The sequence below is a fragment of the Zalophus californianus genome, chromosome 11 (assembly GCF_009762305.2).
Source record: "Zalophus californianus isolate mZalCal1 chromosome 11, mZalCal1.pri.v2, whole genome shotgun sequence".
NCBI classification, from domain to species: Eukaryota; Metazoa; Chordata; class Mammalia; order Carnivora; family Otariidae; genus Zalophus; species Zalophus californianus.
In genome coordinates this window covers 61,912,438-61,984,526 of record NC_045605.1, presented here as the reverse complement: position 1 = coordinate 61,984,526, position 72,089 = coordinate 61,912,438, and the positions used below count along the sequence as shown (strand labels likewise).

At 38.2% G+C, this 72,089-nt stretch overlaps 2 protein-coding genes and 2 pseudogenes across 2 annotated transcripts; 2 read left to right on the top strand and 2 right to left on the bottom strand.

Moving 5' to 3' along the window:
• Window positions 1–17,538: 17,538 nt before the first annotated feature.
• On the top strand, window positions 17,539–18,496 carry LOC113915019 (olfactory receptor 52B2). Its single transcript, XM_027580692.2, is given in 3 exon segments — window positions 17,539–17,809; window positions 17,812–18,189; window positions 18,192–18,496. Coding segments are annotated over 3 exon segments (954 nt in total).
• A 6,203-nt stretch (window positions 18,497–24,699) lies between these two features.
• LOC113915182 lies at window positions 24,700–25,648 on the top strand (annotated as a pseudogene).
• An 11,249-nt stretch (window positions 25,649–36,897) lies between these two features.
• LOC113915049 lies at window positions 36,898–37,855 on the bottom strand (annotated as a pseudogene).
• A 12,837-nt stretch (window positions 37,856–50,692) lies between these two features.
• On the bottom strand, window positions 50,693–51,658 carry LOC113915051 (olfactory receptor 688-like). Its single transcript, XM_027580746.1, has one exon. The coding sequence runs from the start codon at window positions 51,656–51,658 to the stop codon at window positions 50,693–50,695; it is 966 nt and encodes a 321-aa protein (XP_027436547.1).
• Between the last annotated feature and the right edge of the window lie 20,431 nt (window positions 51,659–72,089).

The following is a 72,089-nucleotide window of genomic DNA, read 5'->3' as shown; positions in this document are numbered from 1 at the left end:
TTTGTGTGGGTCTGTTTCTGGTTCACTCTTCTGGTCTATTGATCTATGTGTCTATTCCTCTGCTAATACCACCCTGTTTGATTACTACTATACTATAGTAGGCCTTAATAATGGCTAGAGTAATTTTTCCTACTTTATTTCTCCCTTTTGTCAAGACTGTTTTAACTATTCTAGATTCTGTATCTTTCCATATAAATTTTAGAATAAGTTGTTTATGTCTACAAAGAAATCCTGGATAAGATTTTGATAGGAATTTCATTAAAATTTATAGACCAATTTGGGGAGAGAATTGTCAGCTTTAATGTATTCTGTCTTCCAATTCATGAACACAGTATGTCTCTCCATTTATTTATGTTTTCTTTTTTTTTTAACAAGCATTTTGTAATATTCTGCACATATATCTTACACATGCTTTAAGTTTACCTAAGTATTTCATTTTCTTTGGAGTGATTGTAAATTGTATTTTTTAAACCAGTTTTTTGAGGTATGGTTGACATGTAAAAAGTGGTGCCTATTTAATGTATACAACTTGATGAGTTTGGGTGTAAGTATATACCAATGAAACCATCACCACCATCAAGGTCATAGATGTATGAATTTCCTCCCATAGTGTTCTCTTGTCCATTTTATTATTATTTGTGTGTGTGGTAAGAACACTGAACATAAAATCTACACTCTTAGCAAATTTTAGGTACATAGGACAGATTGTTAGCTCTAGGCACTGTGCTAAATGGTAGATAAAGAGAAATTATTTGTGCCGGATGGTAGATATATAGAAATAATTTATCTGCATGACTGAAGCTTTGTATCCTTTGACCATCACCTCCCCATTTCGCCCACCCCAGCCATTTGTAACCACCATTTTATACTCTGAATCTATGAGTTTGACTACTCTAGACTCCACATATGAATGAGAGCACACAGTGTTTGTCTTTCTGTATCTGGCTTATTTCACATAGCATAATACCCATTCATGGTGTTGCAAATGGCAGGATTTCCTTCCCTTTTAAGGCTGAATAATATTCCATTATATGTTTATACTACATTTTCTTTATCAGTTCATCCATTGATGAACATTTAGGTCATTTCCACATCTTGGCTATTGTGAATAATGTAACAAATATGGGAGTGTAGCTATCTCTTCAAGATCCTGGTTTTAATTTCTCTGGATAAGTATCTAGAAGTGGGATTGCTGGATCACATGGTAATTCTATTTTTTATTTTATTTGGAGCCTCCATATAGTTTTCATAACGGCTATACCAATTTATATTCCGACCAACAGTGTACCATGGTTCTCTTCAAATTGTTGCCAACACTAGTTAGCTATTGTTTTTAAAATGCTATCCATCTTAACAGGTGTGAAGCGATATCTCACTGTGATTTTGATTTGCATTTCTCTGATGATTAGTGATGTTGAAAACCTTTTCACACACCTGTTGGCTGTTTGCATGTCTTCTTTTGTGTTTTGTGTGTATGTGTGTATGTGTGTGTCTTCTTTTCTTTTTTAAAGATTTTATTTTTTATTTATTTGAGAGAGAGAGAGAAATCAGGACTGGGGGGTGGGGCAGAGGGAGAGGGAAAAGCAGATGCCCTGCTGAGCAGGGAGTCCGATGCGGGGCTCCATCCCAGGACCCAGAGATTATGACCTGGCAGGTGCTCAACTGACTGAGTCCCCCACAAACCTCTGTGTATGTCTTCTTTAGAGACATGTCTATTCAAGTCCATTGCCCATTTGTTACTTAAGTTGATTCTTTTCTTGCTATTGACTGTATGAGTTCCTCATATATTTTGAATACTAACCTTTCATCAACTATATGGTTTGCAAATATTTTCTCCCATTCCATAGATTGCTTTTTCATTGTTTTGATTGTTTGCTGTTCAGAAGCTTTTTAGTTTGATGTAATCCAATTTATTAATTTTTGCATTTGTTGACTGTTTTTGGTGTCATATACAAAAAGTCATTGCTAAGACCAATATCAAGGAGATTTTCCCCTATGTTTTCTTCTAGTAGCTTGTGGTTTCCAGTCTTACATTTAAATCTTTAATCTACATTGAGTTGACTTTGTTTATTATGTAAGATAAAGGTCCAAGTTCATTCTTTTGCATCTGGATAACTAGTTTTCCCAATACCAGTCACTGATGTTCTTTTCTCAATTTGGATTTTTGGCATCTTTGTGGAAGATTAGTTGAGTATATATTTATGGGTTTATTTCTAGGGTCTCTATTCTGTTCCATTGGTATATGTGTCTGTTTTTATGTCAGTACCATACTGTTTTATTACTATAGCTTTATAATATAATTTGAAACAACTGCAATGCCTCCAGCATTGTTCTTGCTCAAGATTGCTTTGGCTCTTTATAGTCTTTTATGGTTCCATATGAATTTTAGAATTGTTTTTTCTATTTCTGTGAAAAATGCCATTGGAATTTTGATTGGGATTGCACTGACTCTGTAGATGGCTTTGGATAGTATGGATATTTTAAAATATTAATTCTTCCAATCCATGAAGATGGGATATATTTCCATTTATTTGTGTCTTCTTCAATTTTTTAAAATCAGTGTTTAATGGTTTTTAGTGTATAGATTTTTTACCTCCTTAGTTAAATTTATTATTAAGTAGTTAATTCTTTTTTTTTAAAGATTTTATTTATTTATTTGACAGAGAGAGAGACAGTGAGAGAGGGAACACAAGCAGGGGGAGTGGAAGAGGCAGAAGCAGGGAGCCCAATGAGGGGCTCCATCCCAGGACCCTGGGATCATGACCTGAGCCGAAGGCACACACTTAATGACCGAGCCATCCAGGCACCCCAAATAGTTAATTCTTTTTGATGCAACTATAAATAGTATTTTTTTCTTAATTTCTTTTCTGGATAGTTCACTGTTAGCATATAGAAATGCAACTGATTTTTTTAAAGATTTTATTTATTTGAGAGACAGAGAATGAGAGAGAGAGATCATGGGGGGGGGAGGGTCAGAGGGAGAAGCAGACTCCCTGCTGAGTAAGAAGCCTGATGCGGGACTCAATCCCGGGACTCCAGGATCATGACCTGAGCCGAAGGCAGTCGCTTAACCAACGGAGCCACTCAGGTGCCCAAAATGCAACTGATTTTTGTATGTTGATTTTGTATCCTGAAACTTTACTGAATCCATTTATTATTTTTTGATTTTTTTAAAAGATTTTATTCATTTATTTGAGAGAGAGAGAATGAGAGATAGAGAGCACGAGAGGGAAGGAGGTCAGAGGGAGAAGCAGACTCCCTGCCGAGCAGGGAGCCCGATGTGGGACTCGATCCCGGGACTCCAGGATCATGACCTGAGCCGAAGGCAGTCGCTTAACTAACTGAGCCACCCAGGCGCCCCCCCATTTATTATTTTTATCAGGGTTTTTTTTTTTTTTTTTTGGTGGAGTCTTTAGAATTTTCTATCTATAATATCATGCCATCTACAAACAGGCCATTTTACTTCTTCCTTTCTGATTTGGATGCCTTTTATTCTTTTTCCTGAATGATTGCTCCAGTGAGGATTTCTAGTACTATGTTGATTAGAGGTGGTTAGAATGTGCACTTTGTCTTTTTCCTGATCTTAGAGGAAAAACTTTCAGCTTTTCACTGTTGAGTATGATGTTACCTGTGCCTAACATATATGGCCTTTATTATGTTGAGATACATTCCATCTGTATGTAATTTATTGAATTTTTAAAAAATCATGAATGGATGTTGAATTTTGTCAAATGCTTTTTCTGCAACTATTGAGATGATCATGATTTTTATCCTTCATTCTGTTCATGTGGTCTATCACATTTATTGATTTTGCATGTGTTGAAACATCCTTGCATCCCAGGAATAGATCCCACTTCATCATAGTGTATCATTCTTTTCATGTGCTGTTGAATTCGGTTTGCTAGTATTTTGTTAAGGAGTTTTGGTATCTATCTTCATCAGGGATATTGGCCTGTACTTCTTTTTTCTTATAGTGTCCTTATGTGGTTTTGGTATCAGGATAATGTTGGGCTGGTAAATGAGTTGGAAGTGTTCCCTTCTCTTCAATTTTTGTGGAAGAGTTTGAGAAGATTGGTATTCTTCTATAAATGTTTGGTAGAATTCACCAGTGAAGCTATCTGATCCTGAGCTTTTCTTTGCTGGGAAGTTTTTGTTACTGATTCAACCTCCTTACTCATCATTGGTCTGTTCAAATTTTCTATTTCTTCATGATTCAGTCTTGGTAGGTTGAATGTTTCTAGGAATTTATCCATTTCTTGTAGGTTATCCAATTTGTTGGCATATAATTATTTGTCACCCTTTGTATTTCTGTGGCATCAGTTGTAATAGATCCTCTTTTCCCCCTTATTTTGTAGGTTCCTCTTTCATTTCTGATTTTATTATTAAGTCTTCTCTCTTTTTTTCTTAATGTACCTAAGGGTTTGTCAGTTTTGTTCATCTTTTCTAAAAATAAACCCTAAGTTTTGTTGATCTTTTAAAATAGTTTTTCTGGTCTTTATTTCATTAATTTTTGCTCTAATCTTTATTATTTCTGCTAACTTTGAACTTCTTTTTCTAGTTCTTTGAGGTATAAATTTAGGTTGAGATTTTTTTTTCTTGATGTAGGGGTTTATTGCTATAAAATTCCCTCCTAGGACTGAACATCCCATAAATTTTGCTATGTTGTGTTTTCATTTAATTTGTCCTAAGCCTTGAGTTTCTATCTTCATATTTGAAGAAGCAGTCACCTTCTCCAGTCTTTGCTGACAGGCTTCAGGAAGGATCTTCACCAGTTGGCCTAGTCAGAGATTCTAAGTGTCTCTAAGACCTTTCTAAGGATGTGTCTGCTCCATTTTTCTTGTTCTGTGTTGAGGAGAAATCCTTAGGATTGTGTGTCTTCTCTTGATCCTGCCAAGCCAGGCTGGGTGCTGAGAGTCTCCCATTTATTTTTCTTAGGGTGGTACCCTGAAGTATTGTGTACCTTCTTCCATGCCAGGAGAATCTAGTTGCCTGCTGATATCTGTGTGCCATCTGTGGAGGTTCATACATACCATCTGCAGAAGAGTGCAGGGTGCTGGCTATGGGGGGACTCATGGAATGCTGGGGCACACACTGGCTACTGTGGGGGAGTCCACAGGTGAAGTGTCCTTCAGGGTTCATGGATGGGCTGTTGGTGGAGACTGCAAGCCAGTTAGTAGGAATATTGGCTGAGATTGTTGAATTGGTGGTTAAGAGCCTCTTTCTTTCCTGTGCTCATAGCTGTCCCCAGACTATTCATCCAAGCTGATCTCCTTATGTTCTTGATGGGGCAAGGCAGAAGTGGGCCTCTTCTTGGGCAGTGTCCTACAAGGCTGGGGAAACTGGGTGCTGACTTCAGCTCTCTCTTTTCTTGTGGGAAAGATTGTGAACTGAGGGGGTCTCTCTTGGCACTGAGCTATACTGTCTTGGGGAAGGAATGATGTAGTTAAAGTGAAACTATTATTCTTACCCTCTTTAATGCCTTTATTCTTTTTCTTTTTCTTTTGCTTCAACAGGGTGCTGGAACCTTTCAGCTGGATTCCTGAGCTCCCACAAAGGTATTTTCGTCTATGGGTGGCTGTTAAAATTGGTGTTTCTATGGGGTTTGAGGGTTGAAATCTCCTATTCTAGCATCTCAATGGTATTGTGTTTTTAATTTTGGTTTTCACATGTTTTTTGTTAGCATATAGAAATATGATTGATTTCAGTGTGTTGATATGATATTTTAAAACTGTTGAATTCACTTATTCATTCTAGGAGTATACATATTTTTGCAGATTCCTTGGGATTTTGTATGTATACGATAATGCCATCTGCAAATAGGAACAGTTTTATTTCTTCCTTTCCCATCTGCATTATTATTATTGTTATTATTATTATTATGGTTATTTTGGTCTTATTACAGTGGCTGGAACTTCAAGTATGATGTGAATAAAATTGGTGAGAGTAGATATCTTTGCCATGTTCCTGACCTACAAGGAAAGCATTCAGTCTTTTAGCTTTGATATGATGTTAGTTGTCAGTTTTTGTAGATATCCTTTATTTATTTGAGGCTGTTCCCCTCTATTCAATCCTAAGTTGCTGAAAGTTTTTATCATGAATGGATACTGAATTTTGCCAAATGCTTTTTCCTGCTTCAGTTAATATAATTATTTGATTTTTCTTTTTTAGCCTTTTGGTTTGATGAATTATACTGAATGATGGTTGAATGTTGAACTAACCTTGTATACCTGGAAAAAATGTTACTTGGTTGTGGTGTATGATTTTTAAAAATATATTATTGGATTTGATTTGCTGGTATTTTGTTGAGGAATTTTAAGAGATACTGATCTGCAGTCTTCTTTTCTCCACTGTCTTCATCTGTCTTTGATTCAGGGTAAAACCAGCCTTATAATGAGCTGGGAAGTGTCCTCTCCTTTTTTATTTTCTGGGAAGGATTTTGTGAACATTGGTGTTAATTCTTCTTTAAAGTCGGTAGAAATTTGCAGTGAAACCATCTGAGCCTTAAGATTTCTTTTTCAAAAGATTTTTAATGAAAAAATAAATTTTCTCTATTGTTAAGAGTCTCTTATGGTTTGTTTCTCTATATTCTTTTTTTTTTTCTCCTTCCTGGGCTAGATGGATGATGGATATTAAGGAAGGCACCTTATATATTGAGCACTGGGTTTCTATGTAACTGATGAATCACTGAATTCTACTCCTGAAACCAATATAGTGCTGCATATTAGCTAACTAAAATTTAAATAAAGATTAAAAAAATTCAATTTTAAAAAGAGTTATAGTGGAATTGGTCAGTTTCTTCTAAATAATCAAATTTATGAGCATAAAGTTGTTCATAATACTTCCTTATTATCTGTAGTAATAATAGAATTTATAGTGACATATTCTCCATTTCATTCCTGACACTGGTGATTTGTATTTTTCAGTTCGTATCTTTGTCAATTTTGCTAGAGATTTATTAATTCTATGGATTGTTTTTGAAGAACCAGCTTTTAATTTCATTGGTTTTTCTCTATTTTTCTCATTTTCCATTTAATTAATTTCTGCTCTAAACTTAGTTATTTTCTTCATTCTGTTTGCTTTGGGTTAACTTTTCTTTTCTTCCTCTAGTTTCTTGAGATAGAAACTTAGATTCTTGATTTTGAGATCTTTCCTTTTTTTTTTTTTTAATGTCAGCATTTGATGCTATAGAAGTCCCTCTTATCCGTTGGTGGATGAATGGATTGAAAATGTGATACGCACACACTGGAATAATATTCAGTGTAAAAAAAAGAAGGAAATCCTGCCATTTGTGACAGGATGGATGGATCTTGAGGGCATTATGCTAAGTGAAATAAGTCAGACAGAGAAAGACAAATACCTTATGATCTCAGTGATATGTGGAATTCGAAAACAAAACAAAACAATAAAACTGAACTCATAGGTACAGAGAACAGATTGGTGGTTGCCAGAGGTGGAGAGTAGGGGATGGGTGAAATGGGTGAAGGTGGTTAAAAGTGACAAACTTCCAGTTCTAAAATAAATAAGTATTGGGGATGTAATGTACAGCATGAAGACTATAGTTTACACTACTGTATTATATATTTGAATGTTGCTAAGAGAGTAGACATGTCAATTATATCTGAATAAAAATGCAAAAATAGCCCCTCTCAGCCTCGCTTTAGTAATATTCCACAAATTCTGATATTTTATATTTTCATTTCCATTCAGTTCTATGTTTTTTAAAAATTTCTTTGATGACTTCCTCTTTGACCTATGGTGTACTTAGAAGTGTGTTGTTTAATTCCAACTGCTTAGAGATTTTTCTGTTTTCTCTGTTATTGCCTTTCAGTTTGATCCCATTTACACACAAGCAAGGAGAGGAGCAGAGGGAGAGGTTCAAGCAGACTTTGCACTGAGCTTGGAGCCCTAGGTGGGACTCGATCTCATAACCCATGAGATCATGACCAAAGCTGAAATCAAGAGGTGGCTGCTTAACCAACTGAACCACCCAGGTGCTCTCAGAAATAATGTTTTAGAAACTCTCTGGGCATCTCTTAGCCCAGTCACATTGACATATAAAATTGAACATCACACTTTTTTTTTTTTTAAGATTTACTTATTTATTTTATAGAGAGAGAGAAGCAGCATGAGTGGGAGGGGCAGAGGGAGAGGAAAGAGAATCCCAAGCAGTCTCCCCACTGAGTGTGGAGCCCAACATGGGGCTCTATCTCAGGACCCTGAACTCATTAGCTGAGCCAAAACAAAGAGTCAGGTGCTTAACTGACTGAGCTACCCCAAAGCCCCTAAACATCACACTTTTTAATAATTTTTCCATATTTTAGAAATGTATATTTTAAGTTTTTTAGGGAATGCTTAGAAGTATACAAAATTTTAATAAGGTGAAAATAGAGTCACCATAATCTTAACAAAAGAAAGTACAATCATCACTAATTTATACTGTTTTATCTCCCCTACTTTTTCTTAAGTAAACCAATAAATTCCAATGATTTAAGAATGCTTCTTTTTGGTATTTGAATGTGATAATGTTGTTATGTCGTAGCTAATTAAAAAAATATTAATGGCACTGCAGCAAGTTCCATTTTCCTTAAAAAATAAAATTGAGTCCTCCAAAATGTAGTATATTTTATAACTTTTATCCTTAATATTTTTCGTGTTTGTGACCCAGGGAACATTTTCTAGTTTCCACAATAAATAACAATATTAAGTGGGTAAAGTACCCATTCCAAAAGCATTGTTTTATTTTATTTTTTAAAAAGATTTTATTTATTTGAGAGAGAGAAAGAGAGAGAGACTGCATGCACAAGTTGGGGGGGGGTAGAGGGAGAAGGAGAAGCAGGCTCCCTGCTGAGATCTGAGCAGAAGGCAGATGCTTAACCAACTGAGTGATGGAAGCAACTCAAATAATGTGAACAAGTCAATCGTCAATATTATTAGGCTATCATACATCCTTTGACTTAACAAATGGCTCACCACACACATTAAAGAGAACTTAAAAAAAATAGCCTGGATTAACACTAAAGTTCAGTTGAATATACATATGTTTCTAAACCATAAGCTTCAAAATTTTTATAATACAACTCATGTACTTTTGTAGAAAAATTAGAATGTAGAAATAAACAAAAAAGAAAAATAAACAGCACTCCTAATATCACCTTTTAAAGAACTTACTCATTATTAATATTTTGGTATGCATATTTCCATGCTTCTACTATATGTCAGCTATATATAGAGAGAGAGACCAAACTATACACTTTGGTTTTTTTAAGCATTTGTCCTAACTATATATGTATAATTGTATACATATCTGAAATGATGAATATCAGACATCTGACTCAATATATTAGAGATCTGACTCAAAAAATTTTGCTGAGGTTTGTTTTATGACTCAGGATAAGTAAGGTCTATCTTGATAAATGTCCAGGGTTGCTTGAAAAAAAAAATATATGTTCTATTGTTGTTGGGTGGAGTGTTCTATATATTTCAATCAGATCCTGTTGGCTGATCGTGTTGGTCAATTTCCTTTCTCCTTGTTGATAGTCTATCTAGTAGTTCTATCAGTTGTTGGGATAGAACACTGAGAGGGCTGTTGAAATTCTAAATTATAATTATAATGGCGAGTTGTCTATTTTTCCATTCAGTTCTTTCTGTTTTTGCTTCAAGTGTTTTGAGGCTCTGTTGTTTGGTGTGTACATATTTAGGATCATTTTATCTTCCTGGTGAATTGATCCTTTTATCACTATGTAATGTGTCTCTTTGTTACTATTAATTTTCTTTGCTTTGAAGTCCACTTTATCTGATATTAATATAGCTACTCCTACTTTTTTGATGTTTACATGATATATATATTTTTCAGCATGTAGTTGAGTTGTGTTTTCTTCTTAAATTTTTTTAAAAGATTTTATTCATTTATTTGACAGAGAGAAACACAGTGAGAGACGGAACACAAGCAGGGGGAGTGGGAGAGGGAGAAGCAGGCTTCCCGCTGAGCAGGGAGCCTGATGCGGGCCTCGATCCCAGGACCCTGGGATCATGACCTGAGCTGAAGGCAGACGATTAATGACTGAGCCACCTAGGTGCCCCTAAAGATTTTATTTATTTATTTGACAGAGAGAGACAGCAAGAGCAGGAATACAACAGGGGGAGTGGGAGAGGGAGAAGCAGGCTTCCCGCCGAGCCAGACGCGGGGCTCCATCCCAGGATCCCAGGATCATGACCTGAGCCGAAGGCAGATGCCCAATGACTGAGCTACCCAGGCACCCCTGAGTTGTGTTTTTTTAAAATTCAGTCTCTGTTTTTTAATTGGTATATTGAAATCATTTACAGTTAAGGTAATTGTTAATATGTTAAGGGCTTAAGTCTGCCATCTTATTGTTTTCTGTTTGTTTCTTCTGTGTCTCTTCTGTTTCTGTTTCCTTTCTTTTCTGCGGGTTATTTGAACATTTTTAGGATTCCTTCTTGATTTATTTATAGGGTTTTGAGTGTATGGTTTTGTACACTTTTCTTTGTGGTTGTTTCATTAAAATGTATATATGTATGTACCTGTACCTCTGAAACAAATAATACGTTATATGTTAAAAAAGAGAAGATAGTAGGAAGGGCAAAAGGAAGGGGGGAAATCGGAGGGGGAGACGAACCATGAGAGACGATGGACTCTGAGAAACAAACTGAGGGTTCTAGAGGGGAGGGGGTGGGGGGATGGGTTAGCCTGGTGATGGGTATTAAGGAGGGCACATACTGCATGGAGCACTGGGTGTTATATGCAAACAATGAGTCATGGGACACTACATCAAAAACTAATGATGTAATGTATGGTGGTTAACATAACATAATAAAATAAAAAAATGTATATATGTGACTCATATCATAGTCCACTGGTATCAACTTTTTACCACTTTTAGTAAAGTGGTAAGAAAGAAAGAAAGAAAGAAAGAAAGAAAGAAAGAAAGAAAGAAAGAAAGAAAGAAAGAAAAAACAGTTCCATTTAGATGTCCCTTTGCTCTTCCCACTTTTGAATATCATTATCTTGAGTATCAGCTGGATTATAATTTTTGTTTTAACCATTGCATGTGAAATGGAAAACTCATGAGAAGAAGAATTTACCCATATTTCTGCTCCTTTTATTGTTCATTGTTTCTGATGCTTCAAAAAAATCCTTTTTTTTTTAAGATTTTATTTATTTATTTGACAGAGAGAGACACAGCGAGAGTGAGAACACAAGCAGGGGGAGTGGGAGAGAGAGAAGCAGGCCTCCTGCCAAGCAGGGAGCCCGATGCCGGGCTGGAACCCAGCACCCTGGGATTCTGACCTGAGCTGAAGGCAGATGCTTAATGACTGAGCCACCCAGGCCCCCCCAAAAATCCTTCTTTTGATAAATATGGACACACATGAAACTCACACGTCTCCATATGTAGAATATTTTCATCAAAGAAACTCTCTGCTAACTCCCACCCCAGAGGCAATCATTCTGATTTATGTCACCACAGACTAGTTGTTGTCTGTTGTAGAACCTCCTATAAATGGAATCATACAGTATGTAGCCTTTGTGTCTGGCTTCTTTCACTCAACATAATGATCTTGAGTTTAATTTGTGTTGATGCATGTTTTAGTAGTTTGTTCATTTTAATTGCTGAACAGGATTCCATTGCATAAATATATCACAATTTTTTTGTCCATTCTTCTGTTGGTTGGCATTTGGGTTGTTTCTAGTTTTTGGCTACTATGAATAAGCTGCTATGAACATTTGTGTACAAAGCTTTTGTGAACTTATGATTTATTTCTCTTGGGTAAATACCTGAAAGTGGGATTGCTGGGTTGATGTCATTTTCTTTTTTCCTTATTGGGTTCCTAGCAACTTTTTGCTCCGAAAGTTACAAGATGAGTTGGGAAGAATTACTCTCCTCCCAACTTTAATTAAGGGGTCACACAAAATAAATTTTACTTTTAATGGCATAAACATTTTAATCAATCTTTAATTTATTCTGTGTCTCTTTTCTTGAACTTACCTTGAGTGATTGATCTTGCAGGGTTGCTTCAAAATTATCTCTCTTAGATCTCTAAGAGATTTTATTTCTTTATTTGACAGAGAGACTGAGGGAGAGAGAGAGAGAGGGCACAGCAGGAGGAGTGGGAGAGGGAGAAGCAGGCTTCCCGTGGAGCAGGGAGCCCGATGTGGGGCTCCATCCCAGGACTCCGGGATCATGACCTGAGCCAAAGGCAGGATGCTTCACCACGGGGCCACCCAGCCACCCCTCTCTTAAATCTCTTAATCAGAGTTTCTAGATTGAGTCTCACCTGGGGCTTTTGTTTTCTCTTCTTATCAGCTACTTGGTCTCTCTAAACCTTTATCTTTTTGTCTGCCAAATGTATATAATAATAGTCCTTATAGTATTGGATTGCTCTGAGAATTAAATGAGATAATTAATGTTTAGCCCTAACACAGTGACAGGGATGTAGTAAGGGCTCACCAGATGTTAACTGTTATTATATTATTATGTTATTATTTTATTGCTGAGATTTCTGTCACTGCTCTTATGCTATGTCTTCAAATACTTTCTGTGCATTTTGTCTGGAGTTACTAATTATCCCTAGAGTTAACGCTCCCTGTTGGCATTAGGGGAAGAATTTTCTTTTCTTCTTTGGTTCATTGACCCCATGCTTAATGGTCCCAGGGGTGACTCTGACACCTGCCTCCAGAAGAAGGAAGCATGTGTCTTCTCAGTCTAAATATAAGCACCCTGAACAGAGCAGGAATAGTGACACTCCCTCATGCCAACATGATCAGTCTCCAGCTTTCTCTTTTCTTCTCATTCCTCTTCTCTCAGAATAAGCAATGTTTTGAGCTCTGCTTTACCACATTCTCAGTCCTTCAGCAGCTACTGTGATATCGTAGGTGAGTTTAAGAGCATCAAGGGTGGGAGGGGGAAGGATTGGTAGGAGTGTGAGTGTGAGTGTTTGTGTATTTAGGAGTGTCTGTGAAGGACAGAGACTAGAGCTGGGAGAGAGGGAGTAGAGATGTGGGAATGAGACAAAGGATGAGAGAGGGATTGCAGCCTGGCAGAATACAGGATGGGGAGGGTGGGCCCAGGGGGAAGTGTCAGCTGGAGTAGGAGATGGCACTGGTTGGGAATGGGAACGCAGAATACGGCCAGTAAAAGCACCGGAGAATGTGGGGAAGAGACTTTTCTTGATAAATTTTTTAAGTAGGCTCTACACCCAATATAGGGCTTGAACTCACAACCCTGAAGTCAGGTCACATGTTCTACCCACTGAGCCAGTCAGGTGCCCCTGATAAATGTTTGAGGGCAGTCAGAATCAGACTGTGCCAAGACAGGGTTTATCAGTGGGGGCTATTCATGAAAATGGCTCAGATTTTGATCAGGATGTTGGTGAAACAGGCAAAGCTATGGGTGAAAGAGTAATTCACTAATTCCATGGTTCATTTGTCCAAATATTTCCTAAGTACCTGTGACGTGTCAGACTTTGTGCTTAGTGCTGTGAACTCCCAGTCCCAAACTGAGGAGGACTCTTGAGGAAACTTCTCTTGGTAATCTGGGTGTCAGGTGTGTATAAGCCAGGAAAGTCCTTAGTCAGTCTCCTGTCCTGTACTTTGCAGAACAGGTATAGAGACTTGGACAAGAGATTGTGCCTTGGAGCTGGGTTCTCTATGTTTTTGCCATCACAACATAAGAATATGGTGGATGATATTTATACATGATACACCACCATATGCTTACTTGGAGTTTTACAAAATCTTCAAAATGCTTATTAGGAGTGAAACAAATGGGTAGGTGTAAATTTTTCTTGAGATGTTTATTTATTAAAAACCTGAGTTACTGGCACCTGGGTGGCTCAGTTGGTTAAGCAACTGCCTTCGGCTCAGATCATGATCCCGGAGTCCCGGGATCGAGTCCTGCATCAGGCTCCCTGCTCGGCGAGGAGCCTGCTTCTCCCTCTGGCCCTCCCCCCTCTCATGTACTCTCTCTCTCTCATTCTCGCTCTCTCAGATAAATAAATAAATCTTAAAAAAAAACCTGAGTTACTATGTCAGTGAATTAAGGGCATATCGGTACCTTCACAGTATAGATAACACTGGCTTTAGATTATGAAAACATTTTACATGCTGGTTTTAAGTGCCTGTGAGCAAGAGTGAGGTTATTAGAGATATAAATCTGCATTTGCTCTGATTTATTAAAAAGATAAACATTCACAGCTTTTTGTACCTTATGTATTGAAAATAATTCCTTGTGACACATCTCATAACTAATCTTTCCAATATATTGTGCTGCAAAGAGAGGCCACCCTTATAACATGGGGTGAGGGGCAGGCTGTTTTATCCATTAGGGACATGGCTTCAGTGTTGGAGATCCTGTACCTTTTAAAGAAACTGAGTGGTAAAAAACACTTGAGATCTGAAACCTATGTACAAAGAAAATGGCAAAATAAAATTACTACTTGTTTAAATAAATAAATATCTGCATAATACAACTAGGCCAAAAAGTAATGCACTCAACTCCTCTATAGTTATCTAACAATTGTACCTAATGTGGTTTGTGAGTGTGCATTTTAACATGTTGTTCTGATGTCAGGAGAGTCTTCCAATGTTAAGACTGCAAGAAGACATAGAAGGCTTTTTTGCCTAACCCCCTAAAGAGAGAAGGGGCATAACCAAAAAATAGAGTTGGTTGGGACTTGCAGGAAGAAAAGAAGACACTGGGGGGAAAAGGAGACAGTAAAGTCTGCTCAGGGGTGGCAGGAAAGAAAAGGCTCCATTTCTCCTTAGCCTGGATTGAATCTTCCCCCTGAATGCTCACTCCTGGCTCTCCTTGGTTCTAGAGCTGAAGCTGACTCCCATCAATCCGCCCTGCCCCCCGGCATTCTATAAATGATGGAGACAGTCTCTGTTTCTGCTGAGACAGATGGGTGTTTTTCAAAGCACTCAAGGGGATCCTGCCAGCTAGCTGTGACCCAAGCTAAGTCTATCAGTGGTGGACCTGCTTGGTGCACTACCCAGCCCTCGGGTCTTGGTTCTGAGACACCAGGTCCTTTGGAGAGATCTGTTCTCAGGCTGTTTTTCCCTCCTTAGGCACTTTTCTCATCCCTTTCACTCTTCTTTTTTCTGGGAAAAGAATTTCCTTTGGTCAGATTTGGATGAAGAATAGACTTTAGTGTTGCTGAATATTCACTAAGGTGTTTTGTCTATTGAAAAAAACTATGGGATGACAGCCAAAGAGAGTTATAAATAATAATAACAAGACTAATAACCTAGTCTTTGGAGTAGTTTATCTGAACTAACTCATTTAATCCTCCTGATTATCTCATGCAATTCATTGTTACCCACATGTTACAAATGAAAAGATGGAGGTGTAGCAGGAGTAAAGTAACTTGCCCAAGATCATGCAGCTAGTCAGGGAAGAACTGGGAAATTAACACAGGAAGTCTGGCCCTAGAACTCGGTGTCCTCACCAACTACACCTGTTCCTTCCCACTTAGTATGGTTCCCTGCCCCTTCTCCACCATTCTGAATCTTTTTTTCTCACTCATCTAGATATTCTCTTAGGGTTCTGGGAGGTACTTTCTGTGAGACTTTGGATGAGCCTCTTTGTGCCTGTGACTTTCCTCTCTTCTCATCCCTCTTCCTAAATGAGCCTAGAACTCTCCTGCTGAGAACCCTCAGCGCGGCTGAGATGGGGCCCTCAGAAGCCATTGAATGAAATGAAAGTCCTTCTTCACGCACAGTAACCTCCTTTCTGGAACTTCAATTACAATCATCCAGGTCTCGCTGCCCTTCTCCCTGCCCTGCCTTTGCTGTGTCACCGTTGAGGTTTTAAAACATCATTAGAATTATAGCAGAGAGCCAGAGGTGTTTTAATGAGGACTTATATCAAGTATCTTTTATTGAGAAGGGATGCATTAATAACCAATGGGGTTGGGAGAAGTGATGAGGAAAATTTTCTGTAAATTTTCTTCTAAGGAAAAAGAATTTGTTTTTTGGTGGGGTTTTTATTTATATAAATTTGGGGCCTGTGCTTTAGAATAGAGGCAGAGTAATGCTACCAGTGGCCTTTCTCTGTGCTTGTCCCAGCAAAGCTCAGCCTCTCCCCTAAATAGAAGTTGAATGAATATTTAAAATATACTGCCTTGGAAGATGTTGTATTATTAGCTCACCTGGGGACCATACTTCTCTGAATTTGGCCCTATTCCCTTTTCTGTACCCACCTGTAGTCCCATCGCTCCCTCCACACAGCCCATCATGCTCTGAGCAAGTGCATCTGCATAGGGGCAGGGGGGATAGACTCATAAATTGTGGCTTTCATTCCTTTGGGTGCTTTCCTCCTTGATCCCCTCTGATTATCAATAGATCCATCTAGTATTTATTTGGTAACTTTATACTCCTGATTCTTATTCTCCTTATGGTCCCTTTTCTCCATGTTCCCTTCCAGAGTTTTAATCATCCTTTCTCTAGTCCTAATAGCTAACAGGTGGTCCAGAGATTCAGCAGGAAACCAATCTTACCCGAGTATTGGGCAAAGCTAAGGAGAGAGGACTTTGTTTAACCCTTCTTAGCGGAAGGGAGATCTGAATCTTTTTGAGGGTAAGAAACAAGTGGGGCAGGAGAAGGGCTATATTAATGGAGCCACAGGGAAGTGTATTGATTCCTTGTACTCAGAATAGTTTTCCTGGGGGGACTCGTAAGGATAAGGAGATCTAGACTAGACACACATTTATGGAACCGTTGGGGAGGAACATGAGAAGTCACAGGAGCAGGCAGTGAATATGGTCCCTCGCAATTTCATTGGTTGCTCCATTCCTTGCTGCCTTTAGGGAAGATGTGAATTTGGGCCAGAGGGGAGAAATACGTACCTTAGGCTCCTTCTGGATATCTGCTTGGTGCTCTATTTTCATGAAGAGGAAGCCACAAGTGCCAGGATATTAGGCTAGTATCATGTGAAATGTTCAGAGTAATAGCCAGATAAATTTAATATGATTAAACATAATCAAGTTAGAACATAGTTGATCTAATAGGTCTTCAGGAAGGAGACACATTGTTATGAACATAGGCCACTACAAATTGGTATATTTTAAGGAGGTAATTTAAAGTTAAAATTTGTGTAAGTAGAAGTGGAAGGGAAGGGAAATTTAAGTAAACAGAGAAGGAGCAAAATCTTGGGGGGAGGGAGAAATATACAACAGGTGAGGGTGCAAATGCCACTTGCGTGGAAATGGTGGAATGAGGTCAGGAAACTGTAGTGGGGCCAGACTTTGGGAATAGGGTAACTGGAGGCAGGGGAAGCCTCTGTTAGTTCTTGAAGCACGATTGGCATAGAAGCTCTACATGCTAATGAGGCACCGTGGGTCAGAAGTCATTCTTACACCCAAATGAGCATTCCCTGGGAGAACTTGCCTGGAGAGTCCCACAGTTCAGAACCTGATGCTATCTTTTATGATCTCCGCACAGACTCAGGGGTCCTTTCTGTTCCTGTCACTTTCAACAGACTCTTCAGCTTCTGAGTTATTCTAGAGAGGACCCTAAAGTGCATCATGACTCACACCAACCTTACCATCTTCCATCCTGTAGTTTTTGTTCTACTGGTCATCCCTGGGTGGGAGGCTTACCACATTTGGCTATCAATACCCCTCTGCCTCATGTATATCATTGCTGTCCTGGGGAACACCATCCTGATAGTGGTCATCATCACAAAACATAATCTTCATGAGCCCATGTACTTTTTCCTCTCTATGCTGGCCATCACAGACATCCTGCTGTCTACCACTACTGTACCCAAAGCTCTAGCCATCTTTTGGCTCCATGCCATATTGCCTTTGATGCCTGTGTCACCCAAATTTTCTTTGTCCATGTGATGTTTGTGGGGGAGTCAGCCATCCTATTAGCCATGGCCTTTGACCGCTTTGTGGCCATCTGTGCCCCCTTGCATTATACAACAGTGCTAACATGGTGTGTTGTGGGAAGAATTGCTCTGGCCATTGTCACCCGAAGCTTCTGCATCATCTTCCCAGTGATCTTATTGAAGCGGCTGCCCTTCTGCCGGACCAACATCGTCCCCCATTCCTACTGTGATCATATTGGAGTGGCCCGCTTGGCTTGTGCTGACATCACCATTAACATCTGGTATGGTTTCTCAGTGCCCATTGTCATGGTCATCTTGGACGTGATCCTCATTGCTGTGTCTTACTGATCCTCCGAGCAGTGTTTCGTTTGCCCTCCCAAGATGCCTGGCGCAAGGCTCTCAGCACTTGTGGCTCCCACCTCTGTGTCATCCTCATGTTTTGTGTTCCATCCTTCTTTACATTATTGACCCACCACTTTGGACGTAACATTCCTCGACATGTCCATATCCTGCTGGCCAATCTTTATGTGGTGGTGCCACCAATACTCAACCCCATTGTCTATAGTGTGAAGGCTAAGCAGATCCAGGAGGGTGTAGCCCACAGGTTCTTTGACATCAAGACTTGGTGCTGTGCTTCCCCTCTGGGCTAATGGCTCCCCATGAATTTGCACTCCAAGCTTTATCAAGGAAACTAGGCGTGAAATACAGAGATTTTCTGGACTGAGAGGGCTTTTACTTCTCTTCCTCTTTCTCTTCCTTCTCTGTTGTCGTCATCCCCTCCAACTTTTCTTTTTTCCTCTTCCAGCTTTTCATCTTTGCCTCCTTCTCCTGTTTCTTTGTTAGCTTTATCTTCTTCTCTTCTCATATCCTTTCCCCAAAACTCAGAGATAATAACTGTTACATGCCTGTGATGTGAACATTCGGTATCTTCAGTAGACCAGACGTGCTCCAGAAACACAGAGAACTGAACATAACATGAAGTGGGTTATAAGCACATGGATGAAAATAATTTTATATTTAACATCTGAAGGGGTTCCAGGTTTTTTTTTTAATCTCTAAATGTGCTTTGATCCTTTGTGCAGACTCAAGTAGCTCTCTCCTCACTTTTACAATGGCAAATGTTTTTGAAAAAGTCATGCATTACCTTCAGCCATCTGGAAAACTGTTCATTCTTCAAATTTCAGATAAAGAACTACCTTCCCTGAAAACTCTTTCCTGACTTTTCCAAGCAATACAAGGCTCCTATATTTGTATATTGATTGCATCTTGTATAAATCTCAAAATGTATGTAGTGAATTGTAATGGGTTGTTTATTTATTTGACCCCTAATTGACTGTAAACTCCTTGAAATCAGAAGAGTGTGTGTCATTCATATTTGTACTCCAGTGCATTATAAAATGCCTGGCACATAATAAGTGTTCGAAAACTGAATGAGAGCACAATCACCTCCTGATGTTAGAACATGCATTTCTATTATGCACTCAAATGGTCAGCTAAATTAATCCACAAACCAGTGATGAGTAAACCAGCTCCTCACAAAGACAGTTTGGCATCAGGGAGGTAAATAAGCTGTAGATTGCAGAGCTTCTTACTTCTTACACCTTTGCTGTAACACAGGGACCAAGGAATAGACTAGAGTAGGAAGAAACAGGGCACTCTTGATTTTCTCTTCTAACCTGGCCTCTGACCCTTCTCAGTGTTAGGAATTATAGCACATTGTTCCTGGCCAGGTTAGCAACTTTGGAGTAGTCTCTTGGAGTTTAAAGTCTTGCCCCTCATTTTTTTCATACTTTTTCAAAAGAGATCATATACACTCATTTCTTCAACCACCATTGACACAAATGAGTCCAACGTCCCTCTCTCCATCCTAGAACTCTGTTTTTGAGTTTTAGATGCATAAATATACTTATCAACTGGATTTCTTCTCCAAGAGAGAGAGCTCCCATTCAGGCTAGCTTTTTTCACTGTTCCATTCCTTTTCTTAGGAACAAGATTATGATGATCCCATCAACTTCACTGAGCTGGAAACCCTGGGGAGTTTCTCAATTTCTTCCTCTCTGTCCTGTTCCTCAAGAAGTTAATGATTATTACCAATATTGATTGTACCACTAAATAATTATGTGGATAATATTTGCAGTCCTGTCAGGATTAAGGCCCTATCCCTATTACTTTCTAGCTGTGTGAATGTGTGAAACATATTTAATATTTTTAGTTCTCATTTTTTTTCATCTGTAAAATGGGGATAGCAATAATACCTCATAGGGTTGTTGAGAAGATTACATGAAATAAACCATATATATACTATTTGAGAAGATGAAATGAAATAAGCCATATGTATAGTACCTAATACAATCCTTGGCTCATAGTATCTGGGAAATATTTCATTAATGCTAAGTTCTTGGTATTGTTAATTTTCTTTTTAATGTTGCTCTACTAATTACTTATGTCTGTTATCATCTTTCACCTCAGATAATGCATTAGCTTCTTAATTGATTTCATTGCTTTCAGTCTTTTACACTGTAACCTAAACTATAAATTAACTCAAAGTTAAACATTCTAAAAGGCAGAGTTTCTGTCAAATACTTTCAAGTAATCTTCATTACTTATAGAAGTGCTTTCCATAGAATATTCTGCAGAAATAGCAGATATCATAATAAATGTTTTATAAAAAAGTTCCATGGTCAAATAAGTGAAAAATGCTGACACTCTGTGGGTTGTGCACATGGCTGTCCAAGGGAAGGCTAGAGTTTGCAGCATATCCCACAGTAATGTGACCATAGATATTTGTATCATTTTTTTGATAACACATCAATGTACATTTCTAAAATAACCTAGTGTTCCATTAGCCACTGTTCAGAAATCATAGGACTACAGGGTAATTTCTAAGCCAAGCATTAACTTAATAATGTAGTCCCAACTTACTTTTCCATTTCTATCTCAAAACACACCACCATATAGCAATCTATTACTATATAGTAGTATTAATAATTATAACTTAAAACAATAGCTAATGTTTATTAAGGGATTAATCTATGCTGGCAACCATGTTAAGTGCTCTGCTGCATTAACTTATTTAATCCTTACACAGCCTTATGAGATAGTACCTTTGCTATCTGTTTTATACACAGGAGCACCCAAGTTTCAGAGAGGATGAATAATGAAGGCCACTCAGCTGGCAAATGGTAGAGTATTGACGTCAATTCCTTTTTGAAGTCTTCCCAATCCCCCAAGTCAGAGGTGATTACTTTGTCCTCTGGCTCTCCACAGCAATGACATTTATCTTTCAACTGAATGTTAATTACTCCATGAAACCATCAGAGCTTGGGTTCTGTGAGAGCAGAGAATATATCTTACTCATCGTTATAGTTCCAACATCTAGCATAGGATTCACTATGTATATTTATGGATTGATTAATTTGAAATGTTGGTGAAGTGGTTGACTCTGGACCCTTCACTGTTAAATATTATCCAATTTTATGACTGAAAATCATTTGGACATACACATACACACCACTTAGTTCCTTCTGATCTATTTCTTCTACATCTCCACAGGTTTCTATGTACATCGAGGTCTAGCAGGTATAGGCAGGGTTTCAGTGTTCTATGTATTGACTAGCAGCAACTCAAATCTGCTTTGTCCATATCTTAGCCAGAGACATGGAGTCTTTAATAGATACAGTATGTTCAGACTTTTGTAGGTAGGGCATATTTAGATTGCCCACCTTCTCTGGTTCCTGAGTGAGTGATCTCTGGAGATTGGTCCTGCTGGGGTCTGCCTCTTTCTAATTAAACCAGATGCTCCCTAAAGACCTAGTGGTGTAGAAGCTCTCTCCTTGCCCAAGGGATTCCTGTGGATGAGGTTCAAATACTGCCCTATTTCCCTCCTGAGTCTGCATCTGTCAGCTTCTTTCACATGTTGAGGAAGAACTTTCTCTTGAACTGGGGTAAGTTTCTGGGAAGGGGATAAATATTTTGTTCCTAGGAATTTTAGGTTTTCTTGGAATAAACTTAATAAACTATTGATTCAGATGAGATCCTCTGGATAGTGTAGTATAAGTACATACTATCCAGTGTGTACATCTTGACATCTTGAGCTGCTGCAGACATTTTTTTACTATGCAGGGCTGGGAGTATGACTAATATTTTTCCAGAATTAAAGTGGTTTAAAAAATATTGAACACAGGGGGCGCCTGGATGGTACAGTCGGTTAAGCGTCTGACTCTAGGTTTTGGCCCAGGTCTTACGATCAAGCCCCATGTTGGGCTCCGCACTCAGCAGAGTTTGCTTGAACATTCTCTTTCGCTACCCTTCCCTGCACTCATGAGCACGCACACACCCTCTCTCTCAAATAAATAAATAAATTTTTTTAAAAAAGTAAAAAAAAAAGAACACTGAAAAGTAAGTATATTAAAACCCACAACATTAAGTTTACATATACTATTTATGTAAAATTAGAATTTATTATAATTCTACTGGTTTTAATGGGAGAAACTCATAAATAATGCTTTCGAAATAGAATTAGGGAAAAAATTAGCCATTAAAAGCACATAAAAACATATATATAGGTGCTCCCATTTTCCCTTTTGCCTTGGGCTCCAATATGGCTCAGTACAGCATGGTCAATCCTATCTTTATTTAAAATTTTGATATCTTGTTCATCATGGATATTTTGACATTTTGTAGTGAGGTAAGTTCTTACTCATTTCACCTTAGTCCTGGCCTTAGGAGACTCAACACCTGGAGGGCAGACCAGAGTCACAAAGAAATGCGGCCCCTGCTTGAATCTTTCCATAATCCTGATAGTTGAAACATAGCTTTCAGTTTCAGGACAAAGACATCTCCCTATGTATTCAAGCCAAAGTGAGGTGGGATTTTCTGTTACTTATAATGTAAAGTGTTGTAACTGATACAAAAGAGAAGAAAAGAATTATTTTATTTTTTAATTTGCTTTTACACTTAACTATATGCCATGACTGATACTTTTTTCTTAAAAATGGAAACAAAACATTCTATTGTACTGTATATGCCATAATTTATTTTTTTGCCCTATTGATGGATATGGAAGTCGCCGTAATTTCTTTTATTATAGCAATAGTATAGCAATGAATATCCTTATAGAAATATGTATATGTTCTCATGCTGTGTCACCAGCACTGGAGGCTAATTTTTTTCTTACGTTTTCCAATTTGTTAGGAAAACTATGATATTTCAATATGACAGATTTTCATTTCTTTAAGTTTTGAGCACCTATGCATGTGTATATTGGCTATTTATTCTTCTTGTGGTATGAATTGCCTATTTTGATTCTTTGCATATTTTTTGTTTTTTCCTCATTCATTTCTACTAACTTTTAAAAATTTTATTATGTTATGTTAATCACCATACATTACATCATTAGTTTTTGATGTAGTGTTCCATGACTCATTGTTTGCATATAACACCCAGTGCTCCATTCAATATGTGCCCTCTTTTCTACTAACTTTTAATATTTAAGGATATTAGCCTTTTGTCTGTTATATGTTTTATAATTTTTTCTCCTAGAATTTTTATTTATTTTCCTAGAATTTATTCTTGTCTACATTTTTGCATAATTACATCATTCAATTATTACTGTCCATGAAATACCATTTTCTTAACTTACTCAGAAAGATCTTTCCAAACTTAAAAATATTTTCCTGTTTTCTCCTAAGATCTTCACTTTAATATTTAATATTTTTAGTTTTATTTTTAAAATATACATCTTTTATTTATCTACAATTTCTATTTAGTGAGTGAGGTGGGAACTGATTTTATTCTTTTACAAAAATATCATTGTCCAATATCCCAATGCCATTAATTGACTAGGCCTTCCTTTCCCTACTAATTTGAAATGATATTTTATTACATTTAAAGTTTCAAATATATTAGTTTCTGGGCTCTCTATGTTGTACTGATCTGCGAGTAATAATAACTGGCATTTGTTTAGTATTTTTATGCTAGGCATTATATTAGGCAGTTTAAAGAAAGCATTCGATTTAATCCTTGCAAGATAAATATGAATAGCTCATTTTCACATTAGGCTAAATTTCTGAAATGTGAAAAACTTACCTTTTGAAAATAATCAGAAAATTGGAAGCCCAGAATTTGAACCTGGAGAACACTTCTCAGATAATAAATATTTAAGCGGTGACTTGGAAGCTCAGTAGGCTTAACAAACATCAAAGGTAAAAAAGTATGTTCCAGATTAAGAGAAAAGCTTGAGAAAAGTCATGAAGGTTGGAAAACTCAGGTTTTGTGTGGAGAATAAATCGTGGTCTATTTAATGTCCATGTAATTTAATGTCAGAGTGCCTAAAGGGGACTAAAGCTAGAGAAGAGAGTCATAGTGGGATTGTGGAAAGCTTTGCATGCTTGAGAAGTTTGAGCTTTATCTTGTAATGAAAAAATCATTATATAAAGCTTGTAGATGAAAATCCAATAAAGATTTTTGTTTGTTTTGTGAATACCAGCCAGGCTACAAATAGCTGATGGATATGGAGGGGTTGAGGATGGGAAGCTGGGAGATAGGGAGCCCAGTTAGTTAAGATGCCATTGCACCAAAACAAGTGAAGGATGCTTAAAGCCAGAGTAGGAACATGTGAGAATGGGGAGGTATATATGGCTTCTAGACATTGCTGAGATGTGACCAGGAACCTTTATTTATATTTGTGTTTGTAATGATAACGTAGGAAATAAAAGCATAATATTATATACTCTAAGTCAAGGCATTAGTGATTGATTTAATTATCTAATGTTCAACTGTTAGTGAAACTTATTGTTGGTTCTGCCCACTGACTCTCTCTTTCTGTAGTCTTCATAGAGAGACTCCCAAATCAGGCATGTTCGGTGCTAACTTCTCCACTTTCCACCCCGCTGTGTTCATCCTACTTGGCATCCCAGGACTGAAGAACTATCACACCTGGCTTTCTCTCCCCTTCTGCCTCATGTACATCACTGCAGTATTGGGAAATGGAATGCTCATCCTTGTCTTCAGTGCACACACCCTCCCTCAACCCATGTATGTCTTCCTATCCATGTTGGCTGTCACTGACATCCTGCTGTCCACCACCACTCTTCCCAAGGCCCTGGCTATTTTTTGGTTTCATGCTGGGGAGATTGCCTTTGATGCCTGCATCACTCAGATGTTTTTCATCCATGTTACCTTTGTGGCTGGGTCGGGTATCCTGTTGGCCATGGCATTTGACCGCTATGTGGACATTTGTACTCCCTTGAGATACACAGCCATCTTAACTCCTATGGCAATTGGAAAAATGACTCTGGCAATCTGGGGATGAAGCATTGGGACTATTTTCCCTATCATATTCCTGCTGAAGAGGTTGCCATACTGTCGAACTAATATCATCCCCCACTCATATTGTGAGCACATTGGGGTGACCAGATTGGCCTGTGCTGACATCCCTGTCAATATCCGGTATGGCTTCTCAGTGCCAGTGGCATCAGTTTTGGTAGACATTGCACTCATTGGTATTTCCTACACTTTGATTCTCCAAGCTGTGTTTAGACTTCCTTCCCAGGATACCTGGCACAAGGCTCTCAGTACGTGTGGTTCCCACAATGGAGTCATTCTCTTCTTTTTCATCCCATCCTTTTTTAATTTCTTGACCCACTGATTTGGCAAGAATATCCCCCACCATGTCCACATCCTTCTGGCAAATCTCTATGTGTTAATTCCCCCCCATGCTTAATTCCATCATCTATAGAGCAAAAACGAAGCAAATCAGGGATAGTATGGCTCACATGTTATCTGTTTTGGGGAAGTCTTGAGAAAGTTTGTGTTTCTTTCACAGTTTTCTCTTATCAGCAGGAGAAAAAAGAACTTAACAACCAAGTTCTCAAGTTTAGGCACTTTAGTGTACTGAAGCAGAAAATACATAGGCTTTGGAATAAAATGTATCTAGATTCAAATCCTAGCTCATTTACTTCCTGATTTTTGACCATGACTAGGTTCCTACCTTTTGGAAATTTAGTCCTAACATATAAAATATAACCAATTGTGCCTATGCTGTAAGAGTTTTGTAAGTATTAAAATTTATAAACTACTTGGTACATTGCTCAGCTCTTAGTGGGCTCTCAATGTTAGCTATAAATCTAACTTGAAGTTTGTTACCTGAGGAAGATGGTTTAGATTTGATGTATGTGAGATTTCCAATATTTCCAGAGGCTGCTCTGCCTTCTGCTTACCTTCCAAGACTATTATAGCCATCATCATCTCCAAATTATTGCCATCATAACCACGAGTTTGCTGTATGAATCAATTTAGGTAATAGACATACAAGAATGCTTTAAAAAATTAAACTGTTGAAAAAGACTAAGGTTGGTATTGATTACATTTTATATGTAAAGAACTATTACCATTATTATATTAAAGAAATTTCTTAACTCATGCAGGAAATGGGTTGAGTGACATAGACACAGGTATTGCCCTTAAAGTGTTAGTTGTCTGAGTTGGACACATGAACGAAGAGCAAGTTATGGGGATCCACATTGATAATAGAAGAATATGATACAGCAGACAAATATTCAGATGTTAAAAAGAGGAAGTAAGCTAATACTCTATGATTCTATGTCTTCTATATCCCTACATTCCCCCTGAATTAGAGACAGTTCTATGGCTTTAAATTCTATTCCATTCCATTTGGAATGATTTCCAAGTTGATATCTCCAGCCTTGACTTTTTCTTTGAAATCCACATTCATATATTCAACTGTTTCTTGACATCTCCAGTTATATGTCTTGTAGACATCTCAAAATAAACATGTCTGTATTAGGATAGTTTAAGCTATGCTTTATTTCAGTTAATTAACAAGACAAAGTTCATTCCTCTCTTATTTAAAGTATAGTGTGTATCAACAGAATCTATTCTCCATCAGGTAGCCAGGAATCCTGGATCCCTCTGTCTTGTGAAGTGTTGTCATATCACCATACATTTCTCTAAGTTGCAAAAGAAGGGAAAGAGAGGGAAAGGTGAGACACTCCAGTTACTACTTGCCTTGGTCTTGAAGTGATTTGTCATTTTTGCTCACATTTTCCTTGGTGAGTATGTTGTTTTAACAAGGCCACAGCTCAACTGCAAGGGAAGGTGAGAAATGTAGGGGAGCTCATGGGTTTGCAGTGAATGCTCATTGTCTGTACCCTTGATCCATCTGTGCCTTGGATCACTTAATATTTCTGTGTTCTCTTCTTCCCATGTTAGAACACATTCAAATCACCTCCACTGGAGAAACCCCAAAGTCTTATCTAGGCACTTCACCCAGCTCCAAGTGTAGGATCTTCAGGTGATACACAAGAATTTCATCAGATTTGTTTGGAGCTCTTCTTGGCCTAGAGACCTATGATTTCAAAGGAAATTTACCTGCTTACTCCTCACCCCCTTATTAAATATATGATAGTGTAACAGGGACATTTAAGAATAATAACTTCTCCCATTTGGAAAGATGATGAATATGAGGCACACAATGGTCAGTAATTCATAGCAATTTTGAAGTCACCTTCGGGCAGACACTTGGAAGGCTCTATGCCCTGGGTTTGGGAGAAGTTTCTCTTTTTTGGGGGGGATTGGTGGGTGGGAGAAGTTTTTTGATAGACTCTCTCTAACAGAAACTCTTGTGTCCATTCTTCACTGTGATCCATGGAAGCATCTCTCTGGAAGCTTCTTTCTTTTCTATTATCTTCTTAGGTCATATCTAAAATGGAAATTGGGGAATATGTCCTTCTTGGGGACAACAGAGTTTTCTAAGTCCATTTTCTGGTGCTGAAAAGTTGGGTCCCAAGAGTTAGGTTAACTCCTAAATAGTCAAGGGATTTTTCAGCTGAGCTCTTGGTTTTTTGGCAATATATGTTGATTAAAAACCTAGTATGTTTCTTATCTATTTGGTTTCACTTATGTGCCACTAAACACACCCCAAATCTTATAAACACATAATTCTCCAATTTTCTCTATCTTTCCCTTTATCACTTCCATGTATGTCTCTAAACAAAATGGAGGCTAATTTGGGATTCTGATGACTTTGTTGGAAGGTGCCACCTTTAATTTAACCTTTGCTCAGCTGCTTTATTCATCTGAGATGTTTATTGGAGAACACACTCATAAGATGATCTCTATTTTTAGGCAATTTAATTTACTGAGAAATTTTGCTTGAAGCTTTAAAAAGCCATTTCTTACTGTTTAGAAGCAATTATATTAGGATATGAAAATGGCAAAGAGGGATTAAGGTTGCTAATCAGCACTTTCTGAATTATGTGTGTGGGGCAATGTCATCACAAGGGCCCTCATAAATGAAAAAGGCAGGCAGAAGGGTACAGCATCACTGAAACAAATCAGACAGAGAAAGACAAATACTGTATGACATCATTTATATGTGGAATCTAAAAAAGCCAAACTCATATAAACAGTACAATAGTGGTTACCAGGCATGGGGGTTGGTTAGTGGGGAGATGTTGGTCAAAGGGTACAAACTTCTAGTTATAAGAAAGTAAGTTCTGGGGATCTAATGCACAACATGGCAATTACAGTTCATAATGTATTATATACTTGAAAGTTGCTAATAGAGTAGATCTTTAATGTTCTCACCACTAAAAAGAAATGATAATTATGTGATGTGATGGAGGTGTTAGCTAACACTATGGTGGCAGTCATTCTGTAATATATAAGTATATCAAATCAACACATTGTACACCTCAAACTTCCACAGTGTTATATGTCAATTATATCTGAATAAAGCTGGGGAAAATAATGCTTGGAGGAGAGCCATTAGTAAGTAGTCTTATTCAACCTGCAATATCATCATTTTTTTCTTTTCTGTATGAATAGCAAATAATGTTTTATTGTGTTAAATATGTGAAAATTTGAAATATTATTAATACAGTCACTGAATTAGTCTGATTCTTGGAATTTTTGAATGTCAAGAAGCGTATCTAACTAAAAATTTTATGAAGATTAAATGAGATTGTGTTTGTGACAATTTTTAAGCTGCCAGATACTCTGTATAGGGCATCACTATTATTCTTATGCTCCTGCCAGGTGGAGACAGGAAAGATTGGGTTAATCTCAAGGCTTCTTCCATGACTGCCTCTCTCCTCTTCCTACACTCTGGAGTCTGAAATTGCTGATCTTCGGCTGAAGCATCACCCTGACCTGCTGAAAAAGGATGCAGCTTCTCTTCTTACAGCTGCCTCTCATATTTACCCATCTCAGCTTAAGGACTGATTACTTGTGGCTCTGCTGTGGGTTTTCAGCCTCCATGTCCTGCCCTGCATTGAACCACTCTGGCTGATCACCTCATGGTTCCCACCATTGCTCCACATCCATCCAGAATCTGTCCTCTAAGGAGCTGATGCCCAAGTGTGAATTCATCCATAAACTTCCTGAAGGCTCCCCTCAGTGAATGGTCCAGAACAAATTTTTTTTGATACACTGGAAAAGATTACATTTACTACTGTCCTATGACACACAGATTTTGTTAGGTAGCTGTGGAGTGCAGAATCCTGTGCTAGATATACTGTTTTGTTTACAGTTTCATTAGAGAGGTAAAAACAGAAAACAATCATCTAATCTCTACCCAAAGAGTATGTGGAATCACTTGTCCAGGTTTTATGTTTTATTGCAAAATAACTTTGAATACCTCTATGTGGATTGTACATTCCAGGCACATTGTCTTCTATTATCTTTTAATTTTATCAGTATCCTAGTTACATAGGGAAACAGGGACAATTCCCAATGTACAAATGAGAAAAAAATAGGGAAGTTACATAAGTCACAAAGGACACTGTTCTGTCTTTTGGGTTGCAGTTGACCAAAATAGAACACAGGTTGTAAGCAAAATTGGAACCTATGAGCTTGAAGGAAAGATTTAAAAACTAGACTGTAGGAAGGTCAAGGATGTTAAACCATAGCAAGGACTGGAACTAGCCCTGTTCAACTATCATCTCTATTTTCTCAGTGTAGTAGTTATGTATCATACTATAGGTTGGTTTCTCAATAGCCTGGAAGTACAGTTTCTGTGTGTTACATTTAAAAATTTTGTCTACTGGAGAGTGACTGCCTAAAATTTTTGGAGAATGATCTCTTTGGCACAGTTGAAGTCAGAGGCCTACTCCTAGTCCAAAATGTTGTGAGGAAGGAGTGGTGCCTCCTTGTCAACCATATGAGTAGGGAGGACATTTTTCAGAAAAGCCGTTACTGAAAGCTAACTGTCAACTACAGTTATGTGGCAGATCAGAGGCAGAAAGGCAAAGGATCTATATCTTTTGATTTTTAGAGACTTCAGTATATAAGTGTTTTTATGTGTTTACTGTCTATATTCCCTTTCAGACTGTAAACAGTGTGGGGGTGAGGTCATGTCTTCCTTGTTTATTACTTCACCTCCAGTATCTCACACTCGATCAAAAAGGCTCTGTCTTCTTTTTTTTTAAGTGAACACTATACCCAACATGGGGCTCAAACTCACAACCTTGAGATCAAGAGTCACATGCTCTACCAACAGAGCCAGCCAGGCTCCCCAAAAGCTCTATCATTCTTTCACCAAAGCATATAAAATAGTGAATAGGGGAGAAAGAGAGAGAGAAAGAAGAGAGGAGAGAGATATACTTACTGAAGGTAGTTTATAGCTTTCTTTTGAAATTAATATTATTTCATGAGAATTTCGCCTTGTAATTATAAAGTCTTTTTTTAAAAGATGTGTTTATTTATTCGAGAGAGAGAGAGAGAGAGTGCATATGAGCGGGGGGGAAGGGCAGAGGGAGAGAATATCTAAGCAGACTCCACTGAGCCCAGAGCCTGATGCGGGGTTTAATCCCAGGACCCATGAGATCAGGACCTGAGTGGAAACCAAGAGTCAGGTGCTCAACCAACTGAGCCACCCAGGTGCCCCTGTAATTATAAAGTCTTGTAGACATGCTTTTTATGAACTGCATTTTATTTTTTGAGTAATGATGCAATGAACATTTTTCTAAATAAAATTCAGGTTGTCTTACGGATTGCTTTCTTTAAATATTTAGGATGGATTACTGGTTTTGTTTTCTTTAGTCTTTTTAAAATTTTCTATTTCATTGATTTCTGTTCTGTTTTTATTATTTCATCTGCTTGCTTTGGTTTTAATTCTTCTGATTTCTTTATTTTTTAAGATTTTATTTATTTTTGAGAGAGAGCATGCTCAGGGAGGGAGCAGGGGAGGGGATGGGAGGCCTCTGTCTTTTCCTAATTTCTTAAAATAGAAGTTTAGATAACAGATTTGAGATTTTTCTTCTTTTTAAATAGAGGTATTTAAAGCTACAGTTTTCAAGAAAAGAATAAAGCTACAGTTTTCCATTTATGCATGCTTCAGATACATTAATTTTCATTTAATTTGAAATATTTTATAATTCCACATACATATGTATATATATATTTACCTACAGTTTACTTAAAAGTATATAATTTTATTTCTAAACATCTGGGGATTTTTCAAATTTTTTTGTTTTGAATTTCTAATTTAATTCTGTTGGGATCAGAAAACATTTTGTATGGGGGCACCTGGGTGGCTCAGTCGGTTAAGCGTCTGCCTTTGGCTCAGGTCATGATCCCAGGGTCCTGGGATCAAGCTCCACATTGGGCTCCCTGCTCAGCTGGGGGCCTGCTTCTCTCTCTCCCTCTGCCTGCTGCTCCCCCTGCTTGTGCTCTCTCTCACAAATAAATAAATAAATTTTTTAAAAGATTTTATTTATTTATTTGACAGAGAGAGACACAGCGAGAGACGGAACACAAGCAGGGGGAGTGGGAGAAGGAGAAACAGGCTTCCCGCTGAGCAGGGAGCCCGATGCAGGGCTTGATCCCAGGACCCTGGACCATGACCTGAGCCAAAGGCAGACGCATAACGACTGAACCACCCAGGCGCCCCAATAAAATCTTTAAAAAAACAAAAAAAGAAAACATTTTGTATGGTTTCAATCTTTTATCTCTTTTTTTTTTTAACATTTGTTGAGACTGGTTTCATCATGTAGTGTATGGTCTATCCTGGAGAATATTTAAGTGTACTTGAAAAGATGTGTATTCTGCTGTCATTGAGTGGAGTGTTATATAAATATCAGTTATAATCAAGTTAGTCGATTGTGTTGTTCTTCTGTATTCTTGCTGATATTCTGTCTAGTTATTATTAGTTATTGACAGTGGCCTATTAAAATCCCTAACTATTGTTATTGAGCTGTTTCTTCTCTCAATTATGTAACATTTTGCTTCATACATTTTGGGGCTGTATTGAAAGGTGCCAAACATTTACAGATGATGTATCTTTCTAAGGTATTGGTCCTTCTAGCATTATTAAATGACTCTAGAAATATTTGTTTGCATTATGAAATGACTCTAGAAATATTTGTTATAAAGTTTCTTTTATCAGACATTAATATAGTCACTCCAGCACTTATGACTTTTGTTTGTATAGCTTATATTTTTACTTCATAAATTTCAAACTATTTGTACTTTCAGAGTACTTTCAGTTGTAGAGTTCAGTCCTTGAACATTTGATGTTATTGTTTATATGTTTGGATTTATATATGCCATCTTGTTTTTTGTTTTCTATGTGTCTCAAGTTCCTCTGGTTTTTGTTCCTCTTTTATTCTTCTACTACCATTTTACTTATTTTGAATGAAATAAATATTTTTAATATACCATTTTAATCCTTTGATTCTTAAACTATGTTTCAGTTATTTTCTTAGATACTGTTTTATGGATACACCTCTTTTTATCACAATTTATATGAATAAAAACTTGATTCTGATAAAACATAAGAATTTTGTTCTAATATATCTACATTACCTTCTCCTTCTTTGTTCTCACTGTTGTATAAATATTATATCTATATGTGTTGCAAACCCACCAAAACAGTGTTATTATTATTGCTCTATAGAGTTATGTCTTTTAAAGAACTTTTGAGAGGAAAAAAGTACATTTATACAGTCATTATATTTACCTACATATTTAACATTTTCATTTTCTTCATTTCTTCCTATGGATTCAACATATGTCTGATGTTACTTCCTTTCCTCAGTGATTATCTTTAGTGTTTCCTATAAGGCAAGTCTGCTGGCAGTGAATTTTCTCAGCCTTTTTTTTTTTTCTATCTCTGATAATTTTTATTTTGCCTTTATTTTTGAGGGATAATTTCACTGGATATAGAATTCTTGGTTGACACCAAGAACTTTCAGGACTTGGGATATGTCATTTTATTCTCTTCTGACCTCTAGGAGTCATTATTAATTGTACATGTGTTTGTTTGTGATGAGTTACTTTTCTCTTGCTGCTTTCAAGATTTTTCTCTTTGTCTTTAATAGGTGGACTCTTACGTGTGTAGATGTGGATCACTTTGTTTTTATCATAGTTGGGACTCTGATGTTGATATGTAGATTACTGTTTTTTCATAAATTTTTTTTAAGATTTTATTTATTTATTTGAGAGAGAGAGAGAGAGCTCATAAGCAGGGGGAGAGGCAGAGGGAGAGAGAGAAGCAGGCTTCCTGCTGAGCAAGGAGCCAGACTCAGGGCTCCATCCCAGGACTCTGGAATCATGACCTGAGCCAAAGGCAGATGCTTAACCAACTGAGCCAAACAGGTGCCCCTCAAAAATTATTTTTGACTAATATTTCTTCAATGTGTTCTTCTGCCCCATTCTTGCTCTCTCTTCTCCTTCTGAGAATTGCATTATGCATATGTTGGTATTTTGTTGTATTACAGTTCTCTGACTCTGTTCATTTTTTTTAATCATTTTTTTTCTCTTTGTACTTCAGATTCTACACTTTCCCTTGATTTATTTTCAAGTTCGCTGGTTTTTGTTTTTGTGTTTTTGTTTTTTTCCTGCCATCTAAGATCTGCTGTTGAGCCTCTCTGGTGAGTTTTTTTTTTTCCCCTCAGTTTTCATACTTTTCAACTCCAGAAATTCCATTTGGTTAATATGTATAGTTTCTATCTCTTTATTGCGATTCTCTGCTTGTAGAGTCACTGGCCTCATATTTTTCTTTAATTCTTTAAGTGTGGTTCACTTTAATTCTTTGAACATATTTATAATAGCTGCTCTGAAACCTGTCTTTGAGAAACACAATACTAGGTCTGCTGAGAGTCAGTTTTGGTGACTGCTTCCTCCCCCTGCCCCCCATAGGTCATACTTTCTTTCTTTACATGTCTCCTACTTAAAAAACAACTTTTAAAAACTAAGCATTTTAAGGAAGAAGTTGCTGTGGCTGAGGTCGAAGAGGTTGCTGCCTGTGTTCTCCTTTAGGATTTTGATGGACTCCTGTCTCACATTGAGGTCTTTCAACCCTTTGGAGTCTATTTTTGTGTGTGGTGTAAGGAAATGGTCCAGTTTCATTCTTCTGCATGTGGCTGTCCAATTTTCCCAACACCATTTGTTGAAGAGACTGTCTCTTTTCCACTGGACATTCTTTCCTGCTTTGTCGAAGGTGAGTTGACCATAGAGTTGAGGGTCCATTTCTGGGCTCTCTATTCTGTTTCATTGATCTATGTGTCTGTTTTTGTGCCAGTACCATACTGTCTTGATGATGACAGCTTTGTAATAGAGCTGGAAGTCTGGAATTGTGAGGCGGCCAGCTTTGCTTTTCTTTTTCAACATTCCTCTGGCTATTCGGGGTCTCTTCTGGTTCCATACAAATTTTAGGATTATTTGTTCCCTTTCCTTGAAAAAAGTGGATGGTATTTTGATGGGGATTGCAATGAATGTGTAGATTGCTCTAGGTAGCATTGACATCTTCACAATGTTTGTTCTTCCAATCCATGAGCTTGAACATTTTTCCATTTCTTTGTGTCTTCCTCAATTTCTTTCATGAGGATTTTATAGTTTTCTGAATACAGATCCTTTGCCTCTTTGGTTCAATTTATTCCTAGGTATCTTATGGTTTTGGGTGCAATTGTAAATGGGATCGACTCCTTAATTTCTCTCTCTTCTGTCTTGTTGTTGGTGTATAGGAATGCCACTGATATCTGTGCATTGATTTTATATCCTGCCACTTGACTGAATTCCTGTATGAGTTCTAGCAGTTTTGGGGTGGTCTTTTGGGTTTTCCACATAAAGTATCATATAATCTGCAAAGAGTGAGAGTTTGACTTCTTCTTTGCCGATTTGGATGCCTTTGATTTCTTTTTGTTGTCTGATTGCTGTGGCTAGGACTTCTAATACTATGTTGAATAGCAGTGGTGATAGTGGACATCCCTGCCGCGTTCCTGACCTTAGGGGGAAAGCTCTCAGCTTTTCCCCATTGAGAATGATATTCGCTGTGGGTTTTTCATAGATGGCTTTTATGATATTGAAGTATGCACCCTCTATGCCTATCCTCTGAAGAGTTTTGATCAAGAAAGGATGCTGTACTTTGCAAATGCTTTTCCTGCATCTATTGAGAGGATCATATGATTCTTGTTCTTTCTTTTGTTAATATATTGTATCATGTTGATTGATTTGTGGATGTTGAACCAACCTTGTAGCCCAGGGATAAATCCCACTTGGTCGTGGTGAAACATCGCCAAAGGCAAGGGAAGCAAGGGCAAAAGTGAACTATCGGGATTTCATCAAGATAAAAAGCTTTTGCACAGCAAAAGAAACAGTCCACAAAACCAAAGACAGACGACAGAATGGGAGAAGATATTTGCAAATGACATATCAGATAAAGGCCTAGTATCCAAAAATCTATAAAGAACTTACCAAACTCAACACCTAAAGAACAAATGATCCAATCAAGAAAGGGGCAGAAGACATGAACAGACATTTTTCCAAAGAAGACATCCAAATGGCCAACAGACACATGAAAAAGTGCTCAACATCGCTCAGCATCAGGGAAATCCAAATCAAAACCTCAATGAGATATCCCCTCACACCAGTCAGAATGGTTAAAATCAACAAGTTAGGAAATGACACACGACGGCGGGGATGTGGAGAAAGGGGAACCCTCCTACACTGTTGGTAGGAATGCAAGCTGGTGCAACCCCTCTGGAAAACAGTATGGAGGTTCCTCAAACAGTTGAAAATAGAGCTACCATATGATCTAGCAATTGCACTACTGGGTATTTACCCCAAAGATACAAATGTAGGGACCCGAAGGGGTACGTGCACCCCCATGTTTATAGCAGCAATGTCCACAATAGCCCAACTGTGGAAAGAGCCAAGATGTCCATCAACAGATGAATGGATAAAGAAGAGGTGGTATATATACACAATAGAATATTATGCAGCTATCAAAGGGAATGAAATCTTGCCATTTGCAACGATGTGGATGGAACTGGAGGGTATTATGCTGAGTGAAATAAGTCAATCAGAGAAAATCATGTATCATATGACCTCACTGATATGAGGAATTCTTAATCTCAGGAAACAAACTGAGGGTTGCTGGAGTGGTGGGGGGGTGGGAGGGATGGTGTGGCTGGGTGATAGACATTGGGGAGGGTATGTGATATGGTGAGCACTGTGAATTGTGCGAGACTGTTGAATCACAGATCTGTACCTCTGAAACAAATAATGCAATATATGTTAAGAAAAAAAAAGAAGAAGAAGATAGCAGGAGGGGCAGAATGAAGGGGAGTAAATCGGAGGGGGAGATGAATCATAAGAGCTGATGGACTCTGAAAAACAAACTGAGGGTTCTAGAGGGGAGGGGGGGTTGGGGGGATGGGTTAGCCTGGTGATGGGTATTAAAGAGGGCACGTTCTGCGTGGAGCACTGGGTGTTATGCACAAACAATGAATCATGGAACACTACATCAAAAACTAATGATGTAATGTATGGTGATTAACATAACAAAAAAATTAAAAAGAAAAACAAACAAAAAAACAAAGTATATAGTTCCTCTTAGGCAGGAACTACCTCTCATATTTATTTTGTTTGCAATATTTTTATTTCTAGACAGTGTGAATTTTTGTTCATGTGTTATCTAAAAAATTATATTTCCTAATGAAAGAGGGAAATTGGACTGCAACCTGGGTCTGTTGGTTTTCAAAACGTGTGCTCTTTTGTAATATGACATATCACATTCTTTAAATTTATGTCATTTTTGGGACACATTCTTATCTAACCCAAACACCCTCTGGAAGCCTAGTCTGAGCTCCTGGGCCCTAAGAGCATATACCATTGGGTTGAGGGTTGGCGGGATGATAATGTTGAGCACATTTAGAAGAACAGGGAAGATGGGAACTTCTTTTCCTGCCAGATGGGCTACAGACACTACCACAATGGTTGTGTAGAAGAAGAAGATGAGGATGAGATGGGAGCTGCAGTTGCTCAGAGCCTTGACTATTGCCTCAGTAGAGTTCAGCCTCAGCATGGAGCGAAAGATCAGAACATAGGAAATAAAGACTAGAACCCTGTCACTTCCATCAAGGACCCATGCTAAAGCCAACTGATAAAACCTATTAATGGTAATATCATCACAGGCCAAGCTGGTGACCCCTGGGTTGGAGCACATGCAGTGCTCAATTTCATTCCTGGAGCAGTAGTGTCTCTGGGAAGCCAGTACAGGCACTGGGATGGTCAACAGTCCATTCCTAAGCACCATGAACACTGTGGCTTTTACCACAAAAGCTTCAGTAATTATGGAGGAGTATTGAAGTGGGTGGCAGATGGCTACATATCTATCCATAGCTATGCAGAGGAAGATGCCTGACTCCATGCTAATAAAACAGTGAACAGCATAAATTTGAGTAAAACACTCAGGGAGGCTTGACATCAAACCAGAAGATGGCCAGAATCTTGGGCATGATGGTGGTGGCTAGGCCCATGTCTACTATAGCCAGGATACTAAGGAATTGATACATCGGCTGATGCAGGTTATGCTCATGGTGAACAGTGATCACAATGAGAATGTTGGCACTAAGAGCGAAAAGGTATATCAGAGCCAGGGACAGGGAGAGCCAGTGCTGCCATCAGTGAATGCCTGGGAGCCCCATCAGGATGAACTGAGACACTTGAAATCTTGAGCTGTTGGGTGCATTCTGGGAGATATCCATATCTTGGGCATCTGAATTAATTGATAGTGTCTGTCTATACATAGAGTGAAACAAGAAGGAAGCTTGGTTAACTGTTTAGCTGAGATTCAGATTTAATTTAAAGATCTAAGATTCACTCATAGTCCCTTTCATCATGATATTACACCATGTCTCTTGTCTCTGGAAAATGTTCAGAAGAGAGTAACTGAGATGGCCAAAATAAGCCCTAAAAGGAAGATTACAGAAGAACAAAGTCAGAGGGGACTCAGTTGCAGGCTTCATGTCACTCAATGACATTTTTCTATATGGAGCAAGAAGATGTAGACAAAGCAGGAGACACAGTCATAAATATTCTGATTTCTCAGGAGGTAAACACTAGGGACAGAATAGATACAGCCCTTCTTGGAGGTCTTCCAAGGAAGAACAAAAAATCCATACAGGAATTATCATAATGATTTTGTTTTGGATAGGGTTTAGATGTCACAAAAACTCCTTTGAAAGAGTCCTTTTTCAAATTTGAGGAAATTGAAGTTCACAGAAGTTAAGTGATTTACTTGAGGTTACAGTTTTAAATGATAAATGCACTGGAGCTAAAATCTTAGTATTCTGTATTTAGCTGCTATGCAAATTTTGTTAAACTATTGCTGATGCCTTAATAAAAATGGTTCTTTTAAGGTATAACCCTTTTTCCATTTTTGATTATAAAAGTTAAATTGAAAACAATAAAACTTGTATTTTTCAATTTATTGATTTTTTTTAAGACTGAGGGATGTAAGATGATTAAATCAGTAACAACTTTCCTACCACTTCCAGATTTTAGTAGGACTTTCCAAGAACATTATTTTAAAAATACATAATACCATGTATTTCCTTAAATTAATTTTAACGTGTACTAGATTTAATTACCATAATTGCTATAGATATTTTAACACAAATATTTAGATATTTATACTTAAGTGAAATCAATGTTCACCATATTAAATTTTCATAACAGTACCTTCCCATTTGTGAGGTCTTTATTTTTATTCAAATCTTGCATGGCTATAGAACATTTTCTTTCTTTCTTTTTTCTTTTTAAAGATTTTATTTATTTATTTATTTGACAGAGAGATAGAGAGCACAAGTAGGCAGAGTGGCAGGCAGAGGGAGAGGGAGAAGCAGGCTTCCCGCTGAGCAGGGAGCCTGATGCTGGGCTTGATCCCAAGACCCAGGATCATGACCTGGGTGGAAGGCAGACACTTATCTGACTGAGCCACCCAGGCGCTGCACTATAGAACATTTTCAAGTTATTTTAACAGCAAGGGAAAATAGACAGTATACCTTGAGTGAATTAGAAAATCATCTTCAATTCAGAATTTTGATTATTATTCTCATTACATTCCCCCCCCCCCCCCGGTTTTTAATGGTTCATTACAAAAAATGTAACTCATTTATCTTGAATAGATTTTGATCTACAGTGGGAAGAATATATTTGTATTGTTTTATTTTTCTTCAAAGAGTAAAACAACAGTTTTAGTTTCTTTTCCCATTGACTACTGATGCCTCCTTTTGTGTGCAGTAAGTTTTTATATGCACTAGGTCTATTTATTCTGTTCCATTTTTCTATCTGTGCATTGTGGTATTATCCTAGTGAGCAAAACTTCTCTAGATTTCTAAGAGGTTTTGATGTGGAAATGCTGGGGTTTGGAGTGAACCGTCAAGAAAGAATTTTTGAGATGTCTTCGGTGCAAAAGTGTTGTTTTATTAAAGCATGGGGACAGTACCCATGGGCAGCTGCATTGGAGTTGTGAAGGGTAGCAGATTATATATTTTCAAGTAGGGAGGGGTTTAGGGATAGTGTAAGTCTGAATTTTAGAAATAAGGTTCCTAGGACCTTGAGGGGCTAGCTACTGTTAGGAAAAGGTCATTTATTACTGTCTAATAAAACCTTAGTTATGAGACTCTTCAGATGTATATCAGTGGGCCATATGCTTGGAGGATGATTGCTAACCTATATCTTGGGGGGTAGAAATAAAGGAGGTTTCTAAAGGAATTTTTTTTCTGGTTGTCAAATAATCCTTTATTGAAATGTTTTCCTTTGTAATTCTTAACTAGTGGGGCATTGCACCACTATTGATGCCGTCTATGATGTCATGAGGGTGGTGGCCATCAACATTGCGGCCCACAGACTGGGCAGTCCCCAGGATCTCTTTAATGGTTCCAGAGAGTTCTCTGGCTAAAAATCAGCACTGCATCTGTCAAGCAATATTGACACTCTCATCAAAAGTGATATTTTCACTGTGCTTCATGTTTTTCTGCTTCATTCTGTCTCTTGGTGGTTCTTGCGGGCTTTGATAATTAGGACTGAGGCAGAAGGTACTGATTCAACGTGGACCTGTCTGTTCTGAATGGTCAGTTTCACTGTCATCCTCAGACCCTTCCAATCACCAGTTACCTTGGTGATGTCATCACCAACCTTGTTTGGAGACAGACCCAGTGGGCCAGGGCAGACGTGGCACCAACTTTGCCACTGGTGCACCTCAGGAATATGACTTTGATCTCATTGGAGTCGAACTTGGGTGGCATGGTAGAGGCAGCTGGTGTCTGATGAACCTGGATTCCGGATGACTGAAGACAGTTGCACTTTTGCCTCCTCTGAGCCAAAAGACCAAAGCCCAAAGGAATTTTTATATGTAATAATAGACTTACAGGATCCTGGAGGTCGGGATAATGTTAAGCTAAGATTGTCTTTTGCCCTTGGCAAAGTATTAACATCAAAGCAGTTGAGTTCCTAGACAAAGATCACTCTGCCCATCCAAAGGACTTGTCAATGGGCTGTAAGTTGTAAGGAAATTTAAATTTTTTCTTTTGCCTTTGTTCCCCACATCAATTTGACATATAATAGATCTTTTTTCTACTTAATATTTTACATTTAAAATTTTAAAACTCTTATGTTTAGATTGCCAGCAACACCTTAAATTCTTTTGTTGATTTCAAAAATATCCAAATTTAATTTGGATCCTATGAAATATGAAAACTAATTTATAAAAATTAAAACATTCCATATCATGGCTACTGTAAATAATGTTGAAATAAACATGGGGGTATATATGCATTTTTGAATTACTGTTTTTATTTTCTTGGTTAAATACCCTAAGTGGAATTGATAGATCATATGGTAGTTCTATTTTTTTTTAATTTTATTTATTTGACAGAGAGAGACACAGTGAGAGAGGGAACACAAGCAGAGGGAGTGGGAGAGGGAGAAGCAGGCCTCCTGCAGAGCAGGGAGCCTGATGCGGGGCTCGATCCCAGGACCCCAGGATCATGACCTGAGCCGAAGGCAAACGCTTAATGACTGAGCCACCCAGGCACCCCTGGTAGTTCTATTTTTATTTAAAGTTTTTTCCCTTTTTATTCAGCAATTTGATTTGTTTCTTACTTAAATTTTCATTTACATCTGTCACTAAAAGTTATCATTTATATGTCTCAACATTTCAAACTTATTTATTTATTTATTTATTTTAAAGATTTTATTTCTTTGTCAGAGAGAGAGAGCACAAGCAGAGGGAGAAGCAGGCTTCCTGCCAAGCAAGGAGCCCAATGTGGGACTTTATCCCAGGACCCTGGGATCAGGACCTGAGCCGAAGGCAAACGCTTAACTGACTGAGCCACCCAGACATCCCAACATTTCAAACTTTAAAAAAAATACCCTATATTTGAAGTTTTATTAGTGGAATTTTTTCCCCTAGAGTTTCTTTTATTTATTTATTTATTTGAGAGAGATTTAAAGAGAGTGAGCGAGTCTGGGGAGAGATAAGGGGAGAGGGACCATCTCAAGCAGACTCCCTACTGTACAGGGAAGGTAGCTGGTTGGTGTTAGGAGTGTGTGTGTGTGTGTGTGTGTGTGTGTGTGTGTGTGTGTGTGGTATATCCTAGGACGCTCACTCTCAGCTTGATGCAGTTTTCTGTGTTGGGATTGCACTAAGGCAAAGGTGAAATCTGGTTATCCTCCAATTGTTTTGTAATGTACCACTGGTGTTGGAGCATGTTTGTACATTCAAACCAAGTGATTGAGCAGAAGGGGCTGTATCCTCCTTATCCTGTGTCCACAGTCTTCCACTCTCCTGAATCTTCCACCTCAGTATTTAAAGATTCCAAGGACTGAGAACTTCACAAAATATCTCTACTGCATACACTTGAGCCTGAGTCTTTCCATGGCACTTCCCAGTCGTACCCTGTATCCCCAGGATCTGCCTTTCACTGACTCAGCCTCTTGTAAGAGTCGTCTTTGTATATTGCTCTCACTTTCTCACCTTTATACCTATGACTGTAAAAATCTGTCCTATTGCTATATTGAAACTGCTTTTGCTAATGACTTCCATATTGCCTAATTGGATGAGCATTGCAATAGATAGAGTACTAAGAGGGAACAGATGGCCCACTCAAATTAGAATAATTTAAAAAACTTTTTAATTGAAGTATAATTGACATATAACATTATATTAGTTTCAGGTGTACAGCATAATGATTCAACATTTGTATATATTGGGAAATGATCACTAAAATAAACCCAGTTACCATCCGTCACTATACATGCTTACAATTTTTTTTTTCTTGTGATGACTTTCCTTTTTTTTTTAAAGACTTTATTTATTTATTTGGGAGAGAGAGAGAGCCAGAGAGAGCACAAGCAAGGGGAGCAGCAGAGGAAGAGGGAAAAACAGGCCCCACACTGAGCAGGGAGCCATATGTGGGGCTCGATCCCAGGACCCTGGGACCATGACCCCAGCCGAAGTCAGAAGTTTAACCAACTGAGCCACCTAGGCGCTCCAAACTAAACACTATTTTACTTATTTTAGGGTATTATAAAAACAATTCCATATTTTACATAGTCTTCTAAAACTCAGTTCTTAACTTAAACTACTTCTAGTTTCACACATATAGATGAACTTTTATTTTCACTCCCTTCCTGCACATTTTGCCACCCCATTCCTGCCTCTGGCAAGTACTGCCTCTGCCTGTTCTCTGTATCAGTGGGCTTGTTTTTTGTTTTTTGTTTTGTTTTTTTTTAAATCCTACATATAAGAGAGATTATATAGTATTTGTCTTTCTCTGTCTGACCTAATTTCACTCAGCATAATGCCCTCAAAATCCATCATGTGGTAAATTGCAAGATTTCAGTTTTTATGGCTGAATAGTATTTCACTGTGTGTGTGTGTGTGTGTGTGTGTATGTGTTTGTATGTGTGTGTGTTCCATCTTCTTTATCCATTCATCCAGTGATGGACATTTAAGTTGTTTCCATATCTTTGCTATTGCAAATAATGCTGAAATGAATATGGCGGTGCATATACGTTTTTGAATTAGCGTTTTCATTTTCTTTGGGTAAATACCAAGAAATGGAATTGATGAATTATATAGTAGTTCTATTTTTAATTTTTTGAGGAATCTCCATACTGTTTTTGATAGTGGCTGTACCAATTTACACTCTCACTAACAGTTCCCAAGTCACATTCCCACCAACAGTGCACAAGTGTTCCCTTTTCTCCACATTCTTGCCAGCACTAATTATTTCTCAAATTAGGACAATTTGAATAGGAAAATTAAAATTAATTGAATTTGAATAATTTGAGAAGGCTTTACTTACAAAGGGACTAGTATAAGGACGTCCCTAGTAAGATCCTAAGTGATAGTGTAGTTACCTAGGGCTAGTAACAGCACTTGTCACCAGCTCTGGATGTGAAAGCATGAGTCCCTGGAATCCTGAAGCAGAGAGCTGGCACAGAGAAATTTACCTTGAGAGGAGCTTTTCTGATTGAAGATGTTGAATTTATCCTATCTCTTTAGATGTGAGTTTTGTTTATTGACTTTAATGCCACTCTTTTGTGTTGATTTTGCTCAAGAGTCTGGTTGTATTTAGTGTTAAATAAAATTGCACTGGACATGATGAGCAAGTGAAAGTTGATATTATTCTTATATGATTGCCAGCAGTGGGGTAGAGAGTACAGATTGTCTGGATACTCAGTTCCATTAACACAAAGGCAGGGTTGAGCTGGGGTAAGGTGTCAGGTGAAAAGAGTTTAAGCCCTAGGGTGAGCAAGTGAAAATGTACTGGAGTACTTCAGGGAGGTTGATCAATGGGATGTGTCAAGTACATTGAATTATTCCTGAGATTGCCAATGTTTTTGTCTGTGATTAGGCCATCTGTGTTTGCCAAATGCCACCCTTAGAAGTTAGGCTGGTACCCTCTACAGGGACTGGGAAATGGGGTGTTATCTTTTTCAATGTTTACACCTCAGGAGATAGTTCCCAGGTTCTTGAGAAAGACATTTCCTAGGTTGCAAAACTGGCAAGAGTTTAGAAGACTTATATACATGACAAAGGCGCAAAGAAAGAATTTACAAGTTTTCTGAAGCAAATGCCCAAAGAAAAGGGAGACCATGGGCTTATAGTCAGGAAGAAACCTGTGTAAAATTTAGACCAAGCCATTTTTGTCTCTGGTTGGTTTTCTTTCTAGTAGGCAATCTTGGGATGTTGCTGTATTTGTTTCATGGAACCTGTTTTAAGAGAGATGTGAGGTATGCTAATATCTTGATTTATGCTTGAGCTCATTTCCCATGCTTCATGGGGCATGGTCATTTGTAGTCATGTGGGTCACTGTTATGTTTTATGACCCAATCTCCAGTGTTCTGGAACACCCACCACTGTTTCTTGACTTTTGGCCTATTTCTTGGTTCAGGAGTATATGTGCAGGAGGAGAGACCTGCCTGGCTACTTCTCCTATGCTACTCATTCATCACTGAGTTGGTTTTCTCATGGTCCCCTGCTTCTCTGAGTCAGGTATTTCTCAGTCTGAATTTACCATGCACCATTTGGGCTTTCATTTCTCCACGATTCCATCACAATTGCCTTTCATCTTTGGAGTTTCCCCATTTGTGTGTATATGTATGTGTGTTTCATCAGTGGCTCTCCATTTGTTTTGTGTTATTAGTTGATGCTATTAATTGATATATTATTGCATATATTCTTAGTGATTGCTAGGATTTGGAGTGGGAGTAGGAAGCTGTAGTAAGTGTTGAGTTTGTCATATTATTCAGAGATCTTTGGAACTTATTCACTCTTTGGAATTTTTGAGACTTTCTTCATGGCCCAATACTTTATCAATTTTTTTAAAGATTTTATTTATTTATTTGAGAGAGAGAGAATGAGAGATAGAGAGCATGAGAGGGAAGAGGGTCAGAGGGAGAAGCAGACTCCCCGCTGAGCAGGGAGCCCGATGTGGGACTCGATCCCGGGACTCCAGGATCATGACCTGAGCTGAAGGCAGTCGCTAAACCAACTGAGCCACCCAGGTGCCCCAATACTTTATCAATTTTTAAAAATATTGCATGAAAAGAATGTGATGTGTATTATGTTTTTACTGGGAGTTAGTTTATTCAGAACCCATTCAAACCCACCTTTGCATAACTTTCCACTATCATAGAGCCTGGGAATCTAAAAGACTTGACTTTTGAGTCTTTCTTCAACTAGAGATGAACATCAGACTCATTTCTGACCAGTCAGATGTGAGTAAAAGTCTACTGAGGCTTCCTTTTAAATTTCTTCCTTCTTCTCTGGAATCTGGAGTTGAATTTGGAGTATAGTAGCATAATTTAGAATGGCAGAGCAGAAAGTAGAAAGAGCCTGGTTACCTGATGGCACAGTAGAGCTCTTTTAATATCTCTGAAGTGCCTGATTCCTTGTGTGTGTGTGCATGCATGTGCACATGAATGTCATGAGATAAATAAACTCCCAATCTGGCTAACCGCTATACTCTATTGTCCTTTATAAACAGCTAAACACAATCCTAATTGACAGCTTTTTTACTAACAGTAAGGAAGCATGTTTTCCCTTTTTAATGTTTTATGCCATTGTGCTGGCCAGTCCATGGTCATGACTTCTGGTTTCTGTTTACTTTTTACTCACTCTCCAGGGTATGGAGTGTCTTAATCTGAGCAAGTAATGTGAAAAAGAACAACAACAAAAAAGGTCTAGTGAGAAATTGTTAGCATTTAGTTAATTGACAGAGCATACTGAGGAAGAGGGTATAAAAATCTATAACCTGGGCATCCAAAATACATGTCTTGGTGGTTAAACTTTTTTTTTTTCCTTTTCCTACTTAGAGCCAATGCAGGTTTTTGGAAAGAAGTCACTATGAGCTTAAGAAGTGAGGAATTATGCTCCACCTACTTGAGGGTGGTGTAGCTACATAAACTATTGGAAATATTCTGCATGAGAAGTTTGTTTATTCTCTCCTATGTACTTATTTATTAGATCACTTATTTGTATGAGTATGTACTCATGCGTACTTATTCTGTACTTTAGTTGTAATCTAATATGAGAACTTTTGACATGTAAAGAGCTTTGAATCCTCACTCCTGTCCTTAAAATAAAAAAGGCTGAAAAAAAAGGAAATTCAGTGACTCTTCATAGACCCATCAAAGAAGTGACATTACAGGGCAACTGCAATTACAACCCTAATTTGTAGACACAGGTGAATACAGAGAATCTGGCTAATTGGGGCAGAAGGTGCTGAAGGCATAGATTGGTAGGTACTTCAAAGGTAATTTTGACAAATCCTGAGTATGAGTGTGGTCTAGCATGAGAATGAGAAATATTTGGGGGTTCAGTCTTAGGCAGGTCCCACACTTTAAATCCAGCAATCCCAGCAGATTTTCACAATAAAGATCCAAAAGGGGTCCCCTGGCTCTGGCAGGGGGAGGGGAAAAGTTAACATTGTGAAATAATCCCAGAGCATTCTCCATTATAAAGTTCTCATCTCCAGGAGAAGAGATGTTATTAGAGTCATATCCCACCTAGAGGAAGGGTATTCCTCTAACTCCAGGAAGTCAGTTAGCCTTGTGACCTCAGTTCTCTGATGGGTCCAGGTAAAGTGGTTGTTTTTCCAGCTAATTCTTGATGTTAAGGATGGGAATGACACTTTTAAACTTTCTTTATAAGTTGGAGTTGAAAGGAAGCCTCACATAATTTTTACTAATTTGTTAGTTTTCCAATCTCTCTCTACCCATTTAAAGATGTTTTGTCTATCATTTCTACTTGTTCTCACCAGGAGTCTTTGTCTGAATTATCGCATTAGCCATTAGTGGAAGTGGAAATCCAATCTCTTGGATGGCCAGAACAGGAGATTAGTATCTTTCTCTTGGGACTTATTTTTTTCTCCCTGAAATGGCAAAGGATCCAAACACTGTGTGGAAAGAATAACAGGCAATTTGACCTGTCCAATAGTGCACTACTATTTATCAGCAGTCAATGCTCTGTTCTTCATATATTGGATTGTTGTGGGGTAGTCAAGTGCAAGGGTCAAGAAAGAATCCTTGAGACTTTGGTGCAAATTCTGAGTTTGAGTAGCACAGGGACAAGACCTGTGGACAGAAAGAGCTGCACTTTTTGCTGTATGAAGGTGGTGGTTATACGCTTAGTGCTCAAGAGGGAAGGGACATGAAAGTTGTATTAGATCACAAATGTTTCTTAGAATTTCTAGTTGTAAAACTACTTCCATGAGATTTCTCTGGTGCTTATCATTCAGTTTGCTATTAACTATTGATGAATATATATGCAATCATGAGACCCTTTAAGAATGTAGCAACTAGTGCGTATTTAGTCCCTATCAGGACTATGCAGGCTCTCAGTCAGCCTTCTAGTCTAAAGGTGAACATTTTTCTGCTTCTATCCCTCATCAAGATTGTGGTCTAAATGGGGTGTCTGTGCCTATCGGATCAGGGCCCCCAAATGTTGGGTGATGATTGGGAGGAAGCCAGTGGCAAGGTGGTTAAAGAATTCAGCTGAAGCAGAACAAAGGAGATAGAAGTTTATTGAACACACTGCAAGGGAGCAGGGGACAGGAGAGCCGCAGAGGGGCTGTCTGCAAGGAGGCAGCGGATGGGGGCTGTTTTTAAAGGGGTTGGATGAGGAGGTATGGTGATGTATGGAATTCTCCCCTTTTTGGTAACTGTGCTTGATTGTAAATAGCCCATTGGTCAGTTAGGGTCTATGGATATTTTGAGGTGGGTGGACTGATGGATCTGTCTGTATTCAGCCAGGTGGTCGCTGTGGGCCCTTTCTACATTCCATTGCTCAAGGCTGTTTGCCTAAAAGCAGCCTCTACAATGATCACTGTTAAAAACAGGTAAAAGCACATGGTTCAGTCTGCCTTGTCTATAGAATAAGAGAGGCCTGCTATCTAACTCACTCTGTTTTTTAGTTTTTTGGTTTTTTTTAAGATTTTATTTATTTGACAGAGAGAGACACAGCTATAGAGGGAACACAAGCAGGGGGCTGGCAGAGGGAGAAGCAGGCCTCTCGTGGAGCAGGGAGCCCGATGTGTGGGGCTCGATCCCAGGACCCTGCGATCATGACCGGAGCCGAAGGCAGACGCCTAACGACTGAGCCACCCAGGCGCCCCTCTAACTCACTCTGTTAAAAGAAAGATAATTCCTTGAATTTTAATGGCCTAAATTTCTCAGTCTTGGGCTCTGTGATTTTGTGATTTGTAAGGAATATATATTTTGGTCACGCAAGTGACCAAAATATATTTTTCTTATGTATTTGGTCTTCATCCATGGTTCCCAGCTCACAGCTCCTAAAGCCCTTGGAATTTCCTGTGATAAGGGAGATAAAAGTCTCTTTTGTTATGTTAATGAGGTAACTTTTGGAAAGTCCTTATGTAATCTAAGGATGGGGGGCTGTTTGCCTGGAGAACCAACCTTATGATTAGAGGGTTAGAACTTTCAGACCCGCCCTACTCTCACCTCTGGGGAGGGGAGAGGGACTGGAGGCTGAGTCAACAAATGGCCAATGACTTAGTCAGTCATGACTATGTAATGAAATCCCCATAAAAAAGGACTGGGTTCAAATCTCTTCCCAGTTGGTGATCACATGTTGATGTGGGGAGAATGTTGTACCTGGAGACGGCATGGAAGCTCTGTGCCCTAATGATGTGAAAAGTTGGGGTTCAGGAGTGAATGGTCAAGAAAATATTCTTGAGATGTTTTTGGTGCAAAAAAGGTGGTTTTATTAAAGCATGGGGACAGGACTTGTGGGCAGAAAGAGCTGCATTGGGGTTGTATGGAGTGGCTGATTATATAGTTTCAAGTTGGGAGGGGGCTGAGGAATAGCATAAGTCTCTAGGGAATTTGGAAACAAGGTTTCCAGGACTTTGAGGAGCTAGCTGTTGTAGGGAAAGGTCATTTACTACTGTCTAGTAAAACTTGAATAATGAGACCCTTCAGATGTGTATCATTGGGCCATATGCTTGGAAGAAGATTGCTAACATACATCCTGGGGGATAGAGAGAAAGGGGGTTTCCAAAGGCCTTTTATATGTTAAAGAAAACTTACAGGATCCTGGAGATCTGGGCTAATGTCAAGCTAAAGTTGCCTTTGCCTCTAGAAAAGTATTAACATCAAGGCAGCTAAGTTCCTGGAGGAAGGTCACTGCCTGTCCCAAGTACTTGTCAATGGGCTGTAAGTTATCAGGAAGATTAATTTTTTTTTTCTTTTGCCTTTTTTGTCCACATCACTTAACACATACATTGCCACTTTCCCCACTGCATCTTGTCAGAAGTACAGGTAACAACCTGGACTTGTGACAGGTGTCTGAAACCCAAGGAAGGGTCATTGGAACCTCCAGTCTGTATCTGGTTGGTCAGGAGCACAGGTTGGACAGTCTAGGCCTTGCAATAGGCATCTGAAGCAGGAGGTAAAGGCAGTCTTGTGGGACTGAACCCTTAACCTGTGGAATCTGATGCTGTTTCCCTGTAGATAGTGTTAGAATTAGGTTGAATTCTCAGACACGCTGCTGGGTGTGTGTGTGGGGAACCCTCTCTCCTCCATCTCCATGTTGGAATTGGGTCTGGGAACCCTAGAAGAGGCTTCTAAGTTTATTGGCACATGTTAGGCTTTTCTTTCCAAGGTCAGCAATAATGCCATGTGATTAGGTCAGGGGAATTTCCCAAACTCATTCGCCTGTCACTTGGGAGCTAAAATTCCACCCTTGTTGGTTTATATTCTGGCATTAAAATAAATAAAAAATAATTTTACCAACTTTCTCTTTTCTCTGTTCACAAACTTGTATCATTTCTCTTATGGGCAAAGATCTACTCTAGAGAAATTGCTGACCTTTATACTACCAATGAACTGCAGCACCTTCCTGGGATTTTCTTAATTCACTTGAGAAGTTCAAGTAATGTTGAATGTTAACAAAAAGCAATTGGGATATTCTTCTTAGTGTTTAATGCAAATTAACTCAAGAGTTGTTAAAGAGTTTGTGAAGTGACAAAATAATTCCTATCAAATTCTTGACATATATTAGACAGGAAAATTGCTGCCAACTTTTAAATGGAATTTTCTTTTATTAATGGAGAAGTGATATATAATTTCATTTAGTTAGGTATCATCCCCCCTCCTTTTTTTCTGTCATCTTAATTTCTGTTTTTAAAAGTTAGTAGCAGGGTTGAATAGAGAGAAAAGTGTTAAGAGCAGGGACACTGGAGCCTGACTGCTTGTGTTCTAACCTTACTCCACAACTTCCTTCCCATTTGACCTTGGGCAAATTTCTCAACTCTCTTGCCTCATCTGCAAAATATATAAATAACAATTGTACTTGTTTCATAAGGTTGTTATGCAGTTATATGAGTTAATATTTGTGGAGTGTTTACAATGCCTGACATATAGTATATGCTGTACAAAACAGGTGAATTAATTTGAATTGATGTTCCTAGCAATTGGGAGACATGGAATTTTAACCCAGGGCTGTTGCACTCCAAAGCCTGTGCTCTTTCTGTAATACCAGTTATAAAACCCTGCCCTTTAAAGTTGGCTCACTTCCTGGACACATTGTCCCCCAAACCAAGCACCTTCTGGAAGCCCACTCTCAGCTCCTGGGTCTGGAGGGCATATACCATGGGGTTAAAGGCTGGGGGCATGACACTGTGTAGCACATTGAAGAGAGCAGGGATGATGGGGACTTCTCTTCCTGCCAGCTGGGTGACAGACACAACAATAACAGCTGTGTAGAAAAAGAGAATGAGGATGAGATGGGAGCTGCAGGTGCTCAGGGCCTTCGATGTTGCTTCAGCAGAGTTCAGCCTCAGCACTGAGCGAATAATCAAAGCATAGGAAGCAAACACCAGACCCATGTCACTCCCAACCATAACCCATGCCAAGGCCAACTGGTAAAATCTGTTCACAGTGATGTCATCACAGGCCAGACTGGTGACCCCCAAGTTAGAGCACAGGCAGTGGTCAATTTCATTCCTGGAGCAGTAGTGTCGCTGGGCAGCCAGGATGGGCACTGGGATGGTCAGCAAGCCATTCCTGAGCACCATGGACAGTGTGGCTTTGATCACAAAAGCCTCGGTGACTATGGAGGGGTACCGAAGGGGGTAGCAGATGGCCACATATCTATCGACAGCCATGCAGAGGAAGATGCCTGACTCCATGCCCATAAAAGAGTGGATGGCATAGATCTGAGCAAAGCACTCAGGGAGGCTGATGGCCTTGGCATCAAACCAGAGAATGGCCAGGATCTTGGGCATGATGGTGGTAGCCAGGCCAATGTCCACTATAGCCAAGATACCAAGGAGCCAATACATTGGCTGGTGCAGGGAAGGCTCATGTTGGATGGTGATTAAGATGAGGATGTTGGCACCAAGAGCTAAGAGGTAGAGCAGAGCCAGGGGCAGGGAAAGCCAGTGCTGCCAGGTGTGAATACCTGGGAACCCCATGAGGATGAACTCAGACACCTGGAACCTGGAGTTATTGCTTATAGTCAGGGTGGTATCCATATCATGGGATGTCTTCTTCTCAGCATCTATCTGTGAATTAAGGGGAAATAACAATAGGCTGTGGTAAGCTCGGCTGAGGCTCAAAATTTGTGTATCCTCAGCCCACTTGGACCCTTGAAAGAAGTTTGGATAAGAACAATAGAAGAGCCAAATAGATTCTAAGATAAAGATTTTAGCGGAATAAAAGTGAAGATTTACTGGCTTTGTTTTCTGGAAATTCTGGGTAGATTTGTGTGTGTGTGTGTGTGGGCGGGTGGGTGGGGGGTAGGAACGCAGACACAGAGCAGAAGACTTGTACATTATAAAGAACCCAAAGTTAGAGGGCAGAAGTGTTTTCTCCACTGTTGGGGATCTTTAGGAGGAGACCATGCAGCCACAGGGAGAACCCTGATCGAGGTTTTCTTTTAAACAGTGCTTGTGGTTGACATTTGATTTCTGACAAAAATCATGTCATTTAATCTTCACCCAACAGGGGTTGTTATTTACATATAAGGATACAGAGGTTGAATGATTTGTCTAGATAAGAATCATATGTTGAAAACAGTAATAAATGAGAAAGCTTTAGCAAAATTTTAATCTCTACCATCAAATCATAGCTAAAAGGTCAGGACTCTGTAGGAATATCACTTGTTTTCTCTTCTGATTATGAAAGTAATGTTAAAGACATGCATAAAGCTGTATTTTAAAATCATCAATTTTAGTAATAGATTTAAGGAGAGAAAATTACCACCAGACTTCCAGCACTTTCAGAGTTTTGTGTGGTTGAGAGCTGTAGGCATTTATTACACACATTTAGACTGTTTCACTTAAGTAATTTCACAGCTCATTTTTGGTCCTTTAAATACTTGGTCCTCCTCATTATCACATTCTCAGTTTTGTTCACTTTTGAACTGTTGCAGACTATTCCAAGAGTTTTATCAAAAAACATACAGGCTTTATGGTTTTGGAAACCTCCAATACCTGAGAATTCTTTTTTATTTTTAACCTTTATTTGTGAATAATACCTTCCCTTCTGAAATATTTAGGTATCAATATTGCCTTTCCAAATCTCTACCTTTGCTTCATTTGATGACGTTAAGTGTAAGATCAAGGCCAATGAATGACCATGCCTTTTATAATTATAATAAACATATAGTACTCATGAAATTGAAAAAGAAAAATAAGAAAAAATAAAACAATAGCAATTTAGAAAACAAAAAACAGAAGTTAAGAAAAATAACCATAAATCAAAATCCCAACAAGCAAAGGTAATGGTTTTTAACATTTTAGAATATTTAATTTTCAGCATTTTTCTTTTCTGAAAGAAAATTTTCTTATGAAGTTTCATGTAAGTGGAATTCTTTATCCTGTGCTTTTTCTTAGCATAGTACATATAAATTTCCTGATGCATTGGGAAACTTTATAAACATTTTTCTCAACAGCCACTAAATGATGTCATATGGCTTTTATAACATTTTCCCCAATTTTTATTTGGTTTTACATACTGCTTACAAATTTTAAAATACATATATTTGGATATATGTATATTGTACCTTACACAATTTTTAAATGTTTTCTTTCTAGGACATAAACTTAAATAGAACTCTTTAATCAAGAATTTGTGGGTAGTCTCCATGGGAATCTGTGAATTTCTTAAATTTATATGGAAAAATTTCATCTATGTTTACATTATTCTGGGGAGAGGAACTGTTTAGCTTTCATGTAATTCTCAAAGTATTCCATTATTCAATCAAAAACAGTTACAGAAGACCATTCTTCACTCAAAATTTTGATCATTTCCCTTTGACTTTTAATTTTTAATTGTTGACCTTCTGGTTTTGTGATGCAGCTTATTTACATGGACTTAGTTTTTCTGTTAAAGAGAGGTATGTAAATAAAGTGATTTTGTATGATTAAACAATGGTTTCTACATGTCTTACCAAACGATTATTATGCCTCTTTGGTAACATAATAAATTTTTATATTTATAAGTTCTATGGAGGGCACTCAATTGTTTCTATTTTTTTCTGATTAATTTTGTGCCAATATCAAACTGAGTTAAAAATTTTAGTTTTATAATAAATTTAATATATGGGGTGCCTGGGTGGCTCAGATGGTTGAGCGTCTGCCTTCGGCTCAGGTCATGATCCCAGGGTCCTGGGATCGAGCCCCACATCGGGCTCCTGGCTCAGCAAGGAGCCTGCTTCTCCCTCTCCCTCTGCATCTCTCCCTGCTCATGCTTTCTCTTCTCTCTCTCTGTATCTCTGTGTCTCAAATGAATAAAATCCTTTAAAAAAATTAAAAAAAAATAAATTTAATACACAAGAGGACTATATTCCCTTATTATTCTCTTTAATTTTAAAGTCCTTTTCATGTGTTTATTTTCCAGATTAAACTTGGATTTCCTATATTGAGTTCTAAAATAACAATTTTGGTTGGGATTGTGCTAAATTTGTAGCTTAATTTTGGAAAAAAAAGTTGACATCCTTATACTATCAAGTCTTCTCATTCATCAAATGTGGATTCTCTCTGCCTTTGTTTAAATCTAAAAAATTTTTACTAAAATTTTGTACCTCTGCACTGTTCTTATTATGATTATTAGTATTTTGAGATATTTTGAATGCATATGAGTTTTTTCATTATGTATTCCAATGTGTGTGTATTTATGACCTATGGAAATCCAGTGAATTTACTTTTTTTAGTGTTATTATATTGGTTTTTGTTATTTCTCCTTTTGCCTTCATTCATTTTGCTAAACATCTGCTACTTTTAAACATTTGGTGAGTTTTTTCTGTATTATCTCAACCAATTAATGGTCGTTGGTAAATCAAATATTTTGGGTTTATTATTTTATAAATTGCAGTTTTATTGTTTTGTTATTTCTGTCTTGTGCATCATCCATTTTGCTAAACTATTGTCAATTTTTAAATTTTTTCCATTAATGCTCTTTTTCTGATTTTCTAGGTATAGCAAAAAGTTACTTGCAGGGCGTCTGGCTGGCTTAGTCCATAGAGCAGGCAACTCTTATTTTTTTAAAGATTTTAGTTATTTGACAGAGAGAGATAGCAAGAGCAGGAACACAAGCAAGGGGAGTGGGAGAGGGAGAAGCAGGCTTTCCACGGAGCAGGGAGCCGGATGCAGGGCTCGATCCCAGGGCCCTGGGATCATGACCTGAGCCGAAGGCATACAGTTAACGACTGAGCCACCCACGCGCCCCAAGCAGGCAACTCTTGATCTCAAGGTTGCAAGTTAGAGTCCCATGTTGGTGTAGAGATTACTTAAAAATAAAATCTTAAAAAAAAAAGCACAACAAATACCTTTTAAAAAAGTTGCTTGCAAACAATGCTATTTTCCCTCTTTACAAATATTAATATATCTTAATCTTTGTTTCATATCTCACTGAAACAGTTGGAAATTCATGATCAGTGTAAAATAACTATGATGGCAAACGTTTTCAATTTTTTTGGTTGATTTCATGGGAACTCAGCTTCAGTTTCTATTAAATATGAGGTCTTTTAAAAACAATCGTATGTCTTTTTATTCAGTGTAATAAAGCAGTGCTTTGTTTAAAGTTGCTTTTGTTCTAGGAATCTCAGGTATAGAATCTATTATTCTAGGCCTATCGATTTATCATTGATTTGCTGACAATCTTGGAACTCAGTCTCACTTCTTTCCTGTTTCCTAGTCACAGAACTTAGTCTCTACAAAAGTCAAGAGCCTGAGAGAAGGAGGTACAAATCAAATAAGAAAGCCATAGAAGGCAAGGATTAGGCATATACTAATCAAATTCGGAGATGAGGAACAGAGTTTCTTACAGGATGGTGGGAAACGTCCATCCCCTCACCTCTCAGTGTGCAGGTCATTGACTGGTTTACTTACAACTTCAAGAAGGTCTTGGAAGAGACCTGCAATGCCTTCTGTAGCTGCCTCTGCTCTCCTGGCTTCAGCTGCCTGTGTTCAGCTTTTTGTTGTTCAGAACAGATTCCTGTCCTTGCTTGCCACCCTTGGAGCCTGGGGTTTTTGTATAAATTAGACCTATGAGATGCCTGATCCTGGTGTGGTGCTCTCTAGGCCCTCCCTACTTTATAACAACCATCCTGCAGGGGCTTTTTTGGCATTGCAATGGGAATACAACCCAAATGCTCTTAGGGGTTAGTTCACAAGATGTTTGGGGCCATTCAACTCTACTCCCAGGGTGGCCCACCAGATGGACGGCTTTTCACTCCAGGTTCCTCAAGGATTAATTCACTCTTGTCTGATGAATAGTGCATCTCATTCTAGGAAGGTTTTGAGTTCTCCCTATATCAAAATATATCTTTATTCTATATTGTTTCCAGAGATTGCCCCTATGTATTTCCTGCATCACAAATATTATGAGTAACCTCTTTATGTTGCTTCCTCATCCTCACCTCCTATAGATTTCTTTTTTTAAATAATTTTTTATTGTTATGTTACTCACCATACATTACATCATTAGTTTTTCATACAGTGTTCCATGATTCATTGTTTGTGCATAACACCCAGTGCTCCACGCAGAACGTGCCCTCCTTAATACCCATCACCAGGCTAACCCATCCCCCTACGCCCCTCCCCTCTAGAACCCTCAGTTTGTTTTTCAGAGTCCATCATCTCTCATGGTTCATATCCCCCTCCGAATTACCCCACTTCATTCTTCCCCTCCTGCTATCTTCTTCTTCTTCTTTTTTTTTCTTAACATATATTGCATTATTTGTTTCAGAGGTACAGATCTGTGATTCAACAGTCTTGCAAAATTCACAGCGCTCACCATAGCACATACCCTCCCCAATGTCTGTCACCCAGCCACCCCATACCTCCCACCGCACCCCCACTCCAGCAACCCTCAGTTTGTTTCCTGAGATTAAGAATTCCTCATATCAGTGAGATCATATGATACATGTCTTTCTCTGATTGACTTATTTCACTCAGCATTACACCTTCCAGTTCCATCCACATCATTGCAAATGGCAAGATCTCATTCATTTTGATGGCTGCATAATATTCCATTGTGTGTATATACCCCTTCTTTATCCATTCATCTGTTGATGGACATCTTGGCTCTTTCCACAGTTGGGCTATTGTGGACATTGCTGCTATAAACATAGGGGTGCACGTACCCCCTTGGGATCCCTACATTTGTATCTTGGTGGTAAATACCCAGTAGTACAATTGCTGGATCGTATGGTAGCTCTATTTTCAACTGTTTGAGGAACGTCCATACTGTTTTCCAGAGTGGTTGCACCAGCTTGCATTCCCACCAACAGTGTAGGAGGGTTCCCCTTTCTCCGCATCCCTGCCAACATCTGTCATTTCCTGACTTCTTAATTTTAGCCATTCTGACTGGTGTGAGGTGGTATCTCATTGAGGTTTAGATTTGGATTTCCCTAATGCCGAGCAATGTTGAGCACTTTTTCATGTGTCTGTTGGCCATTTGGATGTCTTCTTTGGAAAAATGTCTGCTCAAGTCTTCTGCCCATTTCTTGATTGGATTATTTGTTCTTTGGGTGTTGAGTTCGATAAGTTCTTTATAGATTTTGGATACTAGCCCTTTATCTGATATGTCATTTGCAAATATTTTCTCCCATTCTCTCTGTTGTCTTTTGGTTTTGTGGACTGTTTCTTTTGCTGTGTAAAAGCTCTTTATCTTGATGAAGTCCCAAGAGTTCATTTTTGCCCTTGCTTCCCTTGCCTTTGGTGATGTTTCTAGGAAGAAGTTGCTGTGGCTGAAGTCGAAGAGGTTGCTGCCTGTGTTCTCCTTTAGGATTTTGATGGGCTCCTGTCTCACACTGAGGTCTCTCAACCATTTGGAGTCTATTTTTGTGTGTGGTGTAAGGAAATGGTCCAGTTTTATTCTTCTGCACGTGGCTGTCCAACTTTCCCAACACCATTTGTTGAAGAGACTGTCTTTTTCCATTGGACATTCTTTCCTGCTTTGTCAAAGATGAGTTGACCATAGAGTCGAAGGTCTATTTCTGGGCTCTCTATTCTGTTCCATTGATCTATGTGTCTGTTTTTGTGCCAGTACCATACTGTCTTGATGATGACAGCTTTGCAATAGAGCTGGAAGTCCAGAATGGTGATGCGGCTAACTTTGCTTTTCTTTTTCAACATTCCTCTGGCTATTCGGGGTCTCTTCTGGTTCCATACAAATTTTAGGATTATTTGTTCCCTTTCCTTGAAAAAAGTGGATGGTATTTTGATAGGGATTGCTTTGAATGTGTAGATTGCGCTAGGTAGCATTGACATCTTCACAATGTTTGTTCTTCCATTCCATGAGCATGGAAGGTTTTTCCATTTCTTTGTGTCTTCCTCAATATCTTTCATGAGTATTTTATAGTTTTCTGAATACAGATCCTTGGCCTCTTTGGTTAGATTTATTCCTAGGTATCTTATGGTTTTGGATGCAATTGTAAATGGGATCGACTCCTTAATTTCTCTCTCTTCTGTCTTGTTGTTGGTGTATAGGAATGCCACCGATTTCTGTGCATTGCTTTTATATCCTGCCACTTGACTGAATTCCTGTATGAGTTCTAGCAGTTTTGGGGTGGAGTCTTTTGGGTTTTCCACATACAGTATCATATCATCTACAAAGAGTGAGAGTTTGACTTCTTCTTTGCCGATTTGGATGCCTTTGATTTCTTTTTGTTGTCTGATTGCTGTGGCTAGGACTTCTAATACTAAACAGCAGTGGTGATAGTGGACATCCCTGCCGCGTTCCTGACCTTAGGGGGAAAGCTCTCAGCTTTTCCCCATTGAGAATGATATTCGCTGTGGTTTTTTCATAGATGGCTTTTATGATATTGAGGTATGTACCCTCTATCCCTATACTCTGAAGAGTTTTGATCAAGAAAGGATGCTGTACTTTGTCAAATGCTTTTTCTGCATTTGTTGAGAGGATCATATGATTCTTGTTCTTTCTTTTGTTAATGTATTGTATCACGTTGATTGATTTGCGGATGTCGAAGCAGCCTTGCAGCCCAGGGATAAATCCCACTTGGTCATGGTGAATAATCCTTTTAATGTACTGTTGGATCCTATTGGCTAGTATTTTAGTGAGAATTTTGGCATCCATGTTCATCAAGGATATTGGTCTGTAATTCTCCTTTTTGATGGGGTCTTTGTCTGGTTTTGGGATCAAGGTAATGGTGACCTCATAAAAGGAGTTTGGAAGTTTTCCTTCCATTTCTATTTTTTGGAACAGTTTCAGGAGAATAGGTATTAATTCTTCTTGAAATGTTTGGTAGAATTCCCCTGGGAAGCCATCTGGCCCTGGGCTTTTGTTTGTTGGGAGATTTTTGATGACTGCTTCAATTTTCTTTGTGGTATCGGTCTGTTCAGGTTTTTTATTTCTTCCTGGTTCAATTTTGGTAGTTGATACATCCCTAGGAATGCATCCATTTCCTCCAGGTTATCTAATTTGCTGGCATAGAGTTGCTCATAATATGTTCTTATAATTGTTTGTATTTCTTTGGTGTTGGTTGTGATCTCTCCTCTTTCATTCTTGATTTTGTTGATTTGGGTCATTTTTCTTTTCTTTTTGATAAGTCCGGCCAGGAGTTTATCAATCTTGTTAATTCTTTCAAAGAACCAGCTCCTAGTTTCTTTTTTTTTTTTTAAAGATTTTATTTATTTATTTGAGAGAGAGAATGAGAGCCAGAGAGCACGAGAGGGAAGAGGGTCAGAGGAAGATGAGACTCCCTGCTGAGCAGGGAGTCCGATGTGGGACTCGATCCTGGGACTCCAGGATCCTGACCTGAGCCGAAGGCAGTTGCTTAACCAACTGAGCCACCCAGGCGCCCCAGCTCCTAGTGTCGTTGATCTGTCCTACTGTTCTTTTGGTTTCTATTTCATTAATTTCTGCTCTGATCTTTATTATTTCTCTTCTCCTGCTGGGTTTAGGCTTTATTTGCTGTTCTTTCTCCAGCTCCTTTAGGTGTAGGGTTAGGTTGTATATTTGAGACCTTTCTTGTTTCTTGAGAAAGGCTTGTATTGCTATATACTTTCCTCTCAGGACTGCGTTTGCTGTATTCCAAAGATTTTGAAGATTTGTGTTTTCATTTTCATTGGTTTCCATGAATTTTTTAAATTCTTCTTTAATATCCTGGTTGACCCATTCATTCTTTAGTAGGATGCTCTTTAACCTCCATGTATTTGAGTTCTTTCTGACTTTCCTCTTGTGACTGAAGTCTAGTTTCAAAGCATTGTGGTCTGAAAACATGCAGGGAATGATCCCAAACTTTTGGTACCAGTTGAGACCTGATTTGTGACCTAGGATGTGATCAATTCTGGAGAAAGTTCCATGGGCACTAGAGAAGAATGTGTATTCCATTGCTTTGGGATGGAATGTTCTGAATATGTCTGTGAAGTCCATTTGGTCCAGGGTGTCATTTAAAGTCTTTAATTACTTGTTGATCTTTTGCTTAGATGATCTGTCCATTTCAGTGAGGGGGGTGTTAAAGTACCCCACTATTATTGTATTGTTGCCAATGTATTTCTTTGCTTTTGTTATTAATTGCCTAATATAATTGGCTGCTCCCATGTTAGGGGCATAGATATTTACAATTATTAGATCTTCTTGTTGGATAGACCCTTTAAGTAGGATATAGTGTCCTTCCTCATCTCTTATTACAGTCTTTGTTTTAAAATCTAATTTGTCTGATATAAGAATTGCCACCCCAGCTTTCTTTTCGTGTCTATTAGCATGGTAAATCGTTTTCCACCCCCTCACTTTCAATCTGGGGGTGTCTTTGGGTCTAAAATGAGTCTCTTGCAGACAGCATATCGACTGGTCTTGTTTTTTAATCCAATCTGATAGCCTGTGTCTTTTGATTGGGGCATTTAGCCCATTTACATTCAGGGTAACTATTGAAATGTATGAATTTAGTGCCATTGTATTGCCTGTAAGGTGACTGTTACTGTATATTGTTTGTGTTCCTTTCTGGTCTATGCTGCTTTAGGCTCTGTCTTTGCTTAGAGGATCTCTTTCAATATTTCATGGAGGGTTGGTTTCGTGTTTGCAAATTCCTTTAGTTTTTGTTTGTCCTGGAAGCTTTTTATCTCTCCTTATATTTTCAGTGATAGCCTAGCTGGATATAGTATTCTTGGCTGCATATTTTTCTCGTTTAGTGCTCTGAGGATATCATGCCAGTCCTTTCTGGCCTGCCAGGTCTCTGTGGATAGGTCTGTTGCCAATCTCATGTTTCTACCATTGTAGGTTACATATCTCTTCTCCCGAGCTGCTTTCAGGATTTTCTCTTTGTCTCTGAGACTCGTAAGTTTTACGATTAGATGTCAGGCTGTTGACCTATTTTTATTGATTTTGAGAGGGGTTCTCTGTGCCTCCTGGATTTTGATGCCTGTTTCCTTGCCCACATTAGGGAAGTTCTCTGCTATAATTTGCTCCAATATACCTTCTGCCTTCTCTCTCTTTCTTCTTCTTCTGTGATCCCAATTATTCTAATGTTGTTTCGTCTTATCGTATCGCTTATCTCTCCAATTCTGCCCTCGTGATCCAGTAATTGTTTATCTCTCTTTTTCTCAGCTTCTTTATTTTCCATCATTTGGTCTTCTACATCGCTGATTCTCTCTTCTGCCTCATTTATCCTAGCAGTTAGTGCCCCCATTTTTGATCTCACTTCATTAATAGCCTTTTTGATTTCGACTTGGTTAGATTTTAGTTCTTTTATTTCTCCAGAAAGCGTTTCTCTAATAACTTCCATGCTTTTTTCAAGCCCAGCTAGTATCTTTAAAATCATGATTCTGAACTCCAGGTCTGACATCGCACTAATGTCCGTATTGAGTAGGTCTCCAGCCGATGGAACTACCTCTTGTTCTTTTTGTTGAGGTGATTTTTTTCATCTTGTCATTTTGTCCAGAGGAGAATTATGAATGAGAGAACAAAATGCTAACAGGTTAACATCCCCAGAAAATATACTCTAAACAAATCAGAAAAGATCTGAAACCAGGGGAAACAAAGGGAAAGAAAGAAAAAAGAAAGAGAAAAAAAAGATAAAGACAAACAAAAACAGAACAAAACAAAAAAACAGAATATGATCAAATATGATCAGGCTGGTGCATAGATCAGTGCCACACACTAGATTTTAGGTGTATTTTGGTCTGTTAGAAGAAAGTGCCTCCTAAAATTTTAAGGAAAGAAAGACATATATATATATATACCAAACAAGGGTTGATACGATGAAGGGATGGAATATGACTGTAAAAATGAAAAGTATAAAAAATTTTAAAAAATGAAGTGATCAGAAGGTGTTTGAAAAAATAAAGAGGATTTAAAAAAAGGAAAGAAGGAAAGAAAAGGGGAGAGAATATGATCATGCAGGAGCCTGGAAAAAAGCCATACACTACAGATTTAGGGTATATTTTGATATGTTAGAAGAAACTGTATCTCAAAATTTTAAAGAGAAAACAACATATATATATGCCAAAAATAAAGGTAACTACTATAAAGGGATAGAATATGACTCTAAAAATGAAAAATGAAAATGTTTTTTTAAAAAAAGGTAGTGATAAGATGTTGGTTGGAAAAGGGAAAAAGAAAAATTAAAAAAAAAAAAAAAACCAACAGTTGGGCGCCTGGGTGGTTCAGTTGGTTAAGCGACTGCCTTTGGCTCAGGTCATGATCCTGGACTCCCAGGATCGAGTCCCACATCGGGCTCCCTGCAGAGCAGGGAGTCTGCTTCTCCCTCTGAACCTCTTCCCTCTCATGCTCTCTATCTCTCATTCTCTCTCTCTCAAATAAATAAATAAAAATCTTTAAAAAAAAGTTAAAAAAATTAACTTTGAAAGACTAATGTATCATGGTAAAAAAGCCATGAATTCTATGTGCAGCTTTTCCCTAGCTCTGGAGTTCTCCCGTTCTCATTGATCAGTAAACTTGGTCTTGGCTGGGTGTTTGTGCTGATCTTCTGGGGGAGGGGCCTGTTGCTGTGGTTTCCAAATGTCTTTGCCAGAGGCGGAATTGCCCCGCCCTTGTCTGTCCGGGCTAAGCAAGCTGCTTGGGTTTGCTCTCCGGAGCTTTTGTTCCCTGCAAGCTTTCCATACAGATTTGGAGGACGAGAGTGAAAATGGCAACCTCCCAATCTCCCCCCAGGTGGAGCCAAGAATTTAGGGCCCCGCTCCTCAGTGCGCCTCCAGAGAAAAGCAGTCACTCCCGTCTCTCCGGTCTCCGGCCGCACTCCGTGCTCACCCGGCCCGTGACCGAGCGTTTCTATCTCTGGCACCCGACCCCGTGTGGAGTCTCCAAACCCAGCAGATCCCTGCGGTGCGCTCCCGTGCCGCTCCTCCAGGGGGAAGGAGGGGAGTCTCCCCGGATCTGCCCCTTGTTGGGTCCCTGCTGGAGGAGCAGTGGCCCGACCGTGTCGCCCATCGCGGTTTATGGCAACCCCGAGCTGAGGGCCCACACCTCGGCTCCGTCTCTGCAGCCGGCTTCCCCACTCCGATACCTGGGAGCTCTGCCGCACTCAGGCACCCCCGGTCTTTCTGTGACCCCGAAGGTCCTGAGACCACACTGTCCCGCGAGGGTTCCACCCCCCGCTTAGCCACTGGAGTGACGTCCCCCCGTGGAGCCGACTTCTCAAAGGTCCAATTTTGCGCTCCGCTGCTCTATCACTTGCCAGAAGCGGCCGGCGGAGGCCCCCTCCCCCACTGTCTATCCTCCCGAATATCGCTTCGGATTCACTTCTCCGCACGTCCTACCTTCCAGTAAGTGGTCGCTTTTCTGTTCAGAGAGTTGTTGCTATTCTGTTCTTCAATCTCCTGTTGAATTCGTAGGTGTTCAGAGTGGTTTGATTCCTATCCAGCTGAATTCCTGAGACCAGATGAAATCCAGGTCTCCTACTCCTCTGCCATCTTGCTCCCTAACCTCCTATAGATTTCTTGTCTCCCTTCAATTTAACTTTTGTTTTAGCATCACATAGAAATTGCTCTTGCCAATGACCTCAAGTGCCAAAAATATTGGATATTTTTTAGAATGTAATCTTACCTGAACCCTCTCTACTATTTGTCTGTGTTGATCAATTCCTTTTTTAGGACCACTTGCCTCTCTTGTCTTTCATGATGTTGTAATTTTAGTGTTAATTAAACTGGAATAAAAGAGTGATATAGAATTTGTATTCAGATCAAATGTTGCTTAATCAGAGATGCATTCTCTGGTCATTTTATCTAAAATAGTAGTCCTGACTCTCTAACTCTCTGCTCTATTTATCTCTATGGTACTTATCATAACATATCATATTATCAAGTCATTTATTTGTATCTCTTTTCTTTTTCACATTAAAATGTACACTCCCCAAAGGCATACTCTTTGTAATTTTTGTTCACTGCTTTGTCCCTGGTACCTAGACCAGTTCCTGGCATATAGTAGATATTTTATAAATATTTGTCAAATAGATGAATGAATATTGAGAAGAGTGAATAGAGAAGCAGCCTAGAGGAATTTCCAAGTGTGATGCTTACATTTATATACAGTGACATTTTACCCTTTTCTGTTTAATAATACATGTATTCTAACTACATATACTATTATTAAATAAAACTTTAATTTTTATTTTAGTTTTCTCAAATTAGCTTAAGAAACTCCCATTTACTTCTTTGTTGCTTTAAGACTGCTGTCAGAGATTCTAACAGTCAAAAATTACTTGAAACATAGTAACAATGTGATGGAATGGAATCAATATATATTTAAGTTTTTATTTTAATTCCAGTTAGTTCACATACAGTGTTATATTAATTTCAGGTGTACAATACAGTGAGCCAACACTTCCATATATTGCTTTGTGCTCATCAAGATAAGTGTACCTCTTAATCCCTACTGCCTACTTAACCCATGCCCCTACCCACCTCCCCTCTGGTAACCATCAGTTTGTTCTCTATAACTAAGAGTCTATTTCTTGATTTCTCTCTCTTTTATTTTTCCCCCCTTTGCTTGTTTCTTTTGTTTCTTAAATTCCACATATGAGTGAAATTATATGGTATTTGTTTTTCTCTGTCTTACTTTGCTTAGCTTAATACACTGTAGCTCCATCTATGTCATTGCAAATGGCAAGATTTCATTCTCTTTTATGGCTGAATAATATTCCATTGTGTGTGTATGTATATATATATATATGTATATATATATACATATATATATACTGCATCTTCTTTATCCGTTCATCAATTGGTGGACACTTGGGTTGCTTCCATATCTTGGCTATTGTAAATAGCACTGCTATAAACATAGAGCTTCATGTATCCCTTTGAATTATTGTTCTTGTATTCTTTGGGTAAATACCCAGTAGTGTGATTGCTGGATCATAAGGTAGTTCTATTTTTAACTTTTTGAGGAATGTCCATATTGTTTTCCATAGTGGCTGTATCAGTTTGCATTCCCACCAAAAGTACACTAGTGTTCCTTTTTCTCCACATCCTCACCAGCATTAGTTGTTTCTTGTGTTGTTGATTTTAGCCTTCTGACAGGTGAGAGGTGATATCTCATTGTAGTTTTGATTTGTTTTTCCCTGATGATGAGAGATGTTGAGCATCTTTTCATGTGTCTGTTGGCCATTTTATGTCTTCTTTGGAAAAATGTCTGTTCATGTCTTCTGCCCATTTTCAATTATATTGTGTTTTGGATATTGAGTTTTCTAAGTTCTTTATGTATTTTGGGTACTAACCCTTTATTGGATATGTCATTTGCAAATATCTTCTTCCATTCTGTAGGTTGCCTTTGGGTTTTGTTGATTGTTTCCTTTGCTGTGCAAAAGCTTTTTCTTTTTATGTAGTCCCTATAGTTTATTTTTGCTTTTGTTTCCTTTGTCTCATGAGATTTATCTAGAAAGACGTTGCTAAGGCCTATGTCAATGGTATTTGCTGTCTTCTAGGATTTTTATGGTTTCAGGTGTCACATTTAGGTCTTTAATCCACTTTGAATTTATTTTTGTGTATGATATAAGAAAGTGGTCCAGATTCATTGTTTTGCATGTTGCCACCCAGTTTTGGAATGGATCAATATTTTGATCCATGTGTGAAATTCATTTTTTTTTTTTGCTATAATCAAAGATATGTAATGTTTTAGCAATTTTGTTTAATAGAATATTACATTGTTTGGGTTTTGTAATACATTACAGAGTGAGGTGTAGCTTGCTAAAATTAAGGTATACCAAGTCATAAATTATTATTGTCAAGCTATAGCCAAAGAAAGTCACAGATTTGTCAGAACATTAGGGAAGTTTGTTTCTGGACTGTAAAAAAGCATGGGTCAGGGGAGTAAGCAATTCTGGTGGAACAGCAATTATTTATATTCCCAATTTTGGTAACAATAAATTTGTATACTGATTAAAAAATGTGAAGTTGCACTCAAGAAGGACTTGGGAATAACTATGTGTTATTCAGGATACTGTGGAAATGCTATGGAGAGAAATGGAATAGATTTCCAAAGGAAGAACATTGATAAGCATTTCTTTCTTTTTTTTTTTTTTTTTGATAAGCATTTCTTAGGTTTATTCTCTACCCTGAAATCACAAGGTATTTCAGAAAATCTACAAATATCTAAAATTACCTTCTCTAATAGAATGTCAGTTGCTCTGGGAATGACTGCTGTCTGATAGTTTTCACTAATGAACTTGCCCAAAGGAAAGGTAAATATGCTCAGTGGGTTTCTTCACAGTGTCAGAGGGATTAAGTGATAATGACAATAGAATAGGATGGAATTATGCATATTTTCAATCACAGACAATGAATTGGCAATGCGGTCTGAATTGGACCTTTGATAACAGAACAGTAAGATGAATCTCAGTATGATGTGCAAGATTATGGAACACTATGAACTTGGAAAAAGAGAATGTAAAGATGGGCATATGATGCTCATTAGCAAAACCCTTTTGTGAACTCAGAAGCGGCCTAGCATCAACAAGTAGATGTTTTAATCCACTTCCTGGAGGAGTCTTCTTGGGTTACCTGAGATGAGTGGTCATGAGATTATTTTAGTGATGCTATGATGGGCAATAAATAAATAAATCAGTCTAATCCACTGACTCCTTCTGAAGCTCAAAACTGTTCTGTTTGTTAACAGGGACAACCAGAAACTCAAGACCACTGTGGGTCACTACCAGACCGACATGTAGCTAGCAAGCGGAGGGTAATGATGGTTCCTGACTGTGATAGGGACATATTCTGGATTTCAATTTGCATATCTGGTCATGGAAACAAATGCTTCAAATATCATTAGAGGATTAGAACAGAAAGTATTTTAATTTGGATCCTCTGTTTATATATCCTTATATCAAGGAACCATCTTCGAACAGATTAGTGAAAAGATGCTCAACATCACTCATCATCCGGGAAATACAAATCAAAACTATAATGAGATATCATCATGCATCAGTCAGAAATGGCTAAAATTAACAACATAGGAAGCAACTGGTGTTGGTAAGGATATTGAGAAAGGGGAACACTCTTTCACTGTTAGTGGGAATGAAAACTGGTGCAGCCACTGTGGAAAACAGTATGGAGGTTCCTCAAAAAGGTAAAAATAGAACTACCCTATGATCCAGCAATTGCATTATTAGGTATTTAACCAAAGGATACAAAAATACTGATTTGAAGGGATACATGCACCCTGATTTTTATGGTAGCATTATCAATAACAGCCAAACTATGGAAAGAGCCCAAATGTCCATTGACATGAACGGATAAAGAAGATGTGGTAAAACAAAACAAAACAAAACAATGGAATATTACTCAGCCAATAAGAGAGAATTTAACCTTGCCATTTGCAAGGATGTGGATGGAGCTGGAGAGTATGTGCTAGGCGAAATAAGTTAGAGAAAGACAAATATCATGTGATTTTACTCATATGTGGAATTTAAGAAACAAAACAAATGATCATAGGGGAAAAAAAGAGAGAGGCAAACTAAGAAACAGACTCTAAACTATAGAGAACAAACTCATGGTTATTATGGCGGGATGGGTTAAATAGGTGACGGGGATTAACTAACTGGAATTTAAATTAAAACTAAAAAAAAAAAATAATAAGGTACCTATCTTACTGCCTTACACCATAGAACCAGAGGAGAAAGAGAGATTAATCTATTATCTGGAGTGATTAAACCCAATAACTAAGGGGAAATTAGGTTGCCTGTATGCAACAGGGACAGGTAGCCTGCACTGGGAAACCAGGATATCCCCCGAGGTGCCTCTTAGTACCTTATACAAGTTATTGCAAGTTAACTTTACAGTTTAGTCTTTAGTAGGTAATAGGATATTTGATTGGACTCTGAATTTGAGGAATAGGGTAATTTTTCCAGCAATGTATACAATGACTCTCAGGATTGTGCATCTTGTTATTTTAGGGAAAAGATGAGAACTTCTTTGTATGAAGAATAGCTGTATTTTTTATGTTTATTATTTATTTATTATTTTTTAGCTGTCTCTTTTAAAATAGAAATATTGATTCCTGAGATTAAAAATTCCTCATATCATTGAGATCATATGATACATGTCTTTCTCTGATTGACTTATTTCACTCAGCATAATGCTCTCTAGTTCCATCCACGTCGTTGCAAATGGCAAGATTTCGTTTTGACTGATAAATCACAGACCTGTACCTCTGAAACAAATAATACATTATATGTTAAAAGAAAAAAAAAAAGAAGATAGTAGGAAGGGAAAAATGAAGGGGGGATATTGGAGGGGGAGATGAACCATGAGAGACTATGGACTCTGAGAAACAAACTGAGGGTTCTAGAGGGGAGGGGGAGGGGGGAATGGGTTAGCCTGGTGGTGGGTATAAAAAGGGCATATATTGGGGTGCCTGGGTGGCTCAGTTGGTTAAGCGACTGCCTTCGGCTCAGGTCATGATCCTGGAGTCCCGGGATCGAGTCCCACATCGGGCTCCCTGCTCAGCAGGGAGTCTGCTTCTCCCTCTGACCCTCTTCTCTCTCGTGCTCTCTATCTCTCATTCTCTCTCTCAAATAAATAAATAAGATCTTTAAAAAAATAAAAAAAAGGGCATATATTGAATGGAGCACTGGGTGTTATACGCAAACAATGAATCATGGAACACTACATCAAAAACTAATGATGTAATGTATGGTGATTAACATAACATAATGAAATAAAATTAAAAAAAATAGAAATATTGAGTTGTTTTATTGTTGTATGGGAATTCAAATGTGCATGAAATGGTGCATATGGAAGCTGAGCCATCAGAGTTGTGAACTAGGCTGTTAATTGACTTACGGTGCCTTAGTTACACATCCTGTTTTTTGGCCTGCTCTGTGAAAATGGATTTGGGTCCTTTATGTAATATGCCTTTATCCACTGTAATCAACTTTGGCAGTAGAGGGCACTGGAGAGACATCATAAGAAGAGAGGTTTTTTTGTTTGTTTGTTTGTCTTTAAGTGAGGTAAAATTCAAGTAACGTAAAATTCAGCATTTTAACCATTTAAAAATATTTAATTCAGTGGCTTCTATCACATTCACAATGTTGTACAACTATCACTTCTAATTACAGAAATTTTCACCATCCTCCAAAGAAACCCTTTTGTACACAGTTTCCCATTTTCCCTTTCCTTTAGCCCATGGTAATTATTTAGCTGGTTTCTGTCCTTATGGATTTGCCTATTTTAGATATTTCATATAAATGGTATCAATACAATATGTGCCTTTTTCTGTTTGGCTTTCTTTCATTTAGCCTAATGTTTTCAAGGTTCATCCATGTGTACCCCTTTCCTTTTTCTGGCTGGATAATTTTCCATGGTATGGGTACACCACATTTGTTTAACTCATTCATCAGTTGATGCACATTTGAGTTGTTTTCATTTTTTGGCTATTAGGAATAATGCTGCTATAAATATTCATGTACACATTTTTATGTGGACATACATGTTTTCAGCGCTCTTGGGTGGTACCTAAGAGTGGAATTGCTGGGTCATGTGCTGACTCTTGTTTAATCACTCAAAGAGCTGCCAGACTGTTTTCTGAAACCACTGCACCAGTTTACATCCCCACCAGCACAGTGTGAGTGTTTTATTTTCTCCATAACTTCACCAACACTTACCATCTGTATTTTTAAATATAACACAACCTAGTAGGTGTGAAGTGGTATCTTATTGTGGTTTTGTTCTGTACAGTAATGAAGACACAGCTAATGCTGTTTTGAAAAGACAAGTTCAAATTAAATTGTCAACTGCATATGAAAATAAATGTGCTAGAAAAGACAAATGGGCAAATAAATAATAAAATATTGTGACAGTATTAAAATCACATAAGACAAAACAAATGGGTAAATATAAAGCACATGACAAAGAGGAATAGTTTATAAAGATAAAACAGAGTGTACATCCCTTTTTATACTCATGGCAGATAGAGTGGAGAGAATAATTAACTGCTCTTATCTTTCTGTTGTGTCAGGATTTTTGCTCAGACTCCAGGTTGGATGTTAGATGTTTACATATTTTCAAAAGAACTGAGAGACACATTCCCAGAGAGTTGTTGAAAGTGGTCTGCACTTGGGGTCCTACACATAGACTCATGCTGTGTGTTTTTGAATGAATGAATAAACAAATGAAAAAAAATGTGTGAATGAGAGTTCGGAGGCAGCTTTGAGGATGGCTCAGCATTGCTATTTACCAGCTGATGAGCTTGTATAATCATTCAACCTGAGCACCTATTTCTTCGTGAAAAAGGGTTAATAGTAATGCTCCTTAACTAAGAAGGCCGCTATGAAGACTACATGAAATTAGTTGATCATTGTGGGAAAGTGTTCTGCAAACTGTAAAGAACTCTTCAAGGTTAGATGTTGTTATTTCCCTACTCCTTTGGGGTAGAAACAGTGGAGGTTGGCTTAAGTTCAAGCCCTTTTCTGTGACTGTCTCTTGCATACCTTTTCTTACTGGAGGATTGCTTTAGTCTGAATCAATGGCCATTGTCGGTCAAAGGTGAAGTAATAGCTCCTTTTGGAGAAAGTTTATAGTCTCTGTTCTTGGGTAAGTGTCCAAGCATTACTCTTAGGATGGCTGGTCCTACATATGGACTGACTTCCGGCAGATCAGCTGTGCTGCCCAGGGCTCACTTCCCTGGTAGGATGAGCTCGTGGCATTGCTTAAGCCCCGAGCAGTCTTCTAAGAGGTTGTTCTCCAAGGTGGACTCATGCAAACATTCTGAGGTCATTCTTCATATCATGGTCCAGGATATTTGATACATAGGTCCACAGACTATCTTATACTGCTGACCAGCTACATCATGAATCAAGTATTAAGCATCTGTCATGTGCAGAGTTCCTGTACTAGGCTCAGAGAAAGTACAAAATGAACATGGATCAGTGTTCTTACATTCAAAAGTGTATATTTTTGTTAGATGTGCAAACAATAAAATTTGATTTAGACCTAACTGGTTATTTGGAGCTACTTTTCTAGGGCATTTTCTAGGACAATTTTCTTCCTTTCCTAGGAAAACTTTCCTGCATAATTTGATCAGTTTTTCCATGTGTATATCATATCTCAAAGCCTGTTTTCTTTATTGTTTCTTTTGCTTGTCATGGCATGCTGTGACTTTTTGAATTAACAAAATGCTATGATTCCTACTACTTTTGAAGAATTGAAGCAGAGTGGGCTTTCACAAGTTCTTCAAGATCATGTAGAAATTCTGGAACAGAGCAAGAGGAACAAGGAGAATAGTGCAAAGGTTATGAAATTAGACTTCCGGAGTAGAATCACATCTCCCCCACTTGAAAACTATGCTGGTGGGGCAAGTTCTGTAACCCCTAGTACCCTTAGCTGTACGTTGGGAATAATATTGTATGCACCTCACAGGGTTATTGAATATTAAATCAGATTGTGTGTGTGTGTGTGTGTGTGTGTGTATCAGTTATCTGGCCTATGAGAAGTACTTAGCACTTGTTAATCATTAATTATTATTATTGAGATTATCTGGCACGAAAATAAAATTTTTTTCTGTCTTTTTAAAATAGACATTTATTTTCTTTTCCTTATTATGAAAATGACATGAAAAACACATAAATATGTACAAGTTAGAGTCAATTCATGCAAATAGTTTTAAAGTCTTCATTTTCTATTACTATTAGTGAATTTTTTGGAATAAATTTTTGCTTACATTTAGACTATTTCCTTTGGATTTTTTTCTAAATACAAGATTACTGGATAAAAGAATATGAACATTTACAAACATTTCAGAAAATTTTATCAAATTACTTTTTGGTGCACTTGGGCCACTTGACATTCCTACCAGCTCTGGGTAAGAGTATCAGTCTCAGAATCGCATCCATGGTCAGCAACATTTCACTTTTCTTTTCTTTTCTTTTCTTTTTTTTTGCCAATAGGATCCAACAGTACATTAAAAGGATTATTCACCACGACCAAGTGGGATTTATTCCTGGGCTTCAAGGTTGATTCAACATCCACAAATCGATCAATGTGA

Bases quoted from the DNA above. Each gene is read 5' to 3' on its own strand.
- LOC113915051 (XM_027580746.1), bottom strand. From the start codon at position 51,658: ATGGATACCACCCTGACTATAAGCAATAACTCCAGGTTCCAGGTGTCT.